Source organism: Homo sapiens, chromosome 12, assembly GCF_000001405.40.
Source record: "Homo sapiens chromosome 12, GRCh38.p14 Primary Assembly".
In the NCBI taxonomy this organism is placed as follows: domain Eukaryota; kingdom Metazoa; phylum Chordata; class Mammalia; order Primates; family Hominidae; genus Homo; species Homo sapiens.
In genome coordinates, this window is record NC_000012.12 from 30,550,481 (window position 1) to 30,622,569 (window position 72,089).

Here is a 72,089-nt window from a genome sequence, read left to right on the forward strand (position 1 = left end):
CAAATTTTCAACTGTATGGGGGTGGGCACCCCTAACCTCTGTGTTGTTCAAGGGTCAACTGTATCAATATGACCCCCAGGTCAGATCCATTTACCAAAGTCATAGTTACCAAAAAAAATTTAAAAAGCTTTATCTCACAAAAAGTCTCTTAAAATAAGTTCTTACTTCTCATTGGAAATGTAATTCATGAAATTTTTCTGAAAAACACATCATTGAGTTAAAAACAAGAAATCTTTCAACAATATGGCTCTGGGTCATGATTTGATATACTTAGTCAATTTTTTGTTTAAAAGAACAAATCATTTCTGTGGTTTCTTTTAGCCATCTCTGCTAGTCACATACGCATACATACACATACACACACACACACACACACACACACACACTCAACTATAAACTATGATACATGCAGCCCTAGCTATGTGTCACTAAATAAATGCTGAAACTTTTTGCCAGGAGAACAAATACAATGTATTGTATTATATATACATATATATGTACACACATATATATATTATATTTATATACTATAATATAATATAGTGCTCTGAGGCATTTTCCCAATGCTTCTATTCAGGGATGCTTTATTTGATAAGGTAATAACAAAGTCTTCTAAGCCAAAGTCCATGTGATTTTACAGGTTCCGGTTTTGGCTATGATGAATCAGACAAAGAAGCTTAAAAGACAGCCAATCACATTGTTTAGGAGATGAGATGCTTCGAATGCTATTGCCTCTTGTCAGCAATCTACAGCAAGCAAGAACACCATAGCAAGAAAGCTACTCTTTGGTGTCATGTTTGGACTCAAAAGTAACAAAGATGTGAGCATAAACAATTCATAAATTTGCACCTTGAAAAGGCTGAGCAATCTTGAATATTGTCGATTGGCATATTATCCTGTCTTGTAGGAGCTTTTCACTGATATACTATCAAACTAAGAGTTTCCTCCGAAATAATAAGGCTTTTTAGCTCACCTATGAGCTAAAGATTTCATGTGGTATTATCTCATCTTGTTCTCAGCAATCTCTGTAATAGAGACTGATATTCGTGCATAGCATGCTTTGCCATCTCATGTTGATGTATTTAATCTTGATAACACTCCTGTGAAGTAGATGAACAGCCTTCTGTAGATGCTGTTATTATTTATCTCTGTTTTAAAAGCCACACAACTGGTAAATTCATGAATAAACTCAACAAATATTGTTCACTGTCTTATATTCAGCTTTTTATTATTCAGGGTCCCACTAGACATTCTGCGCATATCAGGAATTATATGATAAGAAGAAAAAAGACACTGCCTTTGTCCTCATGGAGCCTACAGTCCAGGAGGATCCAGACATTATAGAACTAATCACAAAACAAATAAAGAATTATAGCTGTGCTCACTGGTGTCATAAAGGGTGACATGGCTCCTAGGAAGCATATATTCAAGGGACCTAAATGGTCTAGGAGGTCTGGTTTTCCTGTGGAGTGATGTGGAGGTGAGGGCTGGGTATGAATAGGAGTTTTAGGGTAAGGAGGTGGCAAAACAGCATATGCAAAGGCCCTGTGGCAGCAGTAAGTGTCCTGTGTGAGAGATGGGCATGAGTGAGCAGGGGCATCGTGTGAGATGCAGATGCAGGGGTTTGGTGGGGACTGGACTCACAGAACTTGTGAGCCAGGCCAAGGGTTTTATATCTTTACTCGGACAAGGTTTGGGGTTCTAAAGAGAAGAGCAATGTGGTAAGGTTTGTCTTTGAAGGGATCTCTTGCTCTAATGTGGGCAGTGGGTGCTGGGGACAGAGCAGGCACCAGGAACCTGACAGGGCTGTTGGAGAGGTCCAGAGCAGGCCAAAGCTGACCCCAAATGCGTTTTCTTTCAAATATTTCTTTCACACAACCTTGCTGCACAGTGATCAGGGACATTTCATTGTCATGAATCTATAAATAGGAAACCTAGATTATAGGAGCATTATTAGGACTACATCAGTGCTCAATGAGAAAGTCAACAAGAATAAAGAATGCGAGTGTTTTGATGCTCACCCCACTATACTATTTCACAGACTGTGCCAGCTAATACATAGGAATAAGAATTATAAATCTTATTGTTTTAGCAGGTTTTCCTTTAGTCTGCTTTCATTCTGTCTTAATTTGCAACCTCTGCAGGCATTCTGGCTGAAATCAAACGACGCTGAAGTCATATCTGAGCTTTGGTTCACAAAAAGAAACTAAGAAAGCAAAATCTTGACAAAACTCTTGAAGCATGAACATTTAATTGAGTCAAGACATTACATTTATGAATTAATATTCCTTTAATCTTTAAACATATACAGTAAAATCTAACATCATTGACAGGTTTATCTAATGTATCTTTTGGTTAACTGACATTATGTTTTAAATTTGGTTTCATAATTGAGCCTTCAGTTTTTTATTATTCAGGGACCCACAGTATCTCAGGATTATCATTTTCAGTTTTCCCTTTCTGTTTGCCTACAAAAACCCTGTCTTCTAGCTCAGCAGCGCCTGAATATGTTTTGGGCATTGCTACCTCTGTGCCTGTTCATGTTCTTGGAACAGCCCACCCCACCCTGGCTTGACCACTGCTCATTCATGAAGCTGCACCTTGTTTCTTCCTTTCTTGGGAAGCTTTCCCTGACTACCCCAGCCACTTTGAGCTTGCTTCTGCAGAACTCTTTAAATACTGTCTATATCCATCATTTGAAAGTCACAATCTGTTGAATTGTGGTGTTAGGTCTCTCTATAACAATGTTTTATATCTTCCACTGCACTGGAAGTTCTTTAAGAAGAAAGACTGATTCTTTCTGTTTAAAACACTATGTCTTGCATCCAGTAGGTGTTTTATATCCACAGCATTAAAAATAAAAAGTATACATATTTTGCTCATTGATAAACACTTACAAATAGAGGCACCGTATGTTTTCCTTTTATTGGGCAAAGCCACTCCTTGGGCTCTATGATGTCTTAAAGTCATGCCAATTATATTTTGGACAAAACTTCAAGTTACAAAATTATGTCTGAAAATGAACAAGTGACTTTTGAAAAATAAATGCAAAGAAATTTGGAGAAAGTAAATTGAGGTTGAACCCTCAATAGAGACAACAATGCCAAATTTCAGATTGAAGTTATCTGGATATTCTCTCATCTGGTAAAAATTTTCAACATCGACCTTCTTAAGTTTTTTTACTAACATAATTTTATAATAAATTTATAAATATATACTATATGCATATATACATATGTAAACATGTTACTAAAATTATAAGGACTTAAAAAAAAGGCACTTGCTGATTGACCAATGGATCAAATAGTCTTACATGGAGGATAAATATATTTGAGTTAATAATAACAGCTAAAATGTGTTGGGTACTTACTACGTGACAGGCACTATTCTAACAGCTTTATATGTATTAACTAATTAAATGTTGATAACCACCCTATAAGTTAGATAATATTATTATCCTCATCTTACAAATAAACTAAGACACAAGAAGATTAAGTAACAGGCCCAACATCACAAGCTAATAAGTGACACAGTCAGGATTTTAGCCCATAGATTTAATTACTACACTATACTCCTTCTCTGGTTAAATATTAATTACTCCAAGAATACATACCCTGCAAGTTTAATCATTTCTTTTAATAGCACAGTTTTTTTATTATTTAGCTCTTTTAATGAAACTAACACAATAAAAGCGTGGACCAAAAAGAAAAAAACTTGGAGAGGGGTGGATAATGCTCTTCGAATATTTGAAGACATTTATTGTGGCAACAGAAATTTATTTTGTGTTGCTCTAAATAGATTTGGTATAAAACTAAAGCTGATAGTGGATACAGGAGGAATAAACATTTCAGCTTAAAATAAAGGATTTCCAGTCTTTATAGACTTTCTTTCATTAATGATCCAATCTTCTTTTAAGAACATTCAGCATCTTGTCATGGAGATACTTAAGCACAAGCCAGATGACCACATTATGATTAAATAAAAGATGTTACTAAATTGATGTTGAACTGTCCCTAGACAATAATTTTAGGATTTTTCTTTTCTTTCTTTTTTTTGCGGGGAGGGGGAGAGATAGAGTCTCACTTTGTCACCCAGACTGGAGTGGAGTGCAGTGGCATGATTTCGGCCCACTGCAACCTCTGCCTCCCAGGTTCAAGCGATTTTCCTGACTCAGCCTCCCAAATAGCTAGGACTACAGGTGCATGCCACTGTGCCTAGCTAATGTTTGTATTTTTTTTAAGTAGAGACAGGGTTTCACCATGTTGCCCAAGCTGGTCTCGAACTCCTGACCTCAAATTATCTGCCCGCCTTGGCCTCCCAAAGTGCTGGGATTACAGGCGTGAGCCACCACACCCAGCAATGTTAAGATTCTTAATGAGGAGTCAATAATGATGTAAATTTTTTCCAGGATCGAAATTTTTTTTTCAGGAAAAGCTCCATGGCATTGGATTTGGCAATAATTTCTTGGATATTGTAACAAAGGCACAGGTAACAAAAGAAAAATATATAAACAGACAACCAACAGAATGGGAGAAAATTTTTGCAAACTAGGCATTTGACAAAGTTATAATATCTGGCATCTATAAGAAACTTAAACAAATTTACAAGAAAAAAAACAAACAGACCCATTAAAAAGTGGGCAAAGGACATGAACAGACACTTCTCAAAAGAAGACATACATGTAGCCAACAAGCATATGAAAAAGAAGTTCAACATCACTGATCATTAGAGAAATGCAAATCAAAACCACAATGAGATACCATCTTACAACCATCGAAATGGCTATTGCTAAGAAGTCAAAAAATAACAAATGCTGGTGAGGTTGTGGAGAAAAAGGAACGCTTATACACTGTTGGTGGACATGTAAATTGCTTCAACCATTGTGGAAAACAGTGTGGCAATTCCTCAAAGGCCTAAAGATAGAAATACCATTTGACCCAGCAATCCCATTGCTGGGTATATGCCCAAAGGAAAACAAATCATTCCATTATAAAGACACATGCACACACATGCTCACTGCAGCACTATTCACAATAGCAAAGACATGGAATCAACCCAAATGCCCATCAATGATAGATCGGATAAAGAAAATGTGGTACATATATGGGATGGAATATTATGCAGCCATAAAAAAGAACAAGATCATGTCCTTTGCAGGGACATAGATGGAGCTGGTGGCCATTATCCTTAGCAAACTAACACAGAAACAGAAAAGCACATACATATGTTCTCATAAGTGGGAGCTAAATGATGAGAACACATGGACACATGCAGAGTAACAACACACACTGGGGCCTATCAGAGGGTGGAGGGTAGGAGGAGGGAGAAGATCAGGAAAAATAACTAATGGGTACTAGGCTTAATACCTGAGTGATGAAATAATCTATGCAACAAACTCTTATGACATATTTACATATGTAATAAACCTGTACCTCTACCCCTGAACTTAAAATATGTTTTTTTAAAAAGAAAAGAAAAATAGACATTGGACTTCATAAAAATCAAAACTTTTGTGCGTCAAAAGATGCTGTTAGCAGAATAAGAAGGCAACTCACAGAATCAAAGAAAAGTTTGTAAATAATATATCTGAAAAAAGATTAATATCAAAATATATATCGTGAACTTCTAAAACCCAACAACAAAAAAGCAAATAACCTGATTCAAAAATCGGCAAAGAACTTGAATAGACATTTCTCCAGAAAAGATATATGAATGGCCAACAAGCACATGAAGATGCTCAATTTCACTAATCATTGAAGAAATGCAAGTCAAAACTACGATGAGATAACCACCATACACCCCTTAGGATGACTACTAACAATGACAACAACAACAGCAACAAATAAAAATAAAAAACAGAAAATAACAAGTGTTGGCAAAGATGTGGAGAAATGAATTCTTGCGAACTGTGGTCAGATTCTAAGACGATGTAGCCTCTACGAAAAACAGAGTAGAGGTTCCTAAAAATAGAATTATAAATCAGCAATTACACTTCTGGGTACATATTCAAAAGAATTGAAAACAGGGTCTAGAAGAGATTTTGTATACACATATTCATAGCAGTATTATTCACAGTAACTTACACCTAGAAGTAACCCAAGTGTCCACTAACAGATAAATGGATAAGCAAAATGTGGTATATACATAACAATGAGGTATTATTTGGCCTTTAAAGGGAAGGAAATTCTGACACATGCTACAACATGGATGAAACTTGAAGACATTATGCAAAGTAAAATAAGCCAGTCACAAAAAGACAGATACTGTATGATTCTACTTAGAGGAGGTACCTAGAGTAGTCAAAATCATAGTGACAAAATGTAGAATGCTGGTTGCCAGGGCTGAGGGGAAGGGAAAATGAAGAGATATTATTTAATGAATACAGAGTTTCGGTTTTGTAAGATGAAAATATTTCATGCAAAGAAATCATACAAAAGAGATGGATTGTGGTGATGGTTGTACAGCATCATGAATGTACTTAATACTATTGAACTATGTACTTAAAAATGGTTAAGATGGTAAATTGTATGTTATGTGTATTTTACCACAATTAAAAAATGGGAAGAAACAATGATTTTTTTACCATCTCCATTATACTCAGTTTTTATAAGAGCTGAACAACAGTTTTCTTGCAGTCAAGGCCAGCAGGAAAAGATGCACTATAATAGAAATCCCCTGGATTCCCTGCAGATGTCTTCAGTCGCTTCGAGTCCACAAGATTAGCTCTGCAGGGAAATTACACATTCCATTTTCCTTTACTTTCAAATCAACAACCTGTCCTTACACATGGCATTTTGGAAAATTACAGTATCTGGTTTTCTGTTATTTGGGAAATAATGGAAAATAACAGTGATAATTATTGGATCAACTGTTTAAATGTTTGTGTGTGAAGAGAGTAATTTCCACAACCCTGTAGTGTTAAAGACATGTTCTTCTTTCCTAACTTGAAGATATTTCTTTTTTATTTAGAGCTATAAAGCAGCCATGGAACTAAATTTAGACCAAGTGCAGGCCTGTATGAACATGGTAGCATCCAAAACACCAGGATATAAAACACAATTCATTTCCATGTAAATGGAGTTTTCTCTTTGTGCTTTCTCTTTCTATATTTCTTCACTCTTAAATTATTAAAAACCTATATTCTCATTGAATTTTTTTTTTTTGAGACAGTGTCTTGTTCTGTTGCCCAGGCTGGAGCACAGTTGTGCAATCACGGCTCACTGTAACCTCCACCTCCCAGGCTCAAGCTACTTTCCCACCACAGTCTCCAAAGTAGCTGGGACTACAGGTGTATGCCACCACACTCAACAAATTTTAGCATTTTTTGTAGAGACAGGGTTTTGCCATGTTGCCCAGGCTGGTCTTGAACTCTTGAGCTCAAGCAATCCACTTGCCTTGACCTCCAAAAGTGCTGGGATTACAGGCATGAACCACCATGCCCAGCCACTCACTGAATTATTTGAAGACCAAAAACATAGATGTTTAAAAGTGAAATTAGCAGTTTTTACTCTGCTTTGTGCCATGTGGATGTTTGATGTCATAAATCCCTCTGTTATTAAAAAAAAAAGTGTAATAATGAGGCACCATGATTTTACTGATCACAATAGAATCATATGGGCTTTCAGGAAGTATCATTATACAGCAATTATGAACTAATTTACATAAACTAAAGGCCTGTTAGAGTTTACTTGGCTCATTTTCCTCACAGTTTTACTCAGATGTCAAGACTAAAGTACTATTTTAAGTACTATTGTCCTATTTCTTATATGTAATACATTTTTTCCTGACCTTTTACTGGTAAATAAACTTGCTCTCTTTTCCCCTTTTCTTCAAGAGAAAAACTAACCTTGATGAGTTTTTCAGCCAAGAAGGTCTGAGAAGTATTTTACTTTATCTAATAAAAGCAAAGATTAATCATTTTTTATTCATTTTTCTTTTCTCTGACTCAGTACTCAATACTTTCCCACTCCTAGCACTTCCCCTATCCTTTATCCCAGCATCTCTTCTCCACTGAAGCACAGATACTTCTGTTCATGGCCACCTCATCAGTAAAATCTGTCAATCCACCTGACCCTCAACCAGCATGCCTTTCCATGGGGAAAACTAGAACTGGGGTTGGTGGCGGGTTGGGAGTGGCGGGAAGGCCATGCTTTCTCCAGCTTAGACTCTTGATTATACTACAGCAATAAACGATTAAAGACTTGACTAGTACTTTTATAATCAGCTACTCCAACACCTGGCAGCTCAGCTCTCTCCAGCTCAGCCAAGCCCTTGAAAATTAAATAAATCAGATGGAGCCAGAGGACTCCAGGAAGATGGTGGAATAGGAAGTACAAGGAATCCATTTCTTACCTAGACAACAAACACACTGGCAGTATCTACCTGATGTAACAATTTTGGATCTCTATGGCATACTGAAGGCTTGCAACTTCCACAGGAAGCCTTGGGCAGTAAATTGCAGTTAATTTTGGTCAATTTCATCTCTTAGTTTAGCAGAGGCTACCCACTCCCCCACTCCCAGCCCTGTGGCAGGCAGCCATGACTGGTTCCTAGAATTGCTTGCATGCAGCTTATAGGACAGAAGGCAAGGAGGGCAATAAGGATCCTGTCCCCCAAATATCAGAATCTGTGATCGGATTACTGACGGTTGCTTCTAATAACAGAGTGCAAGACAGAGGTGGCCAGCCATTTTTGTACTCTTCCCAAACCCCCTATTATTGCAAGCCCCTATTTGTCTACTGGAAGTGATTTTCTGGGGTTTTAAAGGGCCAGGGCCCTTGTCCCACTTCATTTTTCTTTTTCCCCTTTTGAGAGCCAGGCATTAAGGACTAGGACATTTAATAGTAACTGCATACCTGAGAAGACCTTAAATTTTCACCTCAGCTGATCCTCAGCACAGAGACAATCTACAACAACCAAAACAAAACAAAAAACAGCAAACACTGGAGAAGATGGAGAATCTGATTTCCATAGATACCACATTATTAGACTCAAATGTCCAGTTTTCAATAACAGAAAACAATCACAAACTATACAAAGAAACAGAAAATTATGATTTATTTAGGGAAAAAAATAAACCAACAGTAACTGTCTCTGAGAAAGACCAAATAGCAGAATGACTAGACAAACTTTTAAACAACTGTCTTAAATATACTCAAGGAACTAAAATGTAGAGAAAATGAAAGAAACAAAATATGAACAACATGGAAATATCAATAAAGAGACAGAGATAGAGAACCTAAAAGGAAGCCAGAAGGGTATTCTAGAGCCAAAAAGTACAATAACTGAAATGAAAAATGCAGTAGAGGAATTAAAAGGCAGATTTGATCAGGAAGAAGAAAAAATAAGTGAATTGGAAGATTAAACATTTGAAATCATTAATTCTGAAGAATAGAAGGAAAAAAAGATTAAAGAAAAGTGAACAGAGCCCAAGAGACCTGTGGGATGCCATCAAGACAACCAACATATGCATTGTGAGAGTTCCAGAAGGAGAAGAGAAACAAAGATTATTTGAAGGAATAATGGCCTAAAACTTCCCAAATTTGATGAAAGACACCAAAAAAAAAAAAAACAGCTAATAAACTCAATAAACCCCAAGTGGGGTAAATTCAAAGACACCTAAATTGAGACCTATTACATTAAACTGTTGAAAGCCAAAGATAGAGAATCTTGAAAGCAGCAAGAGAGAAAGAAGTAACTCATCATATACAAGTGATCTTTAATATGGTCATCAACAGATTTCCCTTCAGAAATTTCGGAGATCAGAAGGCAGTTGGCTGATATATTCAAAGGGCTAAATCAAAAGGGCCATCTACCAAAAATCCTACATCTGGCAAAAACTGTCCTTCAAAAGTGACGGAGAAATTGAGACATTCCCAGATAAACAAAAGCCGAGGGAGTTTGTTACCAATATACTGCCCTGCAAGAAACCCCAAATGGTGTTCTCTTGGTTGACATAAAAGGACAACACACAGTAACTCAAAGCCATATGAAGAAATAAAGATCTCAGTAAAGGAAAACATAGGCAATTATGAAAGCTGGTATTATCGTAACAGTGATTTGTAACTCCACTTTTTGTTTTCTACATGATCTAAGAAATTAATACATTTAAAAAATTATTAATCTGAAATCTAGATTAATGTAATGTTGATTTGTAACTGCGCTACATAATTTAGGAGATAATGCATTTTACAAAAACAATTACTAGTTTATGTTTTTGGATAACTAATGGACATAGATGAAATCTGGTGACATCAATAACTAAAAGGGGAGGGGACAGAGCTGCAAATGAATACAGTAGATATTAAATGTAATCCCCATGGTAACCACAAAGAAAATCAACTAAATACAGTAATCAACTAAAAAAACAGTAATGCAGGAAATGAGGCACAAAAAGCTATAAGGCATATTGAAAATAAACAGCAAAATGACAGAATTTCCATCTTATCAGTAATTACTTTAGATATAAATGAATTAAATTTTCTAATCAAAAGGCAGAGATTAACAGAATGAGTAGGAAAACATGATCTAACTTTAGCTGTCTACAAGAGACTCGCTTTAGAACCAACGGCACAAATACATTGAATGTGAAAGAATGGGAAACGTTATTCCATGCAAATAGTAACCAAAGAGAGCAGAAGTGGCTACACCAATATCAGACAAAATGGACTTTAAATTTAAAATTTTATGAGACAATGGACATTAGCAAATGCTTCATTACAGCAAGAAGCTATAACAATCATAAAAATTTATGCACCTAATAACAGTCCATCAGAATATATGGGCGATAAAATGATAGAATTTAAGGAAGAAATAGACAACTCTACAATATTTGGAGACTTCAGTACCCCCATTCTCAATAACAGATAGAACAATCAGACAGAAGATAAGTAAGGAAAAAGAGAACTTAAACAACACAATAAATCAACTATATCTAATAGATATATCCAGGACACTCTACCCAGTAACAATGAGAGGTGACAGCGTGCTGGCAGTCCTCAGAGCCCTCGCTTGCTCTCAGCACCTCCCCTGCCTGGGCTCCCACTTTGGTGGCATTTGAGGAGCCCTTCAGTCCCCCACTGCACTGTGGGAGCCCCTTTCTGGGCTGGCCAAGACCGGAGCCCACTCCCTCAGCTTGCAGGGAGGCGTGGAGGGAAAGACACGAGCGGGAACCGGGGCTGTGTGCGGCACTTGCGGGCCAGCTGGAGTTCCGGGTGGGCCTGGGCTTGGTGGGCCCCGCACTCAGAGCAGCCAGCCGGCCCTGCTGGCCCCGGGCAATGGGGGACTTAGGACCCGGGCCAGTGGCTGCGGAGGGTGTACTGGGTCCCCCAGCAGTGCCGGCCCACCGGCACTGCACTCGATTTCTCGCCGGGCCTTAGCTGCCTTCCCACGGGGCAGGGCTCGGGACCTGCAGCCCGCCATGCCTGAGCCTCCCACCCCCTCTGTGGGCTCCTGTGCGGCCGAGCCTCCCCGACGAGCACCACCCCCTGCTCCATGGTGCCCAGTCCCATCGACCACCCAAGGGCTGAGGAATGCGAGCACACGGCGCAGGACTGGCAGGCAGCTCCACCTGCAGCCCGGGTGCGGGATCCACTAGGTGAAGCCAGCTGGGCTCCTGAGTCTGGTGGGGACGTGGAGAGTCTTTATATCTAGCTCAGGGATTGTAAATACACCAATCAGCACCCTGTGTTTAGCTCAAGGTTTGTGAGTGCACCAATCGACATTCTGTATCTAGCTGCTCTGGTGAGGACGTGGAGAACCTTTATGTCTAGCTCAAGGATTGTAAATACACCAATCGGCACTCTGTATCTAGCTCAAGGTTTGTAAACACACCAATCAGCACCCTGTGTTTAGCTCAAGATTTGTGAGTGCACCAATCGACACTCTGTATCTAGCTGCTCTGGTAGGGCCTTGGAGAACCTGTGTGTGGAAACTCTGTATGTAACTAATCTGATGGGGACGTGGAGAACCTTTGTATCTAGCTCAGGGATTGTAAATGCACCAATCAGCGCCCTGACAAAACAGGCCACTCGGCTCTACCAATCAGCAGGATGTGGGTGGGGCCAGATAAGAGAATAAAAGCAGGCTGCCTGAGCCAGCATTGGCAACCCGCTCAGGTCCCCTTCCACACTGTGGAAGCTTTGTTCTTTCGTTCTTTGCAATAAATCTTGCTACTGCTCACTCTTTGGGTCCACGCTGCTTTTATGAGCTGTAACACTCACCGCGAAGATCTGCAGCTTCACTCCTGAGCCCAGCAAGACCACGAGCCCACCGGGAGGAACGATCAAGTCCAGACGCGCTGCCTTAAGAGCTGTAACACTCACCGCGAAGGTCTGCAGCTTCACTCCTGAGCCAGCGAGACCACGAACCCACCAGAAGGAAGAAACTCCAAACACATCTGAACATTAGAAGGGACAGACTCCAGACGCGCCACCTTAAGAGCTGTAACACTCACTGCGAGAGTCCGCGGCTTCATTCTTGAAGTCAGTGAGACCAAGAACCCACCAATTCCGGACACAACAACACACATTCTTCTTAAGCGCATATCGGACATTTTCCAGAATAGATCACATATTAGGTCACAACTTAAGTCTCAATCGATTTAAAAAAAAATAGCTATCATATAAAGGATCATCTCCTATCAGGATGAGGTTCAAAATCAATAGGAAAGCAGGAAAATTCACAAATGTATGTAAATTAAATAACACACTCTTAGCCAATGGATCAAAGAAATCACAAGAGAAATTAGAAAGTACTTAGAGATGAATAAAAACAAATGCACAACACAATAATCTAGATTATGACCTCAACAAATGCTCATTATTATTATCATTGTTAGATCATTATTGGCATTACTGTGTTCAAAAGCAAGCTGGAGAACATGGCAAATCACCATATATTAAAGAGTTGGGAAATCCATGTGTCCTGCTGACACTGGAAAAGAGGCTAGAATCAAATTTGCAGGTAGCCCAAACCCTGAAAAATTGGTTAGGGTCTGGAAGGACTTCATCAGGTGGGACACAGCAAAAGCAGTAGTAAGGAGGAAATTTATAGCTATAAGCACATTAAAAAAATAAGAAAAATCAGAAAGTAGGGACATTACTACCAATTACACAAAATGTAAAGAGGGGTATAAGACAGTAACATGAATAATTATACAGCAACAAATTGAATAACTTAGATGAAATGGACAAATCCTAGAAACCCAAAACCTACTGAGACTGAATCAAGAAGATATAGAAAATCTGAATAGCCTATAACTAATAAGGAGATTGAAGTAGTAATCAAAAATCAAAAATCAAAGAAAAGCTTTGGGCCTGATGGCTTCACAGGTGAATTCTACCAAACATTTAAATCACTAATCCTAATCGTTTTCAAATTCTTCCAAAATTTGAAAAGGATGGAACACTTCTTAACTCATCCTATGAGGTCAGCATTACCTGGATACCAAAGCCAGACAAAGACATTACAAGAAAAGAGAGGTATAGACCAATGTCCCTTATGATGGAGGCCTTGCTTTCACATCAGCAGTGACATAACCAATGAAGCTTCTCTTTCACTCCGAGTTCAGGGTGGCACATTTTCTGAAACATGCTCACAAGCTTGGTGCTGAGAGATGAGAGATTCGCAATTTTTTTTGGCAGAAGATATAAAGAACAACTAGGGAGAGAGGAGGAAACAAAAATTAATGTTGTGTCCATTTATGCTTGGTTTCATTTATACCCTTCTCTGCACTTGCAACCTGGGGATCTATTTCTATTTCTTAGCCATTAATGTCCACAATACAAAAGCTTGGAATGTTACAGAGCCAGAGCAGCTATTCTTGAATGGGTGAGATAGTTCAAAAAAGGAAAATCCTGCAGAGGTGAACCAATTGAAGAATGCTACCAAGAGGAGGCTAAGTTGATTCTCCAGAACCATACAATACTTGGGACATATGTATACTTAAAAAAAAATTATTGTTTATCTAAAATTCAAATGTAACAGGGTACTCTATTTTTCATTTGTTTGTTTGTTGCTAAATCTGGCACTCTTCCTTCAGCTGGGAACATTCACCCATAAGTTTGTCACTTTTGTCCCATGCCATGGGATGACTGGATGGGGAAGGGTTGAGTCAGCAAATATGTGTTACATTCGTGGTTGGAGTCTGGCTCTAGGGACGATATGAAAGAAGTCAGCTACATCACCCTATCATTTAATACTTGGGACCTGGAGGGCTTGTACAGTGCATTCCTTATACATGGTGAGCACTCCAGAAATCTTTGTAGATGCTTGAAGGAATGAATGATATTGTGGGTTTTTATAAGATTGCTACATCGGTGACGTGTAGGATACAGACTTGCAGATCTTAATGATTTCAGAGTGTTGTTAGAGAGCTGGATGATACTAGTAATAGAGTTTTTATTGGAATAAAGACTTTCTGCAAAGAGATAAGAATTCCATTTTGAGGGAAATAAGTCTGCTTGAACTAAAGGATCATAATAGTTTGGCATCTGTCCCACTGCAATTTTATGGAAAGAAGCTGCAGTTACTGACCCATTATTCTTTTTTTTCTATATAAAGGAAATTTGCCACTCCTTCATAAGTGGTATCCAAATGGAAGGGCTTGCAATTAAGAAGGAAAGTGCTGATCTGAGTATTTATGAAGTCTGCATCAGATTTTGAGCACAGGTCATCAGTTGAATTGGGTTTCAGGCCCAACAAAGTTGGTACCACACTGCTATTCACCAGTCTTTTTGAAAATATGTTCAACTCAAGTAAATTCATTCTTACTTATGGAAAACTGCATACTCCAGTGGGAGATACTGGGGTGGATAAAGATTCATGAGACAAAAAGTCTGCCATGAAGAAGTTTATAGAGCACTAGATTCCATGCATTTGGCCTGCTCAAGCACATCCCTCCAGTAATGTCCCCTTCACTTCTGACATTGTCACCATCATTTTTTGCTCTCTTCTGGATTGCTTCCATCAGTATACAAACATGCTGCTATTGCTCCTGTTCTGTAATTAAAACAAAACTTTCTCTGGACCCCACTTCCTCTGCCAGCTACTGCTCTATTTCTTTTCACTAAAACTCCTAAAAAGATTTTGCTAAACTCAGTGCTTCCAATTCTTCATCTTCTGTTCTCTCTCAAACCCACCCAGACTTTCCATCTACCTATCTCCGGTCCTCTGATACTATTCCAGTTAAGGTCACCAATTCTTCCATGCTGCTAAATTCAGTGGCAATTCCCAGCTGAAAATTTCATCAATTTAATAGCAGTATTTGAAATGGCTCATCACTACCCTTCCCTGGAGCACTTTGTTCACTTAACTTCTAAGACCACATACTCTCTCAGCTTTCTTTCTTATCCCTTAGGTTTGGGCTGCAATAACATTGCACAACAAATAATCCCAAAATCTTAATGGCTTGCAAAGACCACCATTCCATTTCTCACACACGGGTCTGATGGTTGGTTGTGGCGCAGCTGATCTTGGTTGGCTGAGCTGGGCCAGGTTGAACTCTAGCTTCCGGTTCTGCTCTATAGCCCTACATCCTAGGACCCAGGCTAGGCAGACAGCAATTTCTTGGAATGTGCTATTCTCATTACAGATTATGGAGGCACAGGAGAGGTGAACAGAAATAAGCAACACTTCTTGAGATCTTGGCTTAGAACAGGCACATCGTCGATTCCACCAATATTTCACCACGAGAGCAAGTCACATGGCTAAGCCCAGTACTAAATGAGGTGAAAAAACAGTCTGCCAACTCCAGTCAGATTCATGCAAGTCATGGGACAAAGGGTGTGGACATATAATTCTACTACAGGTAAGAAGTGGAGAATTAGGGCAATGATAAAATCTACCACATCGTTGTATGTCACTGGCTGCTTCTTCTTAGATTCTTTATTTTTACTTTATTATTATTATTTATAGAGACAGGGTCTTGCTAATAGCCCCACTGCAGCCTCAAACTCCTGGGCTCAAAGTGATCCTCCCACCTCAGCCTCCTGAGTAGCTGGAACTACAGATGTACACCACCACACTCACTCAACATTACCAATATTCTTTACTGGTTCAATATCTTCTCATTAACCTCTTTATTTTGAAGCTTGCAAGAGCTGTTTTAGTCCTCTTTCTCTTCTCCATCTGTGCTCATTCTTTTATTGATTTACTCTAGTCCCATGACTTTAAATACTATCTATATGCTGAAAACTTACAAATCCCTATCTTCAACTCAGACCTCTCTCTAAAATTACAGATTTGGGTACTACCACTAGAACGTTTAACATCTCAAACTCAACATGTCCAAGAGGAAACCTGGAACCCCAGTCTTCCTCCCATCCCCAAACCTGCAGCCTTCACATCTCAGTTGACAGCAGCTCCATCTTTTCCATTGCTCAAATCATAAACCTTGGCATCATCCTTGACTCCTCTATTTCATGCCCATGTTCATTTCATCTTTAAACAGATCTTGAATTTGACTTCTTCTTACCACTCCCAGTGTCACCATCCTAATTGAACCTAACATCACCTCTCTTGCCTAGACTATTGCAATTGCCTCCTAATTGGGCTCTCTGCTTCCACTCTTTGCCACAGTATAATCTATTCTCTATCACTAGAGTGATCTTTTTAAAAACCAAGTCAGATCATAACATTTTGTTGCTTAAAACCCTCTAATGGCTTACAATAAAATCTAAACACCTTAAGATGACTTACATGATATGGCCCTTCCCTGCATCTCTGAAGTCCTCTCCTGCCACACTCCCCTGTGAGCACTGTGCTCCAACAACACTGACCTTTTCTTGTTCCTCAAACATGCAAACCATGCCCAGCCTCAGGGACTTTGCCCTTGTAGATCCCAGACTGACACACGCTTCCCCAGATACCTAGCTGGTTCCTTTCTCCACACCAAGTTTCTGCTCAAATTTCCCTTCCTTAGAAAAAACTTCCATCACAATCCTGTCTACAAGTCTACTTTCCATTTCTCTCAATCCCACAGCCTGCTTTATTTACCTTCATAGCACTCATCATTACATAAATGTGTATCATATACATAATTGCTAATGTGTGTTGCCTGTCTCCCCTACTAGAATATAGGCTCTATGTGGTCAGGGACACACCTCATCATACACTGAGCTCCTAGTTGAAGCTGCCAACAACATAAGTACAGGCAGTGTCACTATAGAGTTTTGTACTTTTTAATATACCGTCTGTATAGCTTAGGAATATATTCTATAATGATAAAAACTCCAAATCACAATTCTTTAAATAAATGGATGTATTTGTCTCACATAACAAGAAGCCTAGGTAGACTGTTCCTGGCAGCAGAACTTCAGTGGGCCCTCAGGGACCTCAGCATTGTCCTTCTTTCTATTCCATTGTGCTGACAATGTTGGTTCTTGTCTGTGTGTTGCCCCACAGTAGCAAAGATGGCTGCCCCTCCTCAAGCCTCAATTTATACTCCAGGCAGGAAGAATAAGGAAGTAGCAAAAAGCTGTAGGGCTTTTTGTTGGGTAGGATTTGAAGGTAAAGTGCCATAAGGTGAAAGATGACTGCAATTCATTGAACTTGTTGGAGTCAGAGTCCACCTCAGGCTCCCAGTGTTCAGGGAGACTGGAGGGCTTGTTTCCTGAAGAAACTAGCAAAGTGAAGCTCAGTTGTCATGGCAACCCACCAATCAACTTTTGCTGCCCTTGCTTTTTATAATTACTTCTTAAAACTCTTCTTTGTATAAATTCCTATTTTTCAGGACAGTAATTAGCAAATGTTAAGAATATGATGAAAACAGGCCAGTTGCAGTGGCTCACGCCTATAATCCCAACACTTTGGGAGGCTGAGGCAGGCGGATCACTTGAGGTCAGGAGTTTGAGACCAACCTGGCCAACATGGTGAAACCCCATCTCTATTGAAAATACAAAAATTAGCCAGATGTGGTGGCATGCACCTGTAATCCCAGCTACTCAAGAGGCTGAGGCACAAGAATTGCTTGAACTCAGAAGGTGGAGGTTGCAGTGAGCTGAGAGTGTACCACTGCACTTCAGCCTGAGCAACAGAGCAAGGCTCTGTCTCAAAACAACAACAACAACAAAAGAATATGATGAACAAAGTTAGTAAACTTCATGAGAAAACTGAATATATTTTGTGTGCTTTGTAGCATGCAACAGCTGAGTAAATATACTGATGTACTTGGGAACCAAGGTTCTCATTGTAGTTGCCAGTAATATCAATATATTTACTCATTTGTTTTATCCTACAAATATGTAAATTTAGAAAGACCAAAGCTAAGAAATTTTCCAGTAGGTTTTTTTTGAATTGTAGGTACCAATTTGAACTCAAATTTTTGAAAGTGTTCTCAATTACCAAATTAATTCATTGGATTTTTTTAAAAGGAACCCAAGAGTCTACAAAGAGAATGGGGTGGGATGAAGTGCTGTTCAAACTTCATAACAGAATAACACCTTTCACATTCCTGTAAAAGGAATGATAGAATTCAAAATCACCATTTTTCAGTCTCCCATGTAAGCACTGATTTAGGCAAGGATCATCAATGGATACTAAAACCATTCTGCAGAACAGGATATTCATCAATATTCTCCAAGTGTTATTTCACAGGTAATTATTTATTAATTTATTAGTACTATAAATTTCAAAGGTGAAATGTTACCCTTACTATGAAGAGATCTCTCCAGCACCACCCCAGTAAAGAAATCTAATGTAGAATAGATTTGTATTCTGCAACAGTAGCACACACTACCAATAATAGGACACACTGACATTATGTACCTCTTAATGTAATAGAATAAGAAACACACAATCTCACCTAAGTATTCTCGCCAAAAATGTTTAACTTGAATTCCGAACACAATGAAACAATCAGAAAATTTAAATTGTGGGACATTCTATAAAGGAAGTGACCTGAATTTGCCAAAATGTCAATCTTATGGAAGATTATTTATTTAAAAAAAGAAAGATTGGAGGAATGTTCAAGATCAGCAGTTCTTAAAGTGTGATCTATAAATCCCTGGGGGTACTTGAGACTAAAAAAAACAGAAAGTCAAAACTATTTGTATAAAAAGGTTAATAGGTTATTTGCCTTTTTCACTGTGTGGACATTTGCAGCGATGGTACAGAAGCAATGGGAGTAAAATTGCTGGCATCTTAGCATGAACCGGGTCAAGACCACGGCACCACACTGTACTAGTAGTCATTGTATTCTTTACCACCAGGCACTTTTCATGAATTCTGTTTTCATTTTTAATTTTTGTGAGTACATAGTAGGTATATGTGTTTATGGGGTACATGAGATGTTTCGATACAGACATGCAATGTGTAATAATCACTTCATGGAAAATAGGGTCTCCATCCCCTCAAGCATTTACCCTTTGTGTTACAAACAATCTGATTATAGTCTTTTCATTATTTTAAAGTGTACAATTAAATTACTACTGATGATAGGCACTCTGTTGTGCTATCAAATAGTAGGTCTTATTCATTCTTTCTAACTAAATTTTTTGTACCTATTAACCATCCCCACCCCCACTACCCCCACTACCTGCCCCCCTCCCACCCCCAACTAGCCTTCCCAGCCTCTGGTAACCATCCTTCTACTCTGTCTCCATGAGTTCAGTTGCTATGATTTTAGATCCTACAAATAAGTGAGAATATGCCATACTTGTCTTTCTATGCCTGGTTTATTTCACTTAACATGAAAGTGTGGTCTGTGGATCCCTGAGGGTCCTTGAAACTAGGGAGAACACAAGGTCAAAATTATTTATATACTGAAGTTAAGTTTCTAACTCAAGCATACATATTTTTAACATTCTGTGTGGTAAAGTGGAAAGTACACATAAAGCACTTTTGCAAAGCAAAGAGCAATGGCTGTCCTAAGGAAAAGTACTTGTATAACCGAACTGCTGGCTGAGCCAGCCACTTGTATTCATGGAGCACAATTTTTATGTGAAAGAACTACTGACAAACACATGGTTTTTTGGACTGAGATATTTGGCAGACACTTTCTCAAAAATAAACAAACTAAGCCTGTCACCAAGGAAATCACTGACAGTGTTTATTGCCAATGATAAAATTCTAGTTTTCAAGCAAAAATTAGAATTTTGGAAAAATCGCACTCATCCTCATATTTATTTGTATTCATCAGCTTTTCAATGCTTAAAGACTCTTAGTGAGATTGATGGTGATATCAATGCATGTGATTTTTTTATCTGGAATAATGAAAAGTGCTAACATTGCAAAAATCTGCACAATTCAGTCAACTGATATTTTCCAAATGGCTAACGCATGATGTTTTATCCATGCATGTATGAAAGCGGCACTCACAGTGCAAAATAACCAACGGTTTTTAATGTAACAGAGTATGAAAAGTTTATTAGTATGGTTTCAGATTCCATACTGCAGTTAACTTTTCAGTAACACTTTTTAACTTTTCAGTAACCTTCACTAACATTTATGGAGTATTCACTACATACCAGACACTGTACAAGGTAGCTTACATACTGTGCCATAACAATTTAGATTTTTAACAAGCCTGTGATGGGATTCCACCTCAAAAACAATGGGAAAGAAGAGTAATATGGAGTTTGTTGAGAGAGGAGAGTCTTATTATGGGTTGAGAAATGCTTTAGATGCAAAGCAGAAAAAAGGAAAGGGTAAAAGAGTATAATAAGATGTTAAATTAAAATTTTTAACTGAGGCGCCAAAATATAATACTTACCAGATTCTAACAGAGTGCAAGGCAAACCATAACAATGTGGCAATTTCAAAGAGTTGAAAGTGTACAGATGCAGAGGAAACCCTCAATGTATTTCTTTGGAGAAAAAACATTGGTGCATTTTGGCTCCCACCTTTATGGAGGAGGAATGCGTGCTCTTCCCTCAGCTCAAACCTAGGGCTAAAAGCTTCAACAGGATCACTTGGAGAACTTCCTATGTTCCTTGCAGTGGTGAGGGCAAAAGGGACTGTGCCTGACTCACAAGAGGGACAGCCAAAGTGGCCTGGCATACCAGAATGGAGGGCTATGTGGAAAGCAGCCTGATGCCTCGAAATTGGTCAGGGCAAGGGATGCAAGAATGCTTCCCAGGGACCAGATGCAAACCATGAGGAAGTGGGTGACCTGGAGTCACTTTGACTACTGCCTAAGAGGACAATGGGAATCCGACAGTGAACATCTGTGCGGAAGAACCTGTCAGAAAAATGAAGGCCAAGGAAGAGAATTGTGGAAAAGAAAGTGAACACATCACCCATGCCAAAAAAGTTGTATTGGGACAGTTGTAACCAAAAAAACCAGGAAGACACCCATAAGAATCAGTTTTAGACATCTGCCAAGGCCAGACAGTTCAAAGCCATCTTATGATAGTACCATCCAGGTAAGAGCTTCCTGCCTCCCTTTCGCTGCCCCCCTCCCCATGTTTTGGAAGGAGGTTACTGGAGGGAAAAGAGGCTAACTGCCTCACCCTCCCAGGAGCACAGGTGCCTGTGCTGGGAAGGGAAAAGGGAGAGATTCTTATCTTTCGAAGTTTGCTTGATACACCGAACTTGACATCCTAATCTATGAATCTTCAGGACTGTGAAGCCTTTTAGGATGTGAGCTTCAGGAAGAAATGCACAATGAAGTCCCGGGAGTTTCCAAATAACACCAAACTTTGCCAAGTAGTGAAGAGCTAGACAGAAGGATGAGGACAGACCATGGAACAAGTCTGTAGGGAAAGGCGATACATTATGCTCAGGGTGGAAGACTCACTGGCCTAGAATTCTCTCCGGGATTTTTCTTGTAAACCCAGGTTTCCTGGAGCACTGGCATATGGCCCAATTTTGAGGAATGTTGCACTATCCACAGTCCTTTTCTTGGGGTTTTATAAGTGTTCAGAGGTGGCTTTATCATGTAACCCTGATAATATGGGCACAACTCACCAAAAAACAAACCAACGAACAAAGAAAAACACATCTGGCTCTTGACCAAAGATGCTCTAAAAAATTCAGAACCTCCCTCGTGGGAATTCTAAGGGCCTTCTAAATTAGAAAGCAATTCATCAATCAATTGTATCCTCTCCCCTGGGGTGCTTAAACGGCAGAAATACAGAGGGTGTGGTCTGTGTATAGAGAGAGGAAGATGAAGAAATGTAGAGTAGAAAGGTAAATAGAAGGCATGACTTGGAGAGCCAGGTTTGGGCAATCCATTAGAAAGAAAAAGCGAAAGAAAGAGAATCCAAGTACTGAATCCAAGAAAAGTGACTTTTAAATCTGGGGTTGATCACCAGAATGACTACCAGACTATTTGACCTGCCACTGCATTCTGAATGGTAGTAAATGAGGCTTCTATTGTCCTTAGGTGCAGGAGATTAGATTTTCTTTTCCCTTGACTTTCTTTCTCCATCAAGTCCTTCAATAAACCCCCATTGATTGAGGTCATTGTACTGCTGTTCCCAGTAACTGGGAAGAAATTGATACAATGATAGGTGAATTCCGCCAGGTGTAGATACTAAATGAAAGAAACCTGGGACTGGGCATGGTGGATGACACCTGTAATCCCAGCACTTTGGGAGGCTGACAGGAGGATTTCTTGAGCCCAAGAGTTCAAGATCAGCCTGGGCAACATAATAAGACTCCTGTCTCTACCAAAAAAAAAAAAATTATCTGGGCATGTTGATGCATATCTGTAGTCTCAGCTACTTGGGAGGCTGAGGTGGGAGGATCACTTGAGCCTGAGAAGTGGAGGCTGCAGTGAGCCTTGATCACACCACTGCAACTCCAGCCTGGGTAAGACTCTATCTCTGGAAAAAAAAAAAGACAGTCAACTGAGTCAGCCAGCAAAGGTTATTAAAACTTTCCCAATAGACTCCCTCTGGGATTCCCTAATTCAAAGCAAAGGTCAGCAAACTTTTCCTGTAAAGGGCCAAATAGTAAATATTTAGTCACTATGGGCAGTATCATCTCTGTTGTAACCAGTCAATTCTACCAGTAGCAAGAAAACAGTCATAGACAATACATAAACAAATAAACATGGTTATATTTCTTTCTGGGTTTTTTTTTTTTTTTTTTTTTTAAATGAGACAGAGTCTCACTCCGTTGCCCAGGCTGGAGTGCAATGGAGTGATCTCGGCTCACTGCAACCTCCGCCTTCTGGGTTCAAGTAATTCTCCTGCTTCAGCCTCCTGAGTAGCTGGGATTTCAGGTGCCCACCACCACGCTCAGCTAATTTTTGTATTTTTAGTAGAAATGGGGTTTCGCAATGTTGGCCAGGCTGGTCTCGAACTCCTGACCTCAGGTGATCTGCCAACCTCAGCCTCACGAAGTGTTGGGATTATAGTCATGACCCACCACACCTATCCAGAGCATGGCTACAGTTCATAAAACTTTTTTTATGAATACTGAAATTTGAACGTGTATACTTTTCACACATCACAGAATTTTTTTTCAGCCATTTAAAAAATGTTAAAGCCATTTTTAACTTTTGAGCCGCATAAAAATAGGCAGTAGCCTGGCGCAGTGGCTCACGCCTGTAATCCCAGCACTATGGGAGGCTGAGGCAGGTGGATCACCTGAGGTTGGGAGTTCGAGACCAGCCTGACCAACATGGAGAAACCCCATCTCTACTAAAAATACAAAATTAGCTGGGTGTGGTGGCACATGCCTGTAATCCCAGCTACTCGGAAAGCTGAGGTAGGAGAATCACTTGAACCCGGGAGGTGGAGGTTGCAGTGAGCTGAGACCACACCATTGCACTCCAGCCTGGCTAACAAGAGCAAAACTCCATCTCAAAAAAAAAAAAAAAAAAAATGCAGTCAACTGTCTTTGGTCCCCAGGCCATAGTTTTTCCACCCCTGGCTTAACCCCAAGACCAAAAACAGAATCCTTAAATGATTGTACAGCAGCATCAAGACTGCTAATTACAAACCTTGGCTTATTAGGGTGAAAACTCTGCCTCCCCATGAACAGATAAAAATTAAGAAGGAAACCAACGGAATAAAGTAGCGGGAGGGCATTGTATAAAAAGAAAAAAGAATCATTTACATTCATGACTTTAATTAATTGAAAAACTTAAAATCTTTATATGAAGAAATAAATACATACTGTTTTTCTCTGTACTCCAGAAACCACAAGAGTGTGTTTTCTATAGAATTCTGCTAAAAACGCCTTATAAAAATGATAATTCACTTAAAAAAAAAAGAAAAAGAAAAAAATCAAAGAAGGAGTTTAAAACAAAGTAATTTATATTTTATCTTTGTGCACCTAAATGTCATTGTCATTGTCATTGTTGTTCTTTAAGTAGAATTAGCAGAGGCTGTGGAAGCAAGGTGGTGGCTCTGGAAGGAGATCAGCAAAACACCCAAGCCATCCTGTGAAAGCAAAGCAATACTACAGGTATGGAACTGATATTTACGATGTTAAGGCCTAAGATTATATGTTATTTATACAGAGAAAAATTCCCACCCACAGAAATAGTTCTTTTTCATGTATGATTCAGCCTAGGAGGCAGGCTCCGGGATTAGAACGCCAGATAAGAATCCATTTCGGGGGCCGGGTGCAGTGGCTCACGCCTGTAATCCCAGCACTTTGGGAGGCCAAGGTGGGTGGATCACCTGAGGTTAGGAGTTCAAGACCAGCCTGATCAACATAGTGAAACCCCATCTCTTCTAAAAATACAAAATTAGCCAGACGTGGTGGTGCACACCTGTAATCCCAGCTACTCAGGAGTCTGAGGCAGGAGAATCACTACCTGGGAGGCAGAGGTTGCAGTGAGCGGAGATCGCACCATTGCACACCAGCCTGGGCAACAAGAGTGAAACTCCATCTCATAAAAAAAAAAAAAAAAAGAATCCATTTTGGGGTTCTCAAGTTGTATTTAACACTGGGTCAATGGAGTTCCATATCTACCCTTTTTAACAGAATGGCTCTCAATGATTTTGAACTGTGGATGTATTTGAATATTTTATGAAAACTATGGAACTTTCCTCTATAAAATATGCCTATAGACAACATTTTGCATTCAATTTTATGGAATTCATGGTGCCCCTCAACTACCAGGACCCATATCTGAAAAAGCGTTCTAAAGCACGAAGTGTGAAGGCACTTGTCTTAGGGTTACTCCACCAGCCACACCTGATTTCACAGATACCACTTTCTTTTTCTTTTAACAGTTCACCTTTGCAATGTCTAATAATTAAGTTACATTAAAAGTGCTGAGGTATGAGATCTCTTCTTCAGCAACCATGTGGAAAAATCATGTGTCATTTAAAGAAGCTTCTAAAAGGATTACAGGCCTCTGGCTTCACCCTGGAGGTGTCCTGGCTGTAAATAATTTAAAGGATGTCTCTTATAGGAGAAGGAAGATGCTGAATGGGAATTGAATCTGTTCTTCCTTCTACATTTTTCTCCTTCTCATCCTAACCTGGGGACTGCCCCTATCCAGTTCTTCATGCTTCCAGATGTCATCATCGAGTCACAGAACATTAGGTCTGGAAGGCCCATCTGAAATTGCCTAGTCCAGTGCTTCTCAAACTTTAGTGTGTGTCAGAATCACCAGAAGAGCTTATTAAAAGGTAGATTTCCTCCCACACCTCCCCAGGTCAGACAGAGTAGGTCTGAGTGGTGCCAGATGATTCTAACAAGCTCCCAGGTGATTCTTAGGTGGCCCTTTTTGGACTCACACTTTCAAAAGCATAGATTTAGTCTTCTTTTATGAAGGAGGGACTGAGACTGTGTTATGCCATTCTTGCATTGCTATAAGGAAATACCTGAGACTCGGTAATTTATAAAGAAAAGTGGTTTAATTGGCTTACTGTTCTGCAGGCTGTACGGGAAGCATGGTGCTGGTGTCTGCTCAGCTTCTGGTGAACCCTCAGGGAGCTCACAATCATGGCAGAAGGCAAAGGGGGAACAGGCACATCACATGGCAAAAGCAGGAGCAAGCGAGAGAGAGAGAGAGAGGAGGAAGAGGTGCCACACACTTTCAAATGACCAGATCTCATGTAAACTCAGAGTGAAAGCTCATTTATTACCAAAGGGATGGCCCAAGCCCTTCATGAGGGATCCACTCCCATAATCCAAACACCTCCCACCAGGCCCCACCTCCAACATTGGGAATTACATTTCAACATGAGAGTTAAGTGGGGACAAACATCCAAACTATGTCAGAGATCTTCCCCTCTGTGATGGTTAATACTGAGTGTCAACTTGATTGGATCGAAGGATGCAAAGTATTGATCCTAGCTGTGTCTATGAGGGTGTTGCCAAAGGAGATTAACATCTGAGTCAGTGGGCTGGGAAAGGCAGACCCACCCTTAATCTGGATGGGAAACATCTAATCAGCTGCCAGCACAGCCAGAATATAAAGCAAGCAAAAAACCGTGAAAAGGCTAGACTGGCTTGGCCTCCCAGCCTACATCTTTCTCCTGTGCTGCATGCTTCCTGCCCCTGAACGTTGGACTCCAAGTTCTTCAGCTTTGGGACTTGGACTGGATCCCTCACTCCTCAGCTTGCTGATGGCCTATTGTGGGACCTTGTGATTGTATGAGTTAATAAACTCCACTCTATATATATATATATGTTCTGTCCCTCTAGAGAACCCTGACTAATATACCCTCTTTCTGCCCTCCTTCCTTGTCTGTACCTTGAAGATGGTAGCCTAAAACTGTCTGGATCATCAAATGAGATAACGTTTGCCAACACATCAAGCTCACTGCTGCCTCAAAACCTTTGGTGCTCCCTCTGTATTAAAAAATATATGTATCTTCTGCCCATATTTCTATGACTTGCTCCCTCCCATCACTAGGTCTTTGCTCCAGTGTCCCTTCCTCAAGTTTTCCTGACCATCCTATGTAAAGTAAACAACCCTCCACCCTACCCGCATTGTCTCCATTCTTCTACACTGTTTTCTTTTTCTTCATATAACTTACCCCTATCTGAATTATGTATGTATTTCTTTACAAGTTTACTAGCTATGACTGTGGTTTCATAGAGACAGCTTCTAGCACTGTGCCTGGGAAATAAGGGGCTCACAGTGAATGATAAACCAGTGAAAACATAAAGTTCTTATTTATACTTTATACTATTCCTTAAATTCATAACCTTTTATCTTCCCAGACACACAAAAAGGGGGAAATATTTATGTTCATCCACTGTCGACAGTGTTCCCACTGTCGACAGTGGATGAACATAAATATTTCCCCCACAATGTTAGTCAATGTGATTGGGAGTGTATGGAAGCCAAGGTTGCCATAAGCGAGACGAGCATGCATACAGAATTATTATAATTAAGAGAGAATTAAAGGAAATTGATTTGCCATGTGATTGCTTTTATTCATTCAGTCTATAAATATTTGTTAAAAGCATCTGAGGGGCCAGACTAGGGATAAAACACAGAACAAAGCCCTCACGGAGCTCACGCCCTTGGGGGAGGAAGGAACAGCACAGCTACACAATATCAATAAGTACATTATAGAGCAGACTGAAGGTGATTGGTGCTTTGGAGAAAAATTAAGAATGTTAGGGAAATGCAGAGTGTAGAGGGCTGCAATTTTAAATAGAATAGTCCAGGAAGGCCTCAATGAGAAGGTAACATTTGAGCAAAGACTTGACAGTGGTGAAGCAGAGAGCCACACAGGTTTTGAGGTAGGAGGCAAGACTGGACTCTGGAGGCAGGGCTCAGACACTGGACTAAATTGAGGACTAGCTAAAACAGGGGCAGGGTGAAAGAAGCTTTCCATAGGACATGCCCATCAGTGTGCCATGTCAGCTTACCATTGCCATGGCAACACCCAGAAATTATCACCCCTTTCCATGGCAATCGCCTGACAACCCAGAAGTTACCACCTTATTTCTAGAAATTTCTTTGTAATCTGCCCCTTAATTTACATATAATTAAAGTAGATATAAAGATAACTGCAAAACTGCCTCAGAGCTGCTCCTCTGGATGCACTGCCTGGAAGGTTGCCCTGCTCTGTGAGGAACAGCACCTCTGCTGTTGCCGTGCACTGTCGCTTCAATACAAGTTGCTGTCTAACACCACCAGCTTGCCCCTAAATTATTTCCTGAGTGAAACCAAAAAGATCTCCTGTACTAAGCCCCAATTTGGGGCTTCACCTGCCCTACATCAGTTTCTTGAGGAAGTGTGCTCCAGGCAGAGAAAACAGCAAGTGCAAAGGCCCTGGGGCTGGCCAATGCGAGTGAATAGGAGGAAGTTGAAGAGGAGCTCAGAGCCGGTGGGGGACTGTGAGTCACGCAGGGCTCTACAGGCCCCTCCAAGAACCCTGGCTCTTCCTCTGAGTGACCTGGACCTCACTGGGAAGATCTGAGCAGAAAAATGACTTGATCTGACTTAGGCTTTCACAGGATCACACTGCCTGCTGTGTTGAAAAGAGTGCTTGCCTCAGATCCAGCCACACACTTCCTGCTCAAAAAAGCACACTCCAGAGATGTTTTAAAACAAAACACAAATTGCTAAAAACAACCACAAATATATTTAAATGGGCAAAGGACTTAAAGAGTTTAATTCATTCTCCAAAGAAGATTCACAAATGGCCAATGAGCACATAAAAAGATGTTCAATATCACTAATTATTGGGGAACTCTAAAGAAAACCTCAATGAGATACCACCTCACACCCATTACAATGGCTATCAAAAAAAAATGGAAAATGATGGCAAGAATATGGAGGAATTAGGACCCTCGTGCATTGCTGGTGGAAATGTACAGGGATGCAGGCACTATGGAAAACAGTATGCAGGTGCTTCAGTAAGTTAAACAGAGTTATCAGAGGATTCAGCAACTGCACTTCTAGGTTATATACCCCCAGAAATTGAAATCAGGGGCTCAGATACTTGTATACCAATATTCATAGCAGTATTATTCACAGCAGCCAAAATGTAGAAACAACTCGAGTGTCCATCAACAGATGAATGGATAAATAAAATGTGGTATATACATACAATGGAATATTGTTTGATCTTAAAATGGAATGAATTCTGATGCATGCTACGCCCTGGCAGAACCTTGGAAACATTATGCTAAGTGGAAATAAGCCAGACGCAAAAGAAGAACTATTGTATGATTCCACTTATGTGAGGTACCTAGAATAGGTGGATTCATAGAGACAGAAAGAGCACAGGTTGCCAGAGGCAGAGGGGAGGGAAGAAAGGGAAGTTCTCGTCTAATGAGTATAGAGTTTCAGTTTTGCAAGATGAAAATGTTCTGGAAATGGATGGTTATGATAGTAGCACAACAATGTAAATGCATTTAATGTCATTGAATTGTACACATAAAAATGGTTACGATGGTAAATTATGTATATTTTATCCCAATTAAAAAATTTTCATTTTTCTAAGTTTCTAAGTTCTGTCTCAATGTACCTTTTCATTTAACAAATATTTATTAAGCATCAACTATGAACCAAGCAATGTGGATAAAATTTTCCAAGTAAAAAAAGAGGGACAACCATCATTTGTTGAGTGCCTACTTGGGACACACTGGCTATTTTCTTTTCAGACCCTTTGTCTTCCTTGGGATTTTGAGATGTTAGAAGTCAAAAAATGTGCAAAAATAACATTGAGGACTTTGTAATGCAGGGTCCCAAAGGCACAGATAAAGCATTACTGGCTTTTTGAAGCGAGAAAGGTCACTTCTGACTGGGAGCTCCATCAAGTCTTCATGGAATGGCCAGCATGGGAACAGAGGCTGGGGCAGGGCAGATCCCAGGCACCAGCAGGAGGTCAACAGTGCTCAGGAGCAGAGGGGAACAAACGTGGTGGGCACATGGGATATATGAGGAGGAGAAAGGAAAGGCAGGAAGCCAGGGAGTTCGCAGGATCCAGATCCTCAAGGGGTCTTAAATTAGGCCAGTCATAGCCTTAGGGGTCAAAGAGCCATTGAAGACGTTTAAGAAGGGGATGCCAAGGCAAAGCCATAGACACCTGCAGGTGGGGAAAGTAGGATACTGTGAGATGAGAGAACAGCAGGAGAAGGAAGGACAGAGTCACTGCCTATGGGGAACTCTCATCTGAAATGACTTCGTGTTGATGCAAAGCATTTCTTGCTAACTTCTAAGCATATGGAAAGTCTCATCTGCACACTCCAACTTCTGCCTGGGGAGGGAGAGCCAAGTGAGAATTTTTTCCATTAAGACTGTGATGAAGGAAAAATTCCTTAGGGCAGACAATTATGTCAACATATTTTTCTAATTTATATTTTTAAATGTGCAAATGTTCCTAGAGGCCTGGTGGCAGACACAACTTTTATAAATATAAAAATGTCAATCTGCACACAACTGCTAGCCTGCTGAAGACACCCACCTCCTTCCAAATTTAACCAGTCTGATTTTTTTTAAGACAATTGTGTTTGGAAATTGTAAACATGCAGCTAATGAGTCTAAGGAAAAACAGAGTTTATCCAATAACATTGCACAAAGGCAAATTTCTCCCAAACCTTTTTTCTTCAGCATCAGAGTCTTTTTTCTTAAAATCAGAGCTAGGAGACTTGTTTGCATCACCAAGTATGTGATGAGAGGATGAAACATGATCACATGCAGGCAGATACAGTGGTGTGAAGCCATCAAGGGAGGCTGGAGTCTGCAGTCAGAGGGGCCAGGTACAAATCCCAGTCTCGCCCTTTCAAAGTGACATTGCCCTTGGCCAGATTACTTACCCCGCTTCCCAAGAGGAAGGTCAGTATGGTGGCTGAGGGTCTGGACTCTGTAAACCAGACTTCCCCAGGCTTGACTCCCCCTCTGCCACCTCCTTGCTGGTAACCTCTCAATGGGGTGATAAGAACAACAGTATCTGCCTCATGGCAGGATCATGAGGAGTAAATGAGTTAACATATGTAAAATCCCTAAGAGGGTACCTGTTATGTAAAGTGCTATGTATAAATGCTTGCTCATTTGTTATCAGTTAAAACGAAAAACTGGATATAAGCCCTCACAAGGCATTCGTGACAATTAACTGAGATGGGGGTGGAGGCACACTCTATGCAGGTTCTAAACCTAAAATCCTAGCTCTACCACTCATTAGCCATATATTCTAAGTTCCTTTATCTTCCTGTATTTCATTTTGAGGTTGAACTTCGAATAGGCCCTTGCACACGGTGAGTAGACAGGAAATCTCATCAGCAACAAATATTAGTTTCCCCTGTCCTTCTCATTCTCATTCCAACATGTTTTCTCCTAAGAGGACAAGATACTCTGGACTGTTGAAGTCCATTTAGGGTATTCTCCAGATGAGGGTTGTTGCAGGCTGAATTGTGTTCCCCAAAAATTCATGTGTTGAAGACTTAATTCACAGCACCTCATAATGTAACCATATTCACAATAAGATCTTTAAACAAGTGATTAAGTTAAAATTACACAATTGCAATTGGAGTAGGCCCTAATCCAATCTGATTGATGCTCTTACAAGAAAAGGAAATTTGGACACACAGAGAAACATCAGATGCATGCAAGCAGAGGAAAGACCAGGTGAGGATGCAGCGAAATGCTGGCCATCTAGAAGCCAAGCAGAGAGGCCTCAGGAGAAACCAGCCCTGCCAACATCTCGATCTTGGACTTTCAGCCTCCAGAACTATAAGAAAATCCATTCTGTTGTTTAAGCCATCTATTCTGTGGCATTTTGTTATGGCAGCTCTAAAAAACTAATACAGGGTATAAATGTTATTCTCCTACATATTTTTGAGAAAAGGATACTTCGTTTTTCAAAGTCCAAAGAGGGTGGCAATTTATTCAGCAAGCATTTGATGATTCCCTGATATGGAAGAGGATCACTTGAGATGGAAGTTGTCCTAGGGCTCCAAGTAACTTGATGTAGCACTGTGTGTCCTCAGGGAGCTCACAGTCCAGGGACTGACCCTGACAATTAAAGGAGGAATTGTAATTTGGGGTGATGGATGGTATAGTAGAGCCACATGAGATATCGTTTGGACTGTGTCCCCACCCAAATCTCACGTTGAATTGTAATCCCCAATGTTGGAGGTGGGGCCTGGTGAGAGGTTATTGGATCATGGGGGTGATTTCTCATGGTTTAACACCATCCTCTTTGGTGCTGTTGAGTTCTTGTGAGATCCGGGTGTTTAAAAGTGGCACCTCCCCGCTCTCTCTCTCGCTCCTGCTCCAGCCACGTAAGACGTGCCTGCTTCCCCTTTGTCTTCCACCATGACTGTAAGTTTCCTGAGGCCTCCCAAGAAGCAGAAGCTGCTATGCTTTCTGTACAGCCTGCAGAACTATGAGCCCATGAAACCTCTTTTCTTTATAAATTACCCAGTCTCAGGTCTATATAGCAGTATAAGAACAGACTAATACAACCCACAAGGTAAAGAATTGGCATAAAGGGGAGAGAGAACAACTCTGCCAGAGGGAGGAAAAGCCTTTTCCAGTGAGGAACTGGTGAGCTGGGCATAAAGTGTGCAAGGAGTCTTCCAGGCAGGTACAAGTACAGAAAGCATTTTAGGCAGAGGGACAACATTTATAAAAGACTCTTCCCCTCCGGATGCTCACCATCTGTCCAGGGAGGTGGGTGGGTAAATGTTGTTGAGTATACATACATTGGTGAAGGGATAAATACTCTGCTATGAGACTGAAGTCAGGAACATTTAACTGAGGCTGAGGAGACCAGGAAAGGTGCTACCTTAGCCAAGTTTTGAAGATTGTGTGAGTCACAGAAGGGCATTCCAGGCACAAGGGACAGCATGAAGGCTTGAGAAAGAATGTTGTATAAAGTAACTCAGAAGTGCAGGCATGTGGAACTCAAGACAGGATAAGAAGACTTGTATTGAGCAGGGTGCTACATGCTTTCATGCATTATCTCAGCTGATCCATTCTAACAACTCAATGGGGTAGTTTGTCATGGTTATTAATGCTGCCTAAATAGAAAAACCCTGAAATTTCAGGGGCTTAATACAATAATGAAACTGAAAAATAACCCATTAAGTTCAATGAGGGTCAGGCAGTCTGCCTACCTCAACCAGCTATGCCATCCTGAACATCTCCAAGGTGGTCACAGCAAGAAAAGAGAAAGATGATGGAAGGTCACAGGGCTCACATCAACTCCACTTCCAGTCAATTGGCCAGAAATAGCCACGTGACCCTGACTTAACTTCAGGAAAGGCTGAGAAATCTAGGGAAGTGTGTGGGTATTTGGTGACTAACTATTGCAGGTAGAAATCTTTATTATATTCTCATTCTGTCAGAAAAGTTAAGTTTTTTGCCCAAAGCCACACGACTAATGAGCAGTATTGCCAAGAGTCTCATACAATTGACTCTTAAACCTACATCTGAGCCACCATGGTGTATTGCCAGATCATACAGAGCTTTCTATTGTAAGACTGGGGCCGGATGCTGTGGCTCATGCCTGTAATCGCAGCACTTTGGGAGGCTGACGTGGGCAGATCACCTGAGGTCGGGAGTTCGAGACCAGACTGACCAACATGGAGAAACCCCGTCTCTACTAAAAATACAAAATTAGCCGGGCGTGGTGGCACATGCCTGTAATCCCAGCTACTTGGGAGGCTGAGGCAGGCGAATCACTTGAACCTGGAAGCTGGAGGTTGCGGCAAGCCAACATCACGCCATTGCACTCCAGCCTGGGCAACAAGATTGAAACTCTGTGTCAACAAAAAAAAAAAGAAAAAGAAGATTGGACATTACCCTATAGACAATGGGGAGCTAGCACAATCAGATTTTCCTTTTAGATAGACCACTTAGGCTGTGCTTTGAAGGATGGCTTTGAGAAAGCAAGGTTGGGTGCAAGAAAATCATTAGGGAGGCTATTGACATAGTTCAGATGAGGGATGATGAAGGCTTCAAGCAGGACAATCGTAGGAGGAACAGAGAAGATGGACATATTGGAGAAGTTTTGGGGACATGGATAAAAGTAGCCAGACTTATTGCTTTAGTATGAGATGAGGAAAGAGTATTCAAGAAAGATATCCTTGTATTTGTATCATGACCTAGACAGATGGTGTCAGGCCAGGCACGGCTGCTCACATCTGTAATCCCAGCACTTTGGGAGGCCGAGGCAGGAGGATCACTGGAGCCCAAGAGTTCAAAACCAATCTAGGAAACATGGCAAAACCCAGTCTCTACAAAAAAAAAATACAAAAATTAGCCAGGTGTGGTGGCATGCACCTATAGTCCCAGCTACTCAGGAGGCTGAAGTGAATCACTTGAGACCAGGAGGCGGAGGTTGCCGTGAACCAAGATTGCTCCACTCTGGCCTGGGTGACACAGCAAGACCCTGCCTCAAAAAAAAAAAAAAAAAAGAAAAGAAAAGAAAAGAAAGATGGTATCATTAATGAAAGAAAAATATAGAAGAAGGAGCAGAGAAAATGGTGAAGAAAACAATGATTTTAATTTTGGAAATGCTGTTTAAAAAACTTGGGAGACATCAAATGGCAATGCATACTCAACTGCTTATATAATCCCCAGCTTGGGAAAGAAGCTGGGGTAGGGAGTTACAAATATGTAGATGTTAGTTGAATAAAAGGAGAGTTGGAATCCTGTGGGAAACAATTATAAAAGTTCCCAAGAACAGATGGGAGAAAGTGACGGAAGCATCCAATGCAGATAGGCCAGCATAAACAATATTACTTAGGTTTTGCCATTAGAAGTCATTGATGACCTCCATGGAAACAGCCTCAGTGGAGTGGGAAAGGGTGGGGCAGAGTGAAAACAAATGTAAAGTGCTACCACTCTTAATCCTCTAAATAAGGCAGTATTATGATCCCTACTTAATAATGAAGCTGTGATATTATAAAATATATTTAGCCTTTGTCCAGGTTTCCTGGCATGTAACTCCTTAAATCCTTGGACTCTCTGAAGTGGTAAGAGTGCTTTTTACATGCTAATGAGATGACTGGTGCCTGGCCATCCCTAGGTAGTTTCAGGATGGGGGCTGGCCACCAGAAAGACCAAATCATGATTAGAGGGTTGAGACTTTCAGCCTCACCCCCCAACCTGTAAGAGAGGGGAGAGGGACTGAAGGTTAAGTTGCTCACCAATAGCGAATGGTTTAATCAATTGTGTCTACATACTGAAGCCTCCATAAAAACCCAAAAAGACAGTTCAGATGAGCTTCCACATAGCCAAGGCTCCTTCTCTGGTGGTGCACCCAGAGAAGGCGTGAAAGCTCTATTCTTCTTCCTTCCCCCACACATTGCCCTATCCATCTCTTCATCTGGTGCTCATCTGTATCCCTTGTAATATCCTTTATAATAAACCAGTAAAGATAAATGTGCACATCCCTCAGTTCTGTGAGCTGCTCTAGCAAATTAATCGAACCTGAGGAGGGGGTTGTGGAAACCCTGATTTATAGCTCTTTGATCAGAAGCACAGGTAAAACAACCTGGGGCTTGCAGTCAGCATCAGTGGTGGGAGCAGTCTTGTGGAGTGAGCCCTCAACCAGTGGGATCTGATGCTATCTCCAAGTAGATAGTGTCACAGTGAATTGATTTAGAGGACACCCAGCTAGTGTGCCCTGCAGAATTGATTGCTTGCTTAGTGTGTGGAGAAAAACCTACACATCATGATTGTTGAGTGAGAGTCTAAGTAAAACTGAGTTTGACCTGTTTCCCGATAACCTCAGAGCAGCTCAGAGTGGTGACTTACAATATCAAACAGTGGCAGAGAACCCAGACTCTGGAAGGCAGCCATCTGGACTGGGTTCCTTGGAATTAGACTCTGAGATGGATATTTGTATGCAGCTTTCCTTGGGAGCATTTTCAAAACCAATACCTGTAAGAAAATGAGAGAAGCAGGGTTGGGCAGAGGTGATGAAGGAGCTACACAGGACGAATTTGATCTTGCAGAGAACCCTTGAGTTGGAAAGGGACTTCAAGTTGCCTCAAATATAGGCAAAGGGTTTTGACCAGGCCATTAGTCCACACATTGACCAGATATTGGTTATGGGCTAACCCCAATAAAGGATCTAACTTTGGGCAAGGCAGCTCCCTTTGGTCAAGAACAATGTCCAGAGAGGGACACACCTGACAGCCACCAGGAGCCAGCTCTCCCAGAGGCTGAAGGAGTGAGCACTTCAGTTCTGAACAGGAAATCTGGGTGGCGCATGAGGCATCCATGACACTGTCTGGTACCAAGGTCAGTTCAGCTACTTACTCGCTATGAGATCTTGGTTAGTTTCTTAATCCTTCTGTGCCTCAATTTCCTCAACCTTAAAGTGGGAATAATAATGCACTTACCTCAAACAATTGTTATGAGAATTGGATGAGTTAAAACTGCTAGAAACACACCTGACACAGAGTCAAAACTTCATAAGAATAGAAGGTCGAAACCTCACGACAACCCAAGTCTTCTGATTTCCAGTCCTGTGCCATTTCTTCAAGTCATTCATTTCATCAAGGCTCCTCCATTCTCATTCTGTTTCCAGTGTATGTAGTACATGAGCATTGTGTGCTGCAATGTGCTACCCATAACTATGTTGCACCTTTACAAAAGTATGTATTAATTTCGTATGACCAAAACAAGGGTATTTAACAAAACAACCTGGAAATTTCAGTGGTTTGCAGCCATCTATTACTCACTCACTTACTGACTTGTAGGTTTGGCTAATCTGGGCTAGGCTTGGCTGGGCCTGACTCCTAACTCCATGGCTGGGCCCAGGCCTTTCCACGTCTCTTGTCTTTCTTAGATTAGCAGTACTCACAGCATATTCTGTTCATAGTGAAAGACAAGAGCTCAAGAGACCACACCTAAATATGCAAGCACATTCTAAGCTTCTGCTCACATCTGTGGTCATCCCATTGGCTAAGGCAATCCAGGTGGCTAAGCCCAAAGTCAAGCACGTGCACCAAGGAGAGAAGGTACCCATAGAGGTTGAGGCAAGGGAAGGACTGGAAATTTGCTGAAAAATAATCTTCCATACAGCCTGATGAACAAAGATTTTGTAATAGAAAAGAAGATACTCATGACCAGAATCTTAAGAAGAAAAAAAGCTGCAGGTGAAAGCCTTTACTAAATACTTATTACTAGTATGTCTAGGCAGATCCTTCTAGCCTCTGTCTGACTCAGTCTCCTCATTTGCAAAACAGTTATAATGCTCCCCTTCTATTTAATTCATAGAAATGGGATATCATCATTCTCATCCACGCATCATACTTTTTTGTGGAATACTGCAGCAAGTCTTTGTAATAAGTTGGCATTCTCTGCCATCTAGCATGCTTATAATTCTTTATTGAGCATTCCAGCATGGGACTGATCCCCCAGAACTGTCATAAAAAGGCATGAGAATTGCAGAATTACTTCAGTAGATAGGAGTGGCTAGAATCTAATGTGCTATAGATTTTTTAAGCATTGGGTCTTCATCTCATAGACTTCTATCTACCCTGACAGCACTTGAGTATATATAAGCCCTCCATAAAATCTAGTTGAATTTTCTGTTTTCAAGGTCAGTTAAATAGAGGATGGTACCAACACTGCTGAGACACCAATCAGACAATGCGCTCTGCTAAAAGCCTAATGCAAGCCTCTTTGCCTGTGGTAGTTACTAAATACCCAGCTCAGCACTTTTGCTCCTTAATTCCAAAACCTTCTATTTGGGTACTACCTAGCAGCATCAAATTGTTTAAAATAAAATAAAAGAATGATGGCTCAGCAAACTGTAGCTTTTGGTCCAAAAATTTATATTTCTAATTCATTTAGTTACAGCAAGACAGATGCCAAACTTTTATGGCTTTTTAGTCTAATCAAATTTGTGTACACAAAGATGAAATCCTCCTCTCTCTACTTGCCAGGAATGAGGCATAATCTTTATTCTAATAAAAGCTTTATTGCTACAAGTATCACCTAGTTCTTTAAAGACCCTCTGAAATCATTTTGATCTCAGGAACACTTTTTCATACCTCTTCCAGATTGATCTTATAAAAGTACCATAGGCAGATAAATGAGGGTGGAGCCAAGATGGCCAAATAGGAACAGCTCCGATCTACAGCTCCCAGCGTGAGCGACGCAGAAGATGGGTGATTTCTGCATTTCCATCTGAGGTACCAGGTTCATCTCACTAGGGAGTGCCAGACAGTGGGTGCAGGACAGTGGGTGCAGCGCACCGTGCGTGAGCCGAAGCAGGATGAGGCATTGCCTCACTCGGGAAGTTCAAGGGGTCAGGGAGTTCCCTTTCCTAGTCAAAGAAAGGGGTGACAGACTGCACCTGGAAAATCGGGTCACTCCCACCCTAATACTGCGCTTTTCCAACGGGCTTAAAAAACGGCACACTAGGAGATTATATCCCGCACATGGCACAGAGGGTCCTACGCCCACGGAGTCTCCCTAATTGCTAGCATAGCAGTCTGAGATCAAACTGCAAAGCGGCAGCCAGGCTGGGGGAGGGGCGCCCGCCATTGCCCAGGCTTGCTTAGGTAAACAAAGCAGCCGGGAAGCTCGAACTGGGTGGAGCCCACCATAGCTCAAGGAGGCCTGCCTGCCTCTGTAGGCTCCACCTCTGGGGGCAGCGCACAGACAAACAAAAAGACAGCAGTAACCTCTGCAGACTTAAATGTCCCTGTCTGACAGCTTTGAAGAGAGCAGTGGTTCTCCCAGCATGCAGCTGGAGATCTGAGAACGGGCAGACTGCCTCCTCAAGTGGGTCCCTGACCCCTGACCCCTAAGCAGCCTAACTGGGAGGCACCCCCCAGTAGGGGCAGACTGACACTTCACACGGCCGGGTACTCCTCTGAGACAAAACTTCCAGAGGAACGATCAGACAGCAGCATTTGCGGTTCACGAAAAACCACTGTTCTGCAAACACCGCTGCTGATACCCAGGCAAACAGGGTCTGGAGTGGACCTCTAGCAAACTCCAACAGACCTGCAGCTAAGGGTCCTGTCTCTTAGAAGGAAAACTAACAAACAGAAAGGACATCCACACCAAAAACCCATCTGTATGTCACCATCATCAAAGACCAAAAGTAGATAAAACCACAAAGATGGGGAAAAAACAGAGCAGAAAAACAGGAAACCCTAGAAAGCAGAGCACCTCTCTTCCTCCAAAGGAACACAGCTCCTCACCAGTAACAGAACAAAGCTGGACGGAGAATGACTTTGACGAGTTGAGAGAAGAAGGCTTCAGACGATCAAACTACTCTGAGCTACAGGAGGAAATTCAAACCAATGGCAAAGAAGTTAAAAACTTTGAAAAAAAATTAGACGAATGGATAACTAGAATAACCAATGCAGAGAAGTCCTTAAAGGAGCTGATGGAGCTGAAAGCCAAGGTTCGAGAACTATGTGACGAATGCACAAGCCTCAGGAGCTGATGCGATCAACTGGAAGAAAGGGTATCAGTGATGGAAGACAAAATGAATGAAATGAAAGGAGAAGGGAAGTTTAGAGAAAAGAGAATAAAAAGAAATGAGCAAAGCCTCCAAGAAATATGGGACTATGTGAAAAGACCAAATCTACGTCTCATTGGTGTACCTGAAAGTGATGGGGAGAATGGAACCAAGTTGGAAAACACTCTGCAGGATATTATGCAGGAGAACTTCCCCAATCTAGCAAGGCAGGCCAACATTCAGATTCAGGAAATACAGAGAACGCCACAAAGATACTCCTCGAGAAGAGCAACTCCCAGACACATAATTGTCAGATTCACCAAAGTTGAAATGAAGGAAAAAATGTTAAGGGCAGCCAGAGAGAAAGGTCGGGTTACCCACAAAGGGAAGCCCATCAGACTAACAGCAGATCTCTCGGCAGAAACTCTATAAGCCAGAAGAGAGTGGGGGCCAATATTCAACATTCTTAAAGAAAAGAATTTTCAACCCAGAATTTCATATCCAGCCAAACTAAGCTTCATAAGTGAAGGAGAAATAAAATACTTTACAGACAAGCAAATGCTGAGAGATTTTGTCACCACCAGGCCTGCCCTAAAAGAGCTCCTGAAGGAAGCACTAAACATGGAAAGGAACAACTGGTACCAGCCACTGCAAAAACATGCCAAAATGTAAAGACCATCAAGGCTAGGAAGAAACTGCATCAACTAACGAGCAAAATGACCAGCTATCATCATAATGACAGGACCAAATTCACACATAATAATGTTAACCTTAAATGTAAATGGGCTAAATGCTCCAATTAAAAGACACAGACTGGCAAATTGGATAAAGACTCAAGACCCATCAGTGTGCTGTATTCAGGAAACCCATCTCACATGCGGAGACACACATAGGCTCAAAATAAAGGGATGCAGGAAGATCTACCAAGCAAATGGAAAACAAAAAAAGGCAGGGGTTGCAATCCTAGTCTCTGATAAAACAGACTTTAAACCAACAAAGATCAAAAGAGACAAAGAAGGCCATTACATAATGGTAAAGGGATCAATTCAACAAGAAGAACTAACTATCCTAAATATATATGCACCCAATAAAGGAGCATCCAGATTCATAAAGCAAGTCCTTAGTGACCTACAAAGAGACTTTGACTTCCACACAATAATAATTGAAGACTTTAACACTCCACTGTCATCATTAGACAGATCAACAAGACAGAAAGTTAACAAGGATACCCAGGAATTGAACTCAGCTCTGCACCAAGCAGACCTAATAGACATCTACAGAACTCTCCACCCCAAATCAACAGAATATACATTTTTTTCAGCACCACATCACACCTATTCCAAAACTGACCACATAGTTGGAAGTAAAGCACTCCTCAGCAAATGTAAAAGAACAGAAATTATAACAAACTGTCTCTCAGACCACAGTGCAATCAAACTAGAACTCAGGATTAAGAAACCCACTCAAAACCGCTCCACTACATGGAAACTGAACAACCTGCTCCTGAGTGACTACTGGGTACCTAATGAAATGAAGGCAGAAATAAAGATGTTCTTTGAAACCAATGAGAACAAAGATACAACATACCAGAATCTCTGGGATCCATTCAAAGCAGTGTGTAAAGGGAAATTTATAGCACTAAATGCCCACAAGAGAAAGCAGGAAAGATCCAAAATTGACACCCTAACATCACAATTAAAAGAACTAGAAAAGCAAGAGCAAACACATTCAAAAGCTAGCAGAAGGCAAGAAATAACAAAAATCAGAGCAGAACTAAAGGACATAGAGACACAAAAAAACCCTTCAAAAATTCATGAATCCAGGAGCTGGTTTTTTGAAAAGATCAACAAAATTGATAGACCGCTAGCAAGACTAATACAGAAGAAAAGAGAGAAGAATCAAATAGACGCAATAAAAAATGATAAAGGGGATATCACCACCGATCCCACAGAAATACAAACTACCACCAGAGAATACTACAAACACCTCTACGCAAATAAACTAGAAAATCTAGAAGAAATGGATAAATTCCTCGACACATACACCCTCCCAAGACTAAACCAGGAAGAAGTCAAATCTCTGAATAGACCAATAACAGGCTCTGAAATTGAGGCAATAATCAATAGCTTACCAACCAAAAAAAGTCCAGGACCAGATGGATTCACAGCCGAATTCTACCAGAGGTACAAGGAGGAGCTGGTACCATTCCTTCTGAAACTATTCCAATCAATAGAAAAAGAGGGAATCCTCCCTAATTCATTTTATGAGGCCAGCATCATCATGATACCAAAGCCTGGCAGAGACAAAACCAAAAAAGAGAATTTTAGACCAATATCCTTGATGAACATTGATGCAAAAATCCTCAATAAAATATTGGCAAACCGAATCCAGCAGCACATCAAAAAGCTTATCCACCATGCTCAAGTGGGCTTCATCCCTGGGATGCAAGGCTGGTTCAACATATGCAAATCAATAAATGTAATCCAGCATATAAACAGAACCAAAGACAAAAACCACATGATTATCTCAATAGATGCAGAAAAGGCCTTCGACAAAATTCAACAGCCCTTCATGCTAAAAACTGTCAATAAACTAGGTATCAATAGATGTATCTCAAAATAATAAGAGCTATCTATGACAAACCCACAGCCAATATCATACTGAATGGGCAAAAACTGGAAGCATTCCCTTTGAAAACAGGCACAAGACAGGGATGCCCTCTCTCACCACTCCTATTCAACATAGTGTTGGAAGTTCTGGCCAGGGCAATTAGGCAGGAGAAGGAAATGAAGGGTATTCAATTAGGAAAAGAGGAAGTCAAGTTGTCCCTGTTTGCAGATGACATGATTGTATATCTAGAAAACCCCATTGTCTCAGTCCAAAATCTCCTTAAGCTGATAGGCAACTTCAACAAAGTCTCAGGATACAAAATCAATGTACAAAAATCACAAGCATTCTTATACACCAATAACAGACAAACAGAGGGCCAAATCATGAGTGAACTCCCATTCACAATTGCTTCAAAGAGAATAAAATACCTAGGAATCCAACTTACAAGGGATGTGAAGGACCTCTTCAAGGAGAACTGCAAACCAGTGCTCAATGAAATAAAAAAGGATACAAACAAATGGAAGAACATTCCATGCTCATGGGTAGGAAGAATCAATATCGTGAAAATGGACATATTGCCCAAGGTAATTTATAGATTCAATGCCATCCCCATCAAGCTACCAATGACTTTCTTCACAGAATTGGAAAAAACTACTTTAAAGTTCATATGGAACCAAAAAAAGAGCCCGCATCACCAAGTCAATCCTAAGCCAAAAGAACAAAGCTGGAGGCATCACGCTACCTGACTTCAAACTATACTACAAGGCTACAGTAACCAAAACAGCATGGTACTGGTACCAAAACAGAGATACAGATCAATGGAACAGAACAGAGCCCTCAGAAATAATGCCGCATATCTACAACCATCTGATCTTTGACAAACCTGACAAAAACAAGCAATGAGGAAAGGATTCCCTATTTAATAAATGGTGCTGGGAAAACTGGCTAGCCATATGTAGAAAGCTGAAACTGGATCCCTTCCTTACACCTTATACAAAAATTAATTCAAGATGGATTAAAGACTTACATGTTAGACCTAAAACCATAAAAACCCTAGAAGAAAACCTAGGCAATACCATTCAGGAGATAGGCATGGGCAAGGACTTCATGTCTAAAACACCAAAAGCAATGGCAACAAAAGCCAAAATTGACAAATGGATTCTAATTCAACTAAAGAGCTTCTGCACAGCAAAAGAAACTACCATCAGAGTGAAGAGGCAACCCACAAAATGGGAGAAAATTTTCGCAGCCTACTCATCTGACAAAGGGCTAATATCCAGAATCTACAATGAACTCAAACAAATTTACAAGAAACAAACAAACAACCCCATCAAAAAGTGGGCAAAGGAGATGAACAAACACTTCTCAAAAGAAGACATTTATGCAGACAAAAAACACATGAAAAAATGCTCATCATCACTGGCCATCAGAGAAATGCAAATCAAAACCACAATGAGATACCATCTCACACCAATTAGAATGGCAATCATTAAAAAGTCAGGAAACAACAGGTGCTGGAGAGGATGTAGAGAAATAGGAACACTTTTACACTGTTGGTGGGACTGTAAACTAGTTCAACCATTGTGGAAGTCAGTGTGGCGATTCCTCAGGGATCTAGAACTAGAAATACCATTTGACCCAGCCATCCCATTACTGGGTATATACCCAAAGGATTATAAATCATGCTGCTATAAAGACACATGCACACATATGTTTACTGTGGCACTATTCACAATAGCAAAGACTTGGAACCAAGCCAAATGTCCATCAATGATAGACTGGATTAAGAAAATGTGGCACATATACACCATGGAATACTATGCAGCCATAAAAAATGATAAGTTCACGTCCTTTGTAGGGACATGGATGAAACTGGAAACCATCATTCTCAGCAAACTATCGCAAGGACAAAAAACCAAACACCGCATGTTCTCACTCATAGATGGGAATTGAACAATGAGAACACATGGACACAGGAAGGGGAACATCACACTCCGGGGACTGTTGTGGGGTGGGGGGAGGGGGAGGGATAGCATTAGGAGATATACCTAATGCTAAATGATGAGTTAATGGGTGCAGCACACCAACATGGCACGTGTATACATATGTAACAAACCTGCACATTGTGCACATGTACCTGAAAACTTAAAGTATGATAATAATAAAATTTAAAAATAATAATAATAAAATAAATGCAGATAAATACAAAAAAAAAGTACCACAGGACTTCTAGAAAAAAAAAAAAAAAAGAAAATCTTAGTGGTTTGGTGACTATTTGCTAAGGCTGCTAGAATTAAGTACCACAAACTGAGGACTTAAATCACAGAAATGTATTATCTCACAGTTCTGGGGGCTGAAAGTCCAAGGTCAAAGTGTCAGCAGGGCTGTTCCCTCTGAGCGCTGTGAGAGAGAATCTGTTCCATGCTTCTCTCCTTCTCTAGTACTCTCCTGGCACTTTTGGCATTCCTCAGCTTGTAAATTATCACCCCAACTCTGCTTTTATGTTTACATGGCATTCTCCCTGTGTGTGTATCTGTCCTCAGATATACCCTTTACATAAGGACACCAGTCCTATTGGATTAGAACCCACCCCCAATAACCCCATTTTAACTTGATCATCTCTGTGAAGACCCTATTTCCAAACAAGGTCACATTCTAAGGTAGGGTTTACCTTACCTTACCTTAGGGCTTATTGGGGGTTAGGGCTTCAACATATTAATTGGGGGGCAGGGGGAATACAATTCAACCCATAACACATTGACCTTGTGTTACGCAAAGATTTCTCCCAAACTATAAAAAGCACAAACTACAAAAGAAGAAAATTGTTAAACTGGTCATCATCAAAATTAAACACTACTACTATTTGAAAAACACTCTTAAGAAAATGAAAAGTTTTCCAGTCAGAAATGACAACCACAGATGGAATTAATCATACAGATAAATGACTGTATCAGGATTTCATTTGCTTGTTAGTCCACAGAGTTGCCCAGAATCCTACATTTATTCATAAGAGAAAATATTGATTAATTATTGGTCATTCCTCATAAGTGTAGCTGTTGATGTGTGCATCTGATTATTACTTTTTTAATTTTACGAAAATTGTGTAAAATTACATTTTTTTCCAGGGGAGAAAAAAACATCAAACAAAAAGAGAAACATCTAAATCATCCTTTCTGTTCTTTTTCAGTTTTTAACCTCTTTTAGGTTTTCCCCTTGCAGAAACTACAGAAATATTCCCTTAGAATAAAATTGTATATTTGTAAAAAAAAAAAAAATGAAAAGACAAATCAGTTAGACTAGGTAAAAATATTTCCAAACACAAAAAAAGAGCTTGTATCTTGAATATATATTTAAAACTCTTACCCAATAATAACGACTCAATAATAAAAATACAACTCATATTAAGACAAACAACCTAGTGAAAAATGAGCAAAAGATCTGGACACCTCATCAGAGACGATATACAAATGGCCAGCAAGCATGTGAAAAGATGCTCAAAATCATTACTCATCAGGAAAATGCAAACTGAAACTGCAAGGTACCTCTACATACCAATACAATACAAAATCAAAATGATCGACAACACCAAGTGTTGGCAAGGATACGGAGCAACTAGACCCTCATACAGTCACGTTGGAAAACAGTATGGAAGTTTCTAGTAAAAGTAATAATGCATCTACCATACAACACACCAATCCAAATCCTAGGTGTTTACACAAAAGAAACAAATACCTATGTTTACACAGAGGCCTCTACATGAACGTTCATAGCAGCTATATTGAGTAGTCAAAAATAGGAAACAACCCAAATACCCAACTGGAGAACAGATAACCAAATAATGCTATATATGTACAATGGAATATTCCTCAGCAATAAAAAGAATGAATTACTAACACATGTATGCAAAAATATACATATTCCACATTCCATCTATATAGCATTCTAGAAAAGACAGTGCTATAAGCATAGAAAACAGACTAGTGGTTGGCAGGCAGTGGTGGTAATGGATGGGAATGACTGAAAAGGAGTATACAGGAACTCTTGGGGGTGATGGACATTTCTGTATCTTGAGAGTAATGATGGTTAGATGACGATACATTTGCCAGAACTCATTGAACTATACGCTTAAAAAGGAGAATTCATTTTAAGTAAATTATTCTGCAATATTTTTAAAGTGCTACAGTATCCTTCACTCTCTGCAGCATCTACAAGGGTTTCTGGAGTAGCCCAGCCTCACGTGCTAAGCACTGTGAAAATTCCCCAGCACGAAGTCTTTAAGGGCAGGGCTGTAGTTTACTCCTTTCAGCTCATTCCTAGAACCAGCTTCCCAATAGGAACATAATACATACTTGCTGGCTTTATTATTCTGCATCCAATCATTCTATGGGATAAGATAAAAATGACAAACATACAGGTAAGTTTTCCCAACCCTTTTCCCTGTCTTTGTGGGGTATTGGGCAGAACTGCCCTGCATAGGAACTCCACATGGGATGGTGACAAATTGGTCAATTTGATCCTCTTTCTTAATAATAAATATGGATTTATTATTATAAGTTTTCCCAACCCTTAACCCTGATAAATCAGGTTCTGATTCTGAAAACTGTTTAGTTCCTTCCCCTCTTCTCCTTCTGAACAAGATTAAGGTTCTTGGGAGGCAGAATGAGGAAAAGGCACTGAGGAATGAATGACCTATTCTTGTGAAACTGGCAGTGAGGGTAAAGAGGGGCTTCTCTTCCCAGCAGGCATTGAGTGAAGAAGGATCCTACACCTGCAGACTATGGAGAGCCCAGGGCAGAGCTGGGAGAAGTCGGTTAGAGCTGGATGAGGAGTGGGCTGGAGAGAGACCGGGTGTGGGCCAAGGAGAGTGAGAGAGGGTCCTTCTGTGGAAGGAGAGTGACAGGCCTCAGGGTTGCCAGATGCTACAGAATATGAGAAAAAGGAGATCTTAGTAAAACTTGTCTTCAAGTTCTACATTTGATTTGTATATGATCTGAATTCCTGTTTGTACTATTCTTTGAATATGGCCCCACTGCTGAATGAACCATAAAAGTCTTGACTTCAAGATGATCATAAGTGCAACAAACACATATTAAACACTTTCTTGGGCTCCTACATTTTACTGGCCACACAGGGGAGACAAAAATATATAAAAGACAATACTAGAGACACTTGATTAGGTAAGAGATGAAACATAATCAATAACATTTGTAAAGTCATTAACTACTTTCAAAATCTTAGTATGTGTATTAGTCCATTCTTGCTTTGCTATAAAGAAATACCTGAGACTGGGTAATTTACAAAGAAAAGAGATTTAATTGGCTCACAGTTCTGCAGGCTGCATAGGAAGCAAGGTGCCAGCATCTGCTCAGTTTCTGGGAGGCCTCAGGGAGCTTTTACCTGTGGCAGAAGACAATGCAGGAGCAGACACATCACATAGCAAGAGGGGGAGCAAGGGAGAGAGAGGGGGGGTGAGGGGTGCCATACACTTTTACATGACCAGATCTCACAAAAACTCACTCACTATCACAAGGATAGCACCAAGCCATGAGGCATCTGCCCCCATGACCCAAACACCTCCCACCAGGCCCTGGCTCCAGCATTGGGGATTACATTTCAACATGAGATTTGGGTGGGGACAAATATCCAGATTATATTGGTGTACTTGATACATTATGATTTTATTGAACCCTCTTAGGAACTCTAAAGTAGACAGGACAGGCCAATTCATTTTTATCTAAACTAAATGATCTGACAGTGGCTGACATTCAGCTCAGCAGCAAGAGTCAATCTGAATCTAAGTCTTGAGAACTCCAAAGTCTGTTTTCTTTGTTCGTTCTGCAATTTCTTCTCTCTGGCATGAAAAGAAACATATAACACAAGACAGAGACCCAGAAGTCGAGGCCCAGTGTCTGATGTATAAAATGGCTTTTCAGGATTACAAGAGACATGCCCAGTTACTTTCAGTGCAAGGATATCTCACAAAAATTCAAGAGCATATTAAGTCTCAAGTCATCCATCTCCCTTCTGGCTAGACAGTCACTGATATGGTCTGACTGTGTCCCCACCAATATAAATTTGAATTGTACCGCCCAGAACTCCCACATGTTGTGGGAGGGACCCAGGGGGAGGTAATTAAATCATGGGGGCTGGCCTTTCTCGTGCTATTCTCATGATAGTGAATAAGTCTGACGAGATCTGATGGGTTTATCAGGGGTTTCCGCTTTTGCTTCTCTCTCATTTTCTCTTGCAGTCACCAGGTAGGAATGGCCTTTCGCCTCCCACCATGATTCTAAGGCCTCCCCAGCCAGGTGGAACTGTAAGTCCAATTAAACCTCTTTTCTTCCCAGTCTTGGGTATATCTTTATCAGCAGCATGAAAATGGACTAATACAGTCACTCTTGGTCTCAAAGATTTGGCTACACCTCAGAGCTCATGGAACACTGCACATATCTCAGAAAATATTGGAGTGTAACTTCCATTTATGTGTATATCTCAAAATCCATATTTATTATTAAGAAAGAGGATCAAATTGACAAATTTGTCACCATCCCATGTGGTGTTCCTATGCAGGGCAGTTCTGCCCAATACCCGAAAAAGACATCCGGCTTCCGTGGCTTTTTTAGAAGAGGGTTGTAGGTGTGGTAAGCAGTGGTGAGTGGGGAAGGCCTGTGACTTCAACGTGGATGATAAAAGTAATCCTGCTATTGTGCTATCTTTCCTGAAATAACAAATATGCAGTCTTGTTATTTCCTTTGGCACAACGTAATCCTACTACCTCATGCGCTCTCACATTTTTGTCTTAAATCCTTTCAGGCACCATTGGATTTTTACAGTACTTATTTTTAATTCTCCTCACCCACCCACTATTCTTCACTTCATCCTCTCAGCTTTGAGAGTACGTTGATTTAAATTTAGTAGGGGAAGAAAAACATGCATGCTGTTATTTTTTAAATAACACTGAACCCCTTTCAAAGGCAGCATTCATGTGCAGGTATCACTTATCATTAAGGGATTATAAAGGTTCTGAAAGAAATATTTTAAAAACTGACAAAAATTACTTGTGGGTTATATTATTTACTATATTTTAAAGTTTCATGATTTTTCATGAAACTATCTGGTTTGTAACTCAAAGGTTGAGTGTTATCAAGATTTAAAAATACATAATCTTTAATATAGTACAGACAAATGAAAAGTCATGCCTGCTGTATTCAGAGTAATTTAATATAATTCAATTCTGTAACACCATCATAAAGAAGGATTAACAGTTCAACAGCTGCACCGTAAATATAGCAATTATTGTTGTTGAAATTCAGGATTCTATAAACTACCCCCTCACACTGAACTGTATCAAAGCAAATAGAGAACAGTTGTTGACTCAATACAGGATTAGGAAAGGATTTTTGCCATTACATCACTTAGATCATAATCCTTATAATAAAGTCAACCATTGCAGTGTTTGCAAACGATCATAGGACTGACCTTTTTACCTAAGATGAAAGAACCCATCTGGAGAGATCACATTACAGCAGCAGCCTTTGTTGTCACTGTCATATCCCATCTCAGCATTTCATGGTAGGCATTCCCATCTTGTATGAGTCAGTTTATCAGGGCTTACTAGGACTAGATTTAAGGGCTGAGAATTAGTAGGCAACCATTTACATTATGACTTGGAGGATTCCGGAAAGGATTTCCTTCACCAAACATATCTCCTCTATAGTCTATTAGGATATTTGAAATCCAGGCATTCTCAACTTTCTGACATTTGTATCGCTGAACAGGCTAGTTGGTTCTTTTTCCAAAGTACAAGACTTGCAGAGCTGGCCCCTGACATGTGATGAGGCCCCTAATCCAGTCATGTATGCCTTTTCTTTTTCTGCTACACAAAGGTGACATACTTAGAGAAAAAAGGCAAAGGAGCAGAAAAAAATGTGAATAATGACTGAAAACTTACATTTGATGAAAAACATTAATCTTCATGTCCAAGAAGCTCAACATCCAAGAAGCTCAACAATCTCTAAGTAGGATAAACTGAAACAGATCCACACCTAGGCACATCAAAATCAAACAAAGGATAAAGAGAAAACTCTAAATGTAGCAAGAAAAAAACAATTCTTCACCCAAGACCCACAATAAGATTACCACGCTTTTTTTCACAAGATGGTGGATTACACCCTTTTAGCATGCCTCAGTCACTTGGAAATAGCAAGATAGTGCATAAAGATCAACTCTGTGGCATTAATTCAAGAAGGAAAATGGGGATTCACCAGAATCATGAAGGACACCTCAGATCCCAGAGAGGAAAATGTGGGCAAACGGACCCCATGAAAGCATCTGGCTGAGAAAAGTGAGTGAAACCCCAGTATGTGAGACAGGCAGACAGCCTCCCTCTGTTACTTACCTTTCCACTGGGGATCCGAGCAACCCAGGCCAAGGGAGGACACCTTGTTTATCCTAAGCCTTGCAGCCAACCTGGGGAGGAGCTTGGAGATGCTATGAGAAAAAAGACACTGGGGAACACTACAGGCATTTTCCCAGACCTGGGACCAAAAGCAGGATGTGTTTTAACCCAGGGACATAAAGTCAGCCATTCTTTAGCAACCTGGCAGTGTAGCCATGCAGGCATTTTAGTCTCAGGTCAGAGACTGGAGTGCCTGCTCTAGAGTGGCATAGGGGTCTCCAGAGCTAGAACTATGAAAAGTACCTCAGCAGTAGGCACTGGAATTTTGTTATTCCCCATTGCAAGACTAGGATGGGATGGGAGCTGCTACCACTGCAGTTTCTCCTGAGCAGCAAGACTTGCAGCCAGGGTCAGCTTAGTGACTTGGAACCAGTCTGTGCACGCCATTTCTGGGTGCTCCATCCTGTTCCCCTGAGATCATGGTGCAGTGGGGCCCTATCCACTCTAGCCACAGGCAGAAATCCAGGCATTTGGAGTACCTGTTTGCCTGGACCAGCAGCCTGAGCTGCCCCACCCTTCATAGACATAGATCAAGATATAGTGGGGCCTTTTCTGCTCCATGCCCAGGCAGATCTCCAGGCATTTGGAGGACCCATTTGCTTAGTTCAGCAGCTTGAGCCACCTCAACCTTCCTGAGTATAGATTGTGGTGAAACGGGGCTTTCTCTGCTCCACAATAGGCAGATCTCCAGGTATTCAAAGTACCCACTCACCTGGATTGGCATTCTGACCTATGCCATTCTTCCTATATAGAGATCCTGGTGAAGCAGGGACCTCTTCACTCCACACCCAGGCAGATCTCCAGGCACCTGGAGTGCCCCCTCTCCTGGATAAGGAGTTTAGGCCATCCCCCATCCCTGTGCAGTGAACTTGGGGCTAAAGAGGTTTCCCAGCTCCATGCCTAGGTGCACCTCTAGGTACTTGATGGCTGCTCACTGGATTCTCCCTCAGCACTTGTGCTTGTCCCTGGAGCCTGTAGGCAGACTCGCCTGGTCCAGCTCCATCCATCATGTCCCCCACTCACCAGGGGCTAAACAGGAAGCTCAGACCACTGTGCACTCCATGGATCAGCCCATTTACCTGAAGCAACAGGGAGCTTCTCCCAGTAAACAAAGGTCAAGTATATCCCCAAATTGGCTGCAACCAGCTCATACCTATAAGTGCCATCTACAGGCTTAGAGTTTGAAGCGCACAGCCCAGTATAAAAGTTGCCATCAGAAGTGCATACAGCTATAGAAGCAAAGCCAAACAACTCTACTCAACATTCTCTATAGTTATACCTGCTGGGGAGATGGAAAAAAGGAAAGAGAAAGAAAAAATAATAATAATATAGAGAAAGAAATAAAAAGAAAATTTCTACCTGCTAGAAAATAAATACAAAATTATAAGTGTCAGCATCTCAGATGAGAAGGAACCAGGGCAAGAATTCTGGTACCATGAAAAATATGAATGTAGTGATACCATCAAAGGATTGCACTAGCTCTCCAGCAATTGTTGCTAACCAAAATTGAAACTAAGAAATGACAGATAAAGTATTCAAAGCATGGACTAGGAAAAAAAAAAAACGCAATGATATCCAAGACAAGGTTAAAAATCAACACAAAGAAACTTCTAAAGCAATCTCTGGGAAATGAAGGAAGAGATAAACATCCTAAAAAGAAATTAATCAGGGCTAGGTGCGGTGGCTCACGCCTGTAATCCCGGCACTTTGGGAGGCTGAGGTGGGCAGATCAGTTGAGGTTGGGAGTTCGAGGCCAACCTGGCCAACATGGTGAAACCCCATCTCTACTAAAAACACAAAAATTAGCTGGGCGTGGTGGCACACATTTGTAATCCCAGCTACTCAGAAGGCTGAGGCAGGAGAATTGCTTGAACCCAGGAGGCAGAGGTTGCAGTGAGTCGAGATCATGCCACTGTACTCCAGCCTGGGTGACAGAGTGAGTCTCTGTCTCAAAAAAAAAAAAAAACAGAAAGAAAAAGAAAAAGAAAAAAAAAAGAAATCAATCAGACCTTCTAGAATTGAAAAACTCACCTAAGGAGTTTCAAAGTACAATTAAAAGTTTTATCAATAGATTGGGCCAAGCAGAAGAAATTACAGAGCTTGAAGACCAGTCTTTCAAGCTAACCCAGCCAAACAAAAATAAAGGAAAGTGAATGTAAAAAAACGAACAGTCTTCAAGAAATTGTAATTACGTGAAGTGAAAAAACCTACAAATTATTAACATTCTTGAGAGGAAGAAAAAGTAAACAATCTGGTAAATATATTTTTGAGGGAATAACTCAAGAAAAGTTTCCTAATCTTGCTAGAGAGACAGACATCGAGATACAAGAAATCCAGAGAACATCTGCAAGATACTATATAAAACAACATCACCAAGGCATATAGTCACCAGACTGTCCAAAGTGAACACTAAAGAAAAAATCTTAAAGGCAGCTAGCAAAAAAAAAGGTCAGATCACATACAAAGGGAACTCCATTAGGCTAACAGCAGACATCTTAGCAGAAACCTTATAAGTCAGGAGAGATTGGGGGCCTATTTTTAGCATTCTTTAAATTGCCAAAGCAATCCTAAGCAGAAGGAACAAAGCCAGAGGTATCACATTACCTGATTTCAAACTATACTATAAGGCTACAGTAACCAAAACAGCATGGTATTGGTACAAAAACAGACACCTTAGACCAATGGAACAGAATAAAGAATGCAGAAATAAAGCCACACACCTACAGCCATCTGCTCTTCAACAAAGTTGACAAAAACAAGCAAAAGAGAAAAGACTCCCTATTCAATAAATTGTGCAGGATAGTTGGCTGGCCACATGCAGGAGAATAAAACATGATCCCTACCCGTCACCATATACAAAAGTTAACTCAAGATTAATTAGAGATTTAAATGTAAGACCTCAAACTATAAAAATCCTAGAAGAAAACCTAGGAAACATCAGGCTTGGGAAATAAATTACAACTAAGACCACAAAAGCAACTGCAACCAAAAAATTAAAAAGCAGGAACTAATAAAACTAAAGAGCATAGTAAAAGAAACTATCAGTCAATTGCTAGCAGGATGGCCGAATAGGAACAGCTCCGGTCTGCAGCTCCCAACGAGATTGATGCAGATGGCAGGTGATTTCTGCATTTCCAACTGAGGTACCTAGTTCATCTCACTGGGACTGGTTGGACAACCACAGAGGGCAAGCCAAAGCAGGGTGGGGCGTTGCCTCATCCGGGAAGTGCAAGGGGTTGGGGGATTTTTCTCCCCTACCCAAGGGAAGCCTTACGGAACTGAATCCAAGGAACAATGCACACTCCAGCCCAGATATTGCCCTTGTCCCACGGTCTTTGCAACCTGCAGACCAGGAGATTCCCTTCGGTGCCTACCCCACCAGGGCCCTGTGTTTCAAGCACAAAACTGGGCGGCCGTTTGGGCAGACACAGAAGTAGCTGCAGGAGTTGTTGTTGTTGTTTTTTTCCCATACCCCAGTGGTGCCTGGAACGCCAGTGAGACAGAGCCGTTCATTCCCCTGGAAAGGGGTGCTGAAGCCCCAGGAAGCCAAGTGGTCTGGATCGGCGGGTCCCACCCCCATGGAGCCCAGCAAACTAAGATCCACTGGCTGGAAATTCTCGCTGCCAGCACAGCAGCAGTCTGAGATTGACCTGGGATGCTCGAACTTGGTGGGGGGAGGGGTGTCCGCCATTGCTGAGGCTTGAGTAGGCAGTTTTTTGCTCACACTGTAAACAAAGAAGCCAGGAAGTTTGAACTGGGTGGAGCCCACTGCAGCTCAGCAAGGCTGCTGTGGCCAGACTGCCAGATTTCTCCTGTCTGAGCAGGGCATCTCTGAAAAAAAGGCAGCAGCCCCAGTCAGGGATTTATAGATAAAACCCCCATCTCCCTGGGACAGAGCACCTGGAAGGGAAAGCTTTGGGTGCAGCTTCATTAGACTTAAACATCCCTGCCTGACAGCTCTGAAGAGAGCAGCGGACCTCCCAGCACAGCATTTGAGCTCTGCTAAGGGTCAGACTGCCTCCTCAAGTGGGTCCCTGACCCCCCGTGTATCCTGACTGGGAGACATCTCCCAGTAGGGGCCGACAGACACCTCGTACAGGAGAGCTCTGGCTGGCATCTGGCAGGTGCCCCTCTGGGACAAAGCTTCCAGAGGAAAAACAGGCATCAATCTTGGCTGTTCTGCAGCCTTCGCTGGTGATACCCAGTCAAACACGGTCTGGAGTGCACCTCCAGCAAACTCCAGCAGACCTGCAGCAGAGGCCTGTTAGAAGGAAAACTAATAAACAGAAAGGAATAGAACTCTCCACCCCAAATCAACAGAATATACATTCTTCTCAGCACCTCATCGTACTTATTCTAAAATTGACCACATAATTGGAAGTAAAACCCTCCTCAGCAAATGAAAAATCATAACAGTCTCTCAGACCACAGAGCAATCCAATTAGAACTCAGGATTAAGAAACTCACTCAAAACTGCACAACTACATGGAAACTGAACAACCTGCTCCTGAATGACTACCAGGTAAATAATGAAATGAAGGCAGAAATAAAGATATTATTTGAAACCGATGAGAACGAAGACACAACGTACCAGAATCTCTGGGACACATTTAAAGCAGTGTGTAGAGGAAAATTTAAACACTAAAAGCCCACAAGAGAAAGCAGGAAAGATCTAAAATTGACACCCTAACATCACAATTAAAAGAAGTAGAGAAGTAACAGCAAATAAATTCAAAAGCTAGCAGAAGACAAGAAATAACTAAGGTCAGAGCAGAACTGAAAGCGATAGAGACATGAAAAACCCTTTGAAAAATCAATGAATCCAGGAGCTGTTTTTTTTTTTTTTAAAGATCAACAAAATAGATAGACTGCTAGCCAGACTAATAAAGAAGAAAAGAGAGAAGAATCAAATAGATGCAATAAAAAATAATACAGGGGATATCACCACTGATTCCACAGAAATACAAACTACCATGAGAGAATACTATAAACACCTCTACGCAAATAAACTAGAAAACCTAGAAGAAATGGATAAATTCCTGGACACATACAACTTCCCAAGTCTAAACCAGGAAGAAGTCGAATCCTTCAATAGACCAATAACAAGTTCTGAAATTGAGGCAGTAATTAATAGCCTACCAATCAAAAAAAGTCCAGGAACAGACAGATTCACAGGTAAATTTTACCAGAGGTATAAAAAGGAGGTGGTACCATTCCTTCTGAAATTATTCCAAACAATAGAAAAAGAGGGAATCCTCCCTAACTCATTTTATGAGGCCAGCATCATCCTGATGCCAAAACCTGGCAGACACAACAAAAAAGGAAAATTTCAGGCCAGTGTCCCTGATGAACATTGATGCAAAAATCCTCAATAAAATACTGGCAAACTGAATCCAGCAGCACATCAAAAAGCTTATCCACCACAATCAGGTTGGCTTCATACCTGAGATGCAAATCAACATATGCAAATCAATAAATGTAATCCATCACATAAACAGAACCAGTGACAAAAACCACATGATTATCTCAATAGATGCAGAAAAGGCCTTCGACAAAATTCAACAGCCCTTCATGCTAAAAACTGTCAATAAACTAGGTATCAATAGATGTATCTCAAAATAATAAGAGCTATTTATGACAAACCCATAGCCAATAGCATACTGAATGGGCAAAAACTGGAAGCATTCCCTTTGAAAACTGGCACAAAACAAGGATGCCCTCTCTCACCACTCCTATTCAACATAGTATTGGAAGTTCTGGTCGGGGCAATCAGCAAGAGAAAGAAAGAAAGCATATTCAGACGGGAAGAGAGGAGGTCAAGTTGTCTCTGTTTGCAGAAGACATGATTGTATATTTAGAAAACCCCATTATCTCAGCCCAAAATCTCATTAAGCTGATAAACAACTTCAGCAAAGTCTCAGGATACAAAATCAATGTGCAAAAATCACAAGCATTCCTATACACCAATAACAGACGAATAGCCAAATCATGAGTGAACTCCCATTCACACTTGCCACTAAGAGAATAAGATACATAGGAATACAACTTACAAGGGATGTGAAGAACCTCTTCAAGGAGAACTACAAACCACTGCTCAACAAAATAAGAGAGGACACAAACAAATGGAAAAACATTTCACACTCATGGATAGCAAGAATCAGTATTGTCAAAATGGCCATACTGCCAAAAGTAATTTATAGATTCAATGCTATCCCCATCAAGCTACCATTGACTTCCTTCACAAAATTTGAAAAAGCTACTTTAAACATCATATGGAACCAAAAAAGAGCCCGCATAGCCAAGACAATCCTAAGCAAAAAGAACAAAGCTGGAGGCATCACACTACCTGACTTCAAAATATACTACAAGGCTACAGTAACCAAAACAGCATGATACTGGTACCAAAACAGATATATAGACCAATGGAACAGAACAGAGGCCTCAGAAATAACACCACACATTTACAACCATCTGATCTTTGACAAATCTGATACAAATAAGCAATGGGAAAAAGATTCCCTATTTAATAAATGGTGCTGGGAAAACTGGCTAGCCATATGCAGAAAACTGAAACTGGACCCCTTCCTTACACCTTAAACAAAAATCAACTCAAGATGGATTAAAGACTTAAACATAAGACCTAAAACCACAAAAACCCTAGAAGAAAACCTGGGCAATACCATTCAGGACATAGGCATGGGCAAGGACTTCATATCTAAAACACCAAAAGCAATGGCAACAAAATCCAAAATTGACAAATGGGATCTAATTAAACTAAAGAGCTTCTGCACAGCAAAAGAAACTATCATTAGAGTGAACAGGCAACCTACAAAATGGTAGAAAATTTTTGCAATCTATCCATATGAGAAAGGGCTAATATCCAGAATCTACAAAGAACTTAAACACATTTACAAGAAAAAAAACAAACAACCCCATTAAAAAGTGGGCAAAGGATATGAACAGACACTTCTCAAAAGAAGACATTTATGCAGCCAACAAACATACGAAAAAATGCTCATCATCACTGGTCATTAGAGAAATGCAAATCAAAACTACAATGAGATGCCATCTAACACCAGTTAGAATGGCAATCATTAAAAAGTCAGGAAACAACAGTTGCTGGAGAGGATGTGGAGAAATAGGAATGCTTTTATACTGTTGGTGGGAGTGTAAATTAGTTCAACCATTGTGGAATTCAGTGAGGGAATTCTTAAGGATCTAGAACTAGAAATACCATTTGACTCAGCAATCCGATTACTGGGTATATACCCAAAGGATTATAAATCATTCTACTATAAAGACACACGCACACGTATGTTTATTGTGGCACTATTCACAATAGCAAAGACTTGGAACCAACCCAAATGTCCATCAATGATAGACTGGATTGAGAAAATGTGGCACACATACACCTTGGAATATTATGCAGCCATAAAAAAAGATGAGTTCATGTCCTTTGCAGGGACATGATGAAGCTGGAAACCATCATTCTCAACAAACTATCACAAGAACAGAAAACCAAACACTACATGTTCTCACTCATAAGTGGGAGTTGAACAAGGAGAACACATGGACACAGGGCAGGGAACATCACCCACCAGGGACTCTCAGGGGGTAGGGAGCTAGGGGAGGGATAGCATTATGATAAATACCTAATGTAGGTGATGGGTTGATGCCTGCAGCAAACCACCATGACACGTTTACACATATGTAACAAAACTGCATGTTCTGCACATGTACCCCAGAACTTAAAATATTAAACACACACACACACACAAAACAAAACAAAAGAAAAAGAAAAAGAAACTGTCAACACAATAAACAACCTACAGAATGGGAGAAAATAGTCACAAATATTTGTCAGAAAAAAAATCTGACAAAGATCCAATATCCAGAATCTATAAGGAACTTAAACAACCCAACAAGCAAAAAAACAAACAACCCTGTTAACAATTGGGCAAAAGACATGAACAGACACTTCTCAAAACAGACATACAAGCAGCTAACACATATACAAAAAATGTTGCACATCACTAATTATCTGTGAAGTGCAAATGAAAACCACAGTGAGATAACATCTCACGCCAGTCAGAATGGCTATTATGAAAATGTTCAAAAACAACAGATACTGGCAAGACCATGGAGAAAAGGGAATGCGTATACACTGTTGGTGGGAATGTAAATTAGTTCAACCACTGTGGAAAGCTGTTTGGAGATTTCTCAAAGAACTTAAAACAGAACTGCCATTTGATTCAGCAATCCTATTACTGGGTATATATATTCAAAAGAAAACAAGGCACTCACATGTTCATCACAGCAGTATTCATAATAGGAAAGACATGGAATCAAACTAGGTGCCCACCAACAGTGGATTGAACAAAGAAAATGTAGTACATATACACCATAGAATATTACACAGCCATAAAAAGAATGAAATCACATCCTTTGCAGCAACATGAACAGAGCTGGAGACCATAATCCTAAGCGAATTAATGCCAAAAGCAATTTCAACAAAAACAAAAATTGACAAATGAGATCTAATTAAACTACAGAGCTTCTGCACAGCAAAAGAAACTATCAACAGAGTAAACAGACAACCTACAGGATGGGAACAAATCTTTGCAAACTATGCATCTGAAAAAGGTCTAATATCTAGCATCTATAAGGAACTTAAATTTACAAGAAAAAAGAAAACAATCTCATTAAAAAGTTGGCAAAGGACATGAACAGACACTGCTTAATAGAAGATATAAATGTGACAAACAAGCATATGAAACAAGCATATGAAAAAAATCTCAACATCACTGATCATTAGAGAAACGCAAATCAAAACCACAATAAGATACTATCTCACACCAGTCAGAATGGCCATTATTCAAAAGTCAAAAAAGATGTTGGTGAGGTTGTGGAGAAAAAGGAAGATTTATACATTGTTAGTGGGCATGTAAATTACTTCAACCATTGCGGAAGATGGTGTGGTGATTCTTCAAAGGCCTAAAGACAGAAATACCAATGGGATAGACCCAGCAATTCCATTACTGGTTATATACCCCAGGGAATATAAACCATTCTATTATAAAGACACATGGATGTGTATGTTCACTGTAGCACTATTCACAATAGTAAAGACATGGAATCAACTTAACTGCCTATCAATGATGGATTGGATAAAGAAAATGTAGTACATACACACCATGGAATACTATGCAGCCATAAAAAGGAACAAGTTCATGCTCTTTGCAGGGACATGGATGTAGCTGGAGGCCATTATCCTTAGCAAACTAACACAGGAACAGAAAACCAAACACCACATGTTCTCACTTAAAAGTGAAAGCTAAATGATGAGAACTCATGGACACATGAGAGGGGAACAACACACACTGGGACCTAGTTGAGAGTGGAGGTTAGGAGGAGGGAGAGGATTGGGAAAAATAACTAATGGGTACTAGGCTTAATACCTGGGTGATGAAACAATCGGTGCAACAAACCCACATGACACAAGTTTACCTATGCAACAAACCTGCACATATACCCCTAAATTTAAAATAAAAGTTAAAAAACAGGCCGGGCACGGTGGCTCACGCCTGTAATCCCAGCACTTTGGGAGGCCGAGGTCGGTGGATCACAAGGTCAGGAGATCGAGACCATCCTGGCTAACATGGTGAAACCCCGTCTCTACTAAAAATACAAAAAATTAGCTGGGCGCGATGGCGGGCGCCTGTAGCCCCAGCTACTCGGGAGGCTGAGGCAGGAGAATGGTGTGAACCCAGGAGGCGGAGCTTGCAGTGAGCCGAGATAGTGCCACTGCACTCCAGCCTGGGCGAAAGAGCGAGACTCCGTCTCAAAAAAAAAAAAAAAGTTAAAAAACAAAACACAATAAAAACAGTGCTGTAATAGAGAGTCTTGTAAGTGACTCCTTTTATGCCTGTGCAAGAGTTTATCTTGGTAGGAGTGAAATTTACAGGTTATAGGATAATGGCTGTTTAAGTTTTCAAGTTGTTGCAAACCTGTTTTACAGTGGTTGTGTCAAATGACACTCCTGTTAGCAATAGAGCTTTTGATCTCATTTCTTGCAACAGTTAATACTATCTAATTACTTGGAATATTCAAGAATTCAGAGAATGTTGTTGATGTGAATTCTTCTTAAGAAAACTAGGGGAAAAACTAACCAATCATGAATGACCAGGGAAACCTCAACAAAAGGACTTCTCATGGGCATCAAATATATCTACCTGTAAGCTATAAGATGAAAACAATGGGGAAAATAAAGGTGACAGAATAGAATGAAAGTGATATAAGATTTGACGACATAAAACTTTTTTAAAAAGCAAAGATGGGGAAAGAAAAGGTGGAGGAAAGAATAAGCTCGCTAGTTGCTTCATCAATTATACCTGGCAAACAAGAGATAAATCAAGTTGAAAAATCAAGCTTTAGAAGTATAGCATACTTAACAATACAAAAGTAAACACTAAGAAAGACAGTATTATCAACTAAAATTGTATATTTGAGGGGAGGGATGAAGAGGGAAGAAAAGAATATAAGTTAATTTTAATGCTAATTACATTAAGAAAATTATAGATATAATTTTTTTTTTTTTTTTTTTTGAGATGGAGTCTCACTCTGTCACCAGGCTGGAATGCAATGGTGCAATCTCGGCTCACTGCAACCTCCGCCTCCTGGTTTTAAGCGATTCTCCTGCCTCGGCCTCCCAAGTAGCTGGGATTACGAGTGCGTGCCACCATGCCCACCTAATTTTTGTATTTTTAGTAGAGATGGGGCTTCACCATGTTGGCCAGGATGGTCTCCGTCTCCTGACCTCATGATCTGCCCGGCTCAGCCTCCCAAAGTGCTGGGATTACAGGTGTGAGCCACCGCACACAGCCAAATTATAGATAATTCTAAAGAAAGAAGAGAATAGGCTGGATATGGTGGCATGCATCTGTGGTCCTAGCTACTCAGAAGGCTGAGGTGTGAGGATCGCTCGAGCCCTCGAGGTCAAGGCCGCAGTGAGCCAAGATTGTGCCACTGCACTGCAGCCTGGGCAACAGAGCAAGACCCTGTCTCAAAAAAAAAAAAAAAAAGAAAGAAAGAAGAAGAAGGAAGGAAGAAGGAAGAGGAGGAAGAGGAAGAAGAGAAGGAGAAGAAAGAAGAGGAAGAAGAAGACCACGATGAGGAGGAGGAGGAGGAGGAAGATGATGATTATGGTGTAATATGCAGCCACTAGAACAAAAAAGAGAGAGAGAGACCACAAAGGAGAGACTTTTTAAATGTTACACATGTAAGACTATAGAACTATAATTGACCATACCAATGAATGTAGGTAAGTCTTTTACCTAGTAAAAGAAAAGACATTTTCAGATTGAGTCACAAATCTATGTCACAAACCCAATTCCTATGCTATTCACAAGTCAGGTTGATGTATTGTGCACTTAAAAATTTGTTGAGGGTAGATTTCATGTTAAACATTCATACAAAATCCACTAAAAAAAAGAGATAGGCACAAGGGAACTTTGAGGTGATAGAAATGTCTATTACCTTGATTGTGGTGGTGGTTTCATGGGTGTATGCATATGTACAAACTCATCAAATTGTATTTAAATATGTACAATTCTTTGTATATCATTTATATCACAATGAAGCTGTTTTTTAGAGTGGCACCTTGAAAGCAAAATTATTCAAAAAAGTTAAAAATAAAAAGATGAACCAAAACATATGAGAAAAGTGCAAAACAAAAAGAAAGTGGTGTTTATAATACAGCATGACAGAAGGCAGAATTCAAGCTAAAAAGATACCATAAATATATAAAGGCACTTTATAATGCTAATGAATACAAACCAAAACGAAGATATAACAGTGATAAATATCTCTATACTAAACAATGTGGCAGTGATGTTGATGAAACAGAAATCACGGGAGGCACAAGGAGAGACAGATGGAAACAGCAGTAGGAGACTTTATTTCATTTCTCTCAGTCCAACTCAGACCAAATGGGCAAAAATAAGAACACACATAAAAAGACAAACAATATAATACATTAGGTATATTTCTGCTTCTGGACATGCTGGAATTCATAGCAGCAAACTGCTCACACTGAGAACAATTACAAAACCCTGATACATTTTTTTAAAATCATATTTTCTAATGTATCAGAGAACTGCAAAAGTAAATGATACTAGAGGGACTGAAATTCCAGGGACTAATTTTATAAATGAGTTGAGAATCTGCAGCTGCCTTCTCCAGGAGATATTTGCCAATTCTGGGCACTGGCTAGAGTCAGAGGATCTGGTCTTGGTCTGGACAGAGGGTCTCTGCTGGAGAGACATAAAAACTAACACAGCTTTGGGTGGTCATTTAAAACCTGGTTTGACAAAATTGGAAACCTGAGAGCTGGTCTCCCTTCTCAAGGCATTCAGCTAATTCCAAAGATGTACACAGTGGGAGATTAAAGTGTTAAGCTGAAAACCTCTGAAAGACAGGACAGAAATTCCCACAGTCCATTGGCGCTGAGACCACAAAGACCCACCTATCTCTGAACTAAAAACTCTGAAGGGACACACACTAGGTATTGGAGCACACACAGGATGAGCCATGAAATCTTTCCAAAACTGCCATTTAACCTCAACTCAGCTCAGTCCCTGACTGGATTAAAATGAGTTTTCCCTTTCTTCTACTCTATTTCTTAGCAAAGAAAAACTTGAACTTTCTCTGTTGAATGGCATCATCAACAGGAACCTCTTTTTTTTTTTTTTTTGAGCAATTTCCAGTATTGAATGAAAAATTACTGGCATGCAAAGATAAGAACTGTGTGACTAGTAACCAAGAAAAACAAACAGTACAAAAGGGCTTGTTACAATTAGCCTGTCATGGTCATGTGTGCTTGTAATCCCAGCTACTCAGGAGGCTGAGGAGGAAGGATTACTTGAGCCCAGGAATTCGAGGTTGCAGTGAGCCATTATTATGGCACTGCACTCCCAACCTGGGTGACAGAATGAGACCCCATCTTAAAAAAGGGAAAGGGGTGTTGTTAAGGAGGAGATCTATGCAGAGTTTTCCCTAAATACATCTTGGAAATAGGGACAGAGGATGCAGACAAGCATTTGGCAGTTGACAGAGCTCCCGAATCCCCACCGCCAGCTTCCATCCTATCCTGCACCACCCTGAACTACCAGGAGTGCTGGCCACTTGTAGATTCCCACCTCCCAGGGACAAGACCCACTTTGCCCTTCTAAACTGCTTTCCCTCATAGCCTAGCAGAAGGGAAAAAAAATTGTATTCACAGTAGGAACTGATACAGGCTTAGAGACAAAAAAGAAGCCTAGTCCAAAATCCCATCCCCACCCCTGTCAGCAGTTTCCCAGGCAACTAGTTTCAAAGTTTTTAACTTTCCTTTACCCATTGAGGAGAGTTCTAAGTGCCCTCTTTTTCAATTCCTTCTTGATTGTGGTTTTCTGAAAATGTTATAGCATAGCCTGAGGCACAGCTGCACTATTTTTCAAGAACAAAGCTCCCTTTGAAGAATAGAGCATTTTTATGAATATAAAATAACATAGCTTGGGTTAAAAAATTAAGTAAAATAATTTTTGCATAACCACCCTCTTTTTCTTCTCTCCCTGTTTTTTTTTTTTTTTTTTCAACTTTTAAGTTCAGGAGTACATGTGCCAGGTGTGCAGGTTTCTTACACAGGTAAACCAGGGCCATGGTGGTTTCCTGCACAGATCATCCCGTCACCTAGGTATTAAGCCCAGCATCCATCAGCCATTCTTCCTGATGCTCTCCCTCCCCGACCCCTCCCTCCGACAGGCCCCAGTGTGTGTTGTTGCCTCCCTCATCATTCAACTCCCACTTATAAGTGATAACATGCAGTGTTAGTTTTCTGTTCCTGCATTAGTTTGCTGAGGATAACGGCTTCCAACTCCATCCACGTCCCTGCAAAGGACATGATCTTATTCGTTTTTATGGCTGCATAGTATTCCATGGTGTATATGTACCACATTTTCTTTATCCAGTCTATCACTGATGGGTATTTGGGTTGATTCCATGTCTTTGCTATTGTGAATAGTGCTGCAATGAGCATATGCGTGCATGTATCTTTATAAAGAATGATTTATGTTCCTTGAGGTATATACCCAGTAATGGTATTGCTGGGTTGATCCCATTGGTATTTCTGTCTTTAGGTCTTTGAGGAATTGCCACACTGTCTTCCACAATGGCTGAACTAATTTACGCTCCCACCACCAGTGTAAAAGCGTTCCTTTTTCTCTGCAACCTCGCCAGCATCTGTTGTTTTTTGACATTTTAATAATAGCCATTCCGACTGGCATGTTCTCTCCCTGTTTTTAATGCTAAATTACAAGGTAAAAAAGAAAAAAAAAATCCTAAGAATAAAGACAATTTTCCTTTTACACAACGTCATGCTCACGATTAGAGGGTGTAACTCACCAAGGCAGCCAGGTCTTCCTCTACAAATCCCTGTTCTATAGACAAAGAAACTCCTACCCAGTCAGTGTCAAAACGCAGAAACTCAGACTTCCTCAACTTCTGCTGTCTGAAAAATCACATTTTTTCTGCTAAACAGCTTTGTGTAATACTTAATTAGTAATATCTAATACTGAAAATAATATTCTATAAAACAGAGTCATTTTGTTATTGGCTCATCTTCTGAAAAAAGAATGTGAAACTGCACCTCAGTAGCACCATGACACTTTGGTTTAATTTCTTAAACCAAAAATATTATCACTTACCTTTTCCTCTTTGGTTCTGATTTTCACGAAAATCAAAACATAGAAACTGGCAGTTTTCTAAGAGTCTCAATTCACAAAGTCCATCTGAAATTTTGGAAACTAAAATAAAGATAAGCAAATGATTGGTATCCTCAAGCTGTTTTTTTGAACTGCTCTGTCAGGCTGATAGCAGCCTTTAACTTCCAAAGCTATCAACCCCTCAAATACTTTTTTATGTCTAAAATATTTAAATTAAAAAATTCAAGTCACCTTGCAGCAGTCTTCCTAGCTTGCTCATTATGAACAAATTTCTTCCATCCCTTTTCTCTCCACTGCATTTTGAGTTCATAGAGTAAGGTGCGCTAACAAGTGGATGATTAAGTCAACTTCATTTTCTGCCCTTTGGGGCTGTAAGGATGATCTCCTATTGGCTATGTTCTATAGTTACTGAGAAAAGTGATAGATAATCAAGTCCGAAAATAACAAGTGCTGACTACAAGTGCTCACAAGTCCCACCTACTGTGTGTTCAGCACAAAGCAGAGCCCTGGGGCAAGGGTGGGTGGGGAGAAGCGCAAAGGAAAAATATGGCATCTCCGGCATCAGCCCCACCACAGTGACCACCACCCCTACCTCCCAATATGCACATACACACAAAGCCTTCGGGAGTGTGTAGGTTAGGAGAGTTTTTCAGCAGAAGGATTTGACTTGTTCCCAGCCTTCCCAATGATGACAACATGACTTATGCCATTATCTGCTGTTTCCTCATCTACTCTTCTCCTTCTATCTGTTGCTTCTTTTATATCAGATAGTCAAAATACTCAGGGTGAACCAGACTAAGAACTATTCCATCTCTAAAATTCTAGTAGATATTTAATAAGTTTAGCATGTATAGCTAGTATGTTTCTAATATAAATTAAATTTTCAGATAGGAGTAAAAGGAAATAAAGAGATACTGAAAGAAAAATTAGAAAATGGAAGATAAATGAGAATGATAAAGTACAAAACCTTGTTAAAAATGGTATCAATGACCTTTAAAAGGTATGTTGGTTCATAAATGCTCTTTTTAAAGGCAAGAAACAACATACCAAGGGTTTAAAATTCCAGAATGTTTTACAGAGTATCAAGAAATGTGTATGGGCAAAAATACTTTTTGATGGTCTCGATCTCCTGACCTCGTAACACGGTGAAACCCTGTCTCTACTAAAAATCCAAAAAATTAGCCAAGCGTGGTGGCGGGCGCCTGTAGTCCCAGCTACTCGGGAGGCTGAGGCAGGAGAATGGCATGAACCCGGGAGGCGGAGCTTGCAGTGAGTCAAGATCACGCCACTGCACTCCAGCCTGGGCGACAGAGCAAGACTCCGTCTCAAAAAAAAAAAAAAAAAAAATTACTTTTTGAAATACAGGAGACAAGAATTGGTCTGTCCAGAATTAGTAACAGAGAATGAAGGTGGCCCCCGGCTGAAGACAAACAGCCCAGTCCCCCTCCCCTGCTTGCCCAGTGTGCACAGCCAAGGCAGAAGCTGGCCACGGCCCTGCTCACGGTCATATTCTTCTGTGGTGACTTTTAGACGTCCTTTCTTCTCGATCTCTGGTGACTTCTGCACATTTCTACAGCTCTCAAAAGAGGAAATTATGCAAAGGCAATTCACTCCATTTTTAAGACATTCTCTTTCATATATATATGTTTTTAAATTCTATACTTAAACTTTGCTTTAAAAGGGCCATAAATTAATACCCCAAGGACCATATTTACAATTGTGTAGAAAGCATGCAGTGGAAAATATATTCACCATAAAGAAATGCACTTTACAGCATTTAAAAAACATGTTTCCTTAAGATATACTGTTAATCATGATATAGTACAACTGGACCATGTTGATTTCATTCCCTTGCAAAATCTCTTAGAGGTTCTGTTAAACCTGATTGACAGCACAACCCATTACTCTAATTTACTGGTTCTCTGCATGGCAGAATAAAATTAACAGTGTCACCATTGCCAAGCCACAGCTCAACAGAAGATCTGAGGAGCCAAAAGCCTGTGTTATTATATGAGCAATTCTCTTCTTGTCTTTAAAGCCCACAGTGAATTCTAAACCCAGAAGTCTCTGAAAAGCAGATTTCTAAGTTGAATATAAACATGAGATGGCAAAAATCGAACCCAAGGGCAGAAGGCATGCCAGGCTTATGAATACTCCCAAATGATTCTGAGAAAGCTTTGCGGCAGTGCAAGTTTATCATGAACTTTAAACTGATCTATTGAACCGTCTCAGTTGCGTGACTTAGTAGAGCTGACCCACTGAGTAACAGACACATCCGTTACTACAAATGAGCATATTAACAAGTATAACTCAAGATAATGCCTGAATATGTGAGAAATTCATTCAGCCACAGCTGCAAATGGGGTTTTATGACCATATAAATATAACCTATAAATTAGATCATGCCTTTTCATTTGTAGAAAGTTTTACATATTAAAAAAATAAAGCTGGCTAAAAATAAAAATGATAATCCCTGAGAACAAAGGCATAACATCTGTAAACAGATGCAAACTGAATCTAAGCTACAGATTGTCATATCTGTTTTTAAATGTAGCTTAGTTTGAAAGCAGACAACTGAGACCATTTTAGGAAAACTCAGTTATCATATTCACTTTTGAATTTCACCCTATCATTGAATTTTGGGGTGAGGAGCGGTCTTGGAGATTGCCTAGTTCTGCTTCATATGAGATGTCTGCATTGCCTCTCCTGTGTTCTTGTATGGACAAGGCCTGATTGTTCTCCTAGCAGTTCAGTGTGCGTTGCCTTTATTTATATTGCAAAGCATAGGAGAGTGTATGGGACCCTAGGTTAGAAGAAAGACACTATTTCAGATAACACAAACACTCCATTCTGTAGCCCCCAAATAAACAGAAGTAAAGGCTTCTGCCTCACTTGTCAAAATGAGAAATCAGTGTTTTCACACTCATGCTGGAAATCATGTTTATCCTTTGTTTTCTGTTCAATTTCTATTTTTAATGATCTTTCCCTTGCTCTCTTCTTCACTATGCTTTTACCCCAATATTTCTCATAGTTTCTACATTTTCACAAGTTACTAAATATTGGAGCTTTCTGAGCTTTGTGTGATATTTTACCCCAAATAATAGCTTTTTAAAATGGAATATGTATCTTTAAGCAGGCCACTTCCAAAGATAAACAGCAACAAGAGATAGAAATGATGTTAGAAGGCATGTCAACTTTTATTTGCCGACAGACTTCTCCCTTAGAAAAGAGATGGGAAGCAGGCCGGGTGCGGTGGCTCAAACCTGTAATCTCAGCACTTTGGGAGGTCGAGGAAGGTGGATGGCCTGAGCTCAAGAGTTTGAGACCACCCAGGGCAACATGGTGAAACCCCGTCTCTACTAAAAATGCAAAAAAAATTAACCAAGTGTGGTGGTGCATGCCTCTATTCCCAGCTACTTGGGAGGCTGAGGCCAGAGAATCACTTGAGCCCCCAGAAGCAAAGGTTGCATGAACCGAGATCGTGCCACTGCACTCCAGCTTGGGCTACAGAGTGAGACACTGTCTCAAAAAAAAAAAGAAAAGAGAGGGGAAATTAAAAAGCTGTTTTTCATGAGCTGATTGAAACATCTGACTCCGAGACGATTTCTATACCCACAAGATGTATGATTTTAGAAGACTGTAAACTCTATCTTCCCAGGCTGCTCAGGAAGATGCTATCTCAGGCCCAGCATGGTGGCTCGCACCTGTAACCCCAGCAATTTGGGACACCAAGGCAGAAAGATCACTTGAGCTCAGGTGTCCAAGACCAGCGGGCCAACATGGCAAAACCCTTTCTCTACTAAAAATACAAAAATTAGCCAGGCATGGTGGTGTGAGCCTGTAATCCCAGTTACTCAGGAGGCTAAGGCAGGAGAATAGCTTGAACCCAGGAGGCGGAAGTTGCAGTGAGCTAAGATCACACCACTGCACTCCAGCCTGGGCAACAGAGTGAGACTCTGCCAAAAAGAAAAAAAAAAGATGCTCTCTCTTATCGAGAGGTGGTCTGTGTCCCCTCCTTTTGAATTTGGGATGGCCTTGTGACTCATCTTGGCCAACAGGATGCCTAAGTGGCATTGTGTGACTGTTGAAGCTGGGCTATGGAGAAGCCCCCTACAAGCATCCATGTCTGCTTTCTTGGAACACAGTCATTGCCGGGTGAAGGAGTCCAGCCTAGCTTCCTTGAAGACGAATGTTCAAATAGAGAGGCCCAGCATGCAAGCTAAGCCCAGTCCTCCATCAACTTGCCAGGTGACTGCAGCCACATGAGTGACCACAGGCAAGCCCAGCAGCAGTATCCAACCAACCCACAAAACCCTAAGAAATAATAAATCGTTGTTTTAAGCCATAAATTTTGGAGTAGTTATGCAATAAAGGCTGAAATAGGGGTGGGGTGCTATTATACCAAACAAAAAAACTAAACATATGGTATCAGGTAACTATTAGAAACTGGAGAGAGGATGGCCCACATTCTGTAGGAGAGGAAAAATCGGTAAAACTGTTGCCCATGGTAACTCAGAAGGTTAAGAAATCCACCTAATAAACTTGTGAGTCTGGCAAAGGGGATTTAAAAGCAAAATTTGGGAGAATCAGTTGGCTTTTTTTTTTTTAAGCTGTGTATGATGCAGCATGGAAAGAAAAAGATAAACAAAAGAATTGTTCAGTTTGCAAGTCAAATTTAGAGAAAAAAGAGCTAGGGTGTTCTAGATCAGGAAAGAAAACTGTTCAGTATTTCTAATATCTCCAATCAGCAAAACATCATCAAAATAAGAGATGACCTTAGTGTTGAATTAAAGATGTGGCTGGTGGTAAGATCTTTTGTTGTTTTTTGTTTTTTGTTTTTTTTTGAGACAGAGTCTCGCTCTGTCGCCCAGGCTGGAGTGCAGTGGCGCAATCTCGGCTCCCTGCAAGCTCCGCCTCCTGGGTTCACGTCATTCTCCTGCCTCAGCCTCCTGAGTAGCTGGGACTACAGGTGCCCACCATCACGCCCAGCTAATTTTTGTATTTTTAGTAGAGACGGGGTTTCACTGTGTTAGCCAGGATGGTCTCGATCTCCTGACCTTGTGATCCACCCGCCTCAGCCTCCACAGTGCTGAGATTACAGGCATGAGCCACCATGCCCGGCCAAGATCTTTTGTTAAGACATCAGATTTAAGGGAACACGTAGCAGACATTTCTCAGCAAGGTAAAAGGATTTCTAAGAACCTTAAAACATTGTCTCACCTGTGGGACAAATTAGAGAGGTTTGTCTCAAAAAGAATTATGGCTTTGGGGTATGGAGTAAACCCCAATAAGACACGCAGCAAACCCACACAGTTTCTGAGATTATTATATTGGTGAGAGCACCACTGGTTTGAATTAGAAGGGACAAAGACCATTCACAATGAAGAGAGTTTGGGGCTAAATTTTTTATAGTTGGTAAACAAGCTGGGAAGTCTACTCAGCTACAAAGATGGGCCATTTTTATTGAAAAGGAAAAACATCTCGGAAGGCAGAACCCAAATATCACAGCAGAGCCAAAAGCTGGGAAAAAAAAAAAACAGGACTAGACAATCACTCCAAGGAAGCAAAGTGAGTTCTCATCAAGTATTCCCTGTCACCAAAGGAATGGGTCCTGGCAATGTGTGTCCAGATAGATTTCAAAATTCCTACAGGCTAATCATTGCTAAGTACCTTCCATTCCTCACATTTTTAAAATGAGAATATCTATGTGAATATTCTCTCTCTGCCTCACCTTTGTGTGTTGGATGGAAGTGAGGAGGGCAGCAAACTTCTTTTAGTTCTCTGGTGTCTGCGTCAAGAAGAACACATACTGCTTTTGGACCTAATGCAGACAGATTATAAAATAATGGATTTTGAGTATGATGCCATAACTGGATGAGACTTTGGGAGTCTTGGGAAGGGACTTGAATTACTGGGAGAGAATGCAGATTGTGGTATATTTTTACTATAATGGCTCCCAATGAACTACAATATCCTGTGTCCACCTGCTTTTGCAAAGTGACTTTGCCACCCCACCCATCAAGAGGTAGAATCTACTTCTCTACCCCTTTAATCTGAGCTGAACTTGTTTTATTATAATAGAATTTAGCCTAGGCCAGGCACAGTAGCTCACGCTTGTAATCGCAGCAACTTGGGAGGCCAAGGCATGTGGATCACTTGAGCCCAGGAGTTCAAGACCAGCCTGGGCAACATGGTGAAACCCCATCTTTACAAAAAACACAAAAAGTTAGCCTGGCATGGTGCCATGTGCCTGTAGTCCCAGCTACTTGGGAGGCTGAGGTAGGAGGATCACTTGAGCCTGGGAGGCAGAGGTTGCAGTGAGCTGTGATCACGCCACTGCACTTCAGCCTAGGTGACAGAGACCCTATCTCAAAAAAAAAAAAAAAAAATTGAATGCAACCTAAATGATACTGTGACTTCAAAGGCTAGACCATAACAAGTCAGGCAGCTTCTATTTACACTGTCTTGTGAAGTGGCCGTCATCATGTGAAAAACTTTGGTCTTTCTCCTTGAGGATGAATGACTACATGGAGAGAGGGGCCTAGTTGACTCAGATGAGCCCAGCCCCAGGCAATCAAGCAGCTAAATGCAGCTGTGGGAGTGAACCCTGACAATGCCAAAAAAAAAAAAAAAAACACCTGATCAATCCACAGAACAGGGAAGGGGGAAAATTACTTTTTTTTAAGCCCGCAAATTTTGGGGTGATTTGTTATGCAGCAAAAGTGACTGAAACAGTACATAATGAAATGCCTGTTTAATAATAGGTGTCTAATTAATTTCAAATCCCTTTCTTAAATTGTCAGAAGGGCTAATTCCCAAATTTCTGCAGTCATAGTTAAGCCTTACATAGATACAGATAATCTGACCAGCTTTCTCAAGCTTCACAGTGCATAAAAAATTCCTCTTTAGAAACATAAAAAAGAAAAAAATGCTCCATCCTTTACCCTGCCTTATCTCCTCTCAAAGTGGGTTTATGAACGTGTATTAGTTATCCATACTAGCATAACA

The 72,089-nt window shown here is 40.6% G+C and overlaps 1 long non-coding RNA gene across 5 annotated transcripts, besides 3 other annotated features; it reads right to left on the reverse strand.

The window, feature by feature from the left end:
• Positions 1 to 12,484: 12,484 nt before the first annotated feature.
• LOC105369719 (uncharacterized) lies at positions 12,485 to 51,680 on the reverse strand. 5 transcript variants are annotated; one of them, XR_001749068.2, is made up of 4 exons: positions 49,344 to 51,680; positions 35,582 to 35,707; positions 31,667 to 31,828; positions 29,280 to 31,301 (listed from the first exon to the last, which is right to left on the reverse strand). It is a non-coding gene; the product is annotated as an uncharacterized LOC105369719 (long non-coding RNA). The 5 variants fall into 5 exon arrangements; XR_001749071.1 differs by lacking the exon at positions 29,280 to 31,301 and having other exon boundaries at positions 31,587 to 31,828; positions 49,344 to 49,909; positions 50,263 to 51,680; XR_001749070.1 differs by lacking the exon at positions 29,280 to 31,301 and having other exon boundaries at positions 31,587 to 31,828; positions 49,344 to 49,484; positions 49,816 to 51,680.
• Positions 49,459 to 49,628: an enhancer, noted in NCBI's record as "experimental_28131 CRE fragment used in MPRA reporter constructs". NCBI's record gives its function as "activates a minimal promoter by MPRAs in K562 erythroleukemia cells, with activity observed for the non-introgressed 12:30752958 variant allele {active_cell/tissue: K562}" and the evidence as "EXISTENCE:reporter gene assay evidence [ECO:0000049][PMID:34662402]".
• Positions 53,379 to 54,068: an enhancer, noted in NCBI's record as "H3K27ac-H3K4me1 hESC enhancer chr12:30756793-30757482 (GRCh37/hg19 assembly coordinates)". NCBI's record gives its function as "activates a minimal SCP1, AML or CMV promoter by ChIP-STARR-seq in naive H9 embryonic stem cells {active_cell/tissue: H9 hESC(naive)}" and the evidence as "EXISTENCE:reporter gene assay evidence [ECO:0000049][PMID:30033119]".
• Positions 54,069 to 54,758: an enhancer, noted in NCBI's record as "H3K27ac-H3K4me1 hESC enhancer chr12:30757483-30758172 (GRCh37/hg19 assembly coordinates)". NCBI's record gives its function as "activates a minimal SCP1, AML or CMV promoter by ChIP-STARR-seq in naive H9 embryonic stem cells {active_cell/tissue: H9 hESC(naive)}" and the evidence as "EXISTENCE:reporter gene assay evidence [ECO:0000049][PMID:30033119]".